This window comes from Coffea arabica, chromosome 3e (genome assembly GCF_036785885.1).
Source record: "Coffea arabica cultivar ET-39 chromosome 3e, Coffea Arabica ET-39 HiFi, whole genome shotgun sequence".
Lineage (NCBI taxonomy): Eukaryota > Viridiplantae > Streptophyta > Magnoliopsida > Gentianales > Rubiaceae > Coffea > Coffea arabica.
Genome location: NC_092315.1, coordinates 36,489,954 through 36,562,042, shown reverse-complemented (window position 1 = coordinate 36,562,042; position 72,089 = coordinate 36,489,954). Strand labels below are relative to the sequence as shown.

At 35.7% G+C, this 72,089-nt stretch overlaps 3 protein-coding genes and 2 long non-coding RNA genes across 5 annotated transcripts; 2 read left to right on the top strand and 3 right to left on the bottom strand.

Moving 5' to 3' along the window:
• The first annotated feature begins 30,246 nt into the window (after positions 1 to 30,246).
• On the top strand, positions 30,247 to 31,013 carry LOC140038723 (uncharacterized). The gene is made up of 2 exons (XR_011842293.1): positions 30,247 to 30,412; positions 30,719 to 31,013. It is a non-coding gene; the product is annotated as an uncharacterized lncRNA (long non-coding RNA).
• A 10,929-nt stretch (positions 31,014 to 41,942) lies between these two features.
• On the top strand, positions 41,943 to 43,846 carry LOC113736752 (protein SHORT-ROOT-like). Its single transcript, XM_027263836.2, has one exon. The coding sequence runs from the start codon at positions 42,066 to 42,068 to the stop codon at positions 43,362 to 43,364; it is 1,299 nt and encodes a 432-aa protein (XP_027119637.1). The 5' UTR covers positions 41,943 to 42,065; the 3' UTR covers positions 43,365 to 43,846.
• A 7,258-nt stretch (positions 43,847 to 51,104) lies between these two features.
• LOC113737565 (uncharacterized) lies at positions 51,105 to 52,367 on the bottom strand. The gene is made up of 4 exons (XM_027264777.2): positions 52,266 to 52,367; positions 51,739 to 52,116; positions 51,228 to 51,464; positions 51,105 to 51,125 (listed from the first exon to the last, which is right to left on the bottom strand). The coding sequence occupies exons 1-4, from the start codon at positions 52,365 to 52,367 to the stop codon at positions 51,105 to 51,107; spliced, it is 738 nt and encodes a 245-aa protein (XP_027120578.2).
• Positions 52,368 to 54,262: 1,895 nt separating this feature from the next.
• On the bottom strand, positions 54,263 to 54,588 carry LOC113737564 (uncharacterized). Its single transcript, XR_011842292.1, has 3 exons — positions 54,568 to 54,588; positions 54,402 to 54,501; positions 54,263 to 54,313 (listed from the first exon to the last, which is right to left on the bottom strand). It is a non-coding gene; the product is annotated as an uncharacterized lncRNA (long non-coding RNA).
• Positions 54,589 to 55,868: 1,280 nt separating this feature from the next.
• LOC113737563 (uncharacterized) lies at positions 55,869 to 57,221 on the bottom strand. Its single transcript, XM_027264775.1, has one exon. It carries the CDS (start codon positions 57,219 to 57,221, stop codon positions 55,869 to 55,871), a length of 1,353 nt encoding a protein of 450 aa, XP_027120576.1.
• Between the last annotated feature and the right edge of the window lie 14,868 nt (positions 57,222 to 72,089).

Sequence of the window (72,089 nt, the reverse complement as noted above, 5' to 3'; positions counted from 1 at the left end):
TATATTTTTAAAATGACTCGTTTCAAAATTTAATTTTTGAAAGCTCGTAAAGTGAGAATAGTGAATACACGATTGGAAATAATAATCGATTCAAGGATACAATAAGCTTGAAAAATTGGAGACTTGTACATTAGTCTTGAAATAGGTATTTTTATGTTTAAATATTCAATTATTAGTTAGTGATACTATCATTATGAGAAATTCTTGAAAATTTCACTTTATCCCGCACAAATCGGAAGTATGAGTTTTTACGCGCACGATTAATTGAGGGACTTAAAACCATTATTTTTAGACCATTAAGAGTGAATAATAATAGCATGAATACAAGTGCATTAGAGGTTTAGAGCACAAGTGAAACAAACTCGAGAGGAATCGAGCACGAAACGTTCGCGTACGCACACTATTCTTAGTTGACTTTTGGAGCAATTTTGGCCACACATTCTTAAGCTTCTCATGGAAGCATCACACCAGATCAAAACCCTTCTTTTCTCACCTCAAGTGCACGGCTGAAACTCTCATTTTCTCAACTCAAGAGCCAGCCAAAACAAGAAAGAAAATAAAGGAAAGAAAACTCTTTATTTCTACCTCAAATCTTACTCCAAATCACCTCAAACTTCGATCACACTTTGCAATCTACTTGGAGAGCAACTCTGTGAGGACCCGTAATTTTTCCCTATTTCATAATATTTTATTTTATTTTCTTACATGCATTTTCTTCATTAAACCCTATTATATTCATTTTCCAGAGATTTTTATAAGTGAGTATAGGTTTTAAATCATTTTCACAATATAAGTTAGTCTTTGATAAGTTTGAAGTGCGTTGTAGACATGGGACCCGCTAGTCACTAAGTGCGATAAAATTTTGACGATTAATTGAAGTTTTGTATTAAGAGATATTATTTTACAAGGTGTTAGGAGATAATTAGAGGATAGTTATCTAGGTTAACCTTGGTAGACAAAGGGATAAGAATAAACTTAAGAAAGGCCAAGTGTCATGACACCATTGGATAGGGACTTTGACCAAATTTCTTTACCTTTACTAAAATCAAATTTTGACCAAATTTTTCTTCATTTTCACCTTGCTTGGCCGAAATTCTTGAGGGAGAAAAGAGAGGAAAATACTTCATCTTGCACTCCAATTTCTTGGTTCAATCTTGAGTTTTAACCGATAGTTTTGGAAACTACACCATACAAGTGCTTATTAAGGAGGCACAAAGGTCTTGGTGGAGTGATTCTTGTAGAAGAAACCCTAAGCTATCATCTTTCCTCTAGTTTCAAGGTAAATTCCCTAGAAATTTCCTTTTACTCTTAATAATTGTCAATTAGTGGATTGGAGAGGTTAAATATGTAGTTTTGTGGATAAGTTTATGGTTTGAAGTAGGGGTATGGTCAATTTCAGTTTTTATAGTAAATTTTGTCTTCATATGATGATTGATGTTTATCCATGATTTGGTAGTTGTCATGAGTAATTTTGAGGTTGAAAATGCTAGTTTTGCTTGCCTTCAAAGAAATTTCAGCTTGTGTGCATAAATTCCAGCTTAGGGTTTCCAATTTGTCCTGTTTTGCCCGGTTCTGTTTGACCATGAGAGAGGCCGAATTTGTGAGGACCCGTAATTTTCTTAATTTCTAGGGTTTTATTTTCTTTTCATTGCACGTTTTTCCATATTTTCTTTATTCGGAAAATTTTAAAAATAATTTGTATGAGTAAAGTTAGTTTTTAAATGATTTTTCTAGTATTGGTTAGTTTTTGAGAAATTAAGAGCGTATACCGGACGTGGGACCCACTAGTGCGTTAAGTGCGGTAAATGTTGTTCATTTGGAGCAGCTTTGTATACATGAATTATATTACATGGTGTTATGAGATAATTAGGGGTTTGGCTAGTTCATTAATTCTTGCAAGACAAAAGAAATGAGATAAGCTTGAGATGGACACGTGTTGCATTGTGATTGGAGCTTGGCATTTGACTAGTCTTTCTTTACCTTTACTAAACCAATTTTGACCAAAAATTAGCTTCCATTTTCATCCTTTTGGCCGGCCACTCTTGGAGAGAAACAAGAGAAAACTCTTCAACTTTTGCTTCCTTTTCTTGCCCAAATCTCGAAATCCAACCGTTTATTTCTCAAATTCCTCCATAAAACTTACTTGCTAGGAGTGATTGAAGTGCTTGGTGGTTTTTGTTTGGAGGGAAAGACTCTCATCTACCTTGTATCTAGTGTTTGTAAGGTAAGTGGTTAAGAAATTGTTTCCTTGTTGGTTATGAGGTGAAATTAGTAGGTGTGGTAGTTGAAGATGAAATTTTGTGGAGTATTTCATGACTTTTGGTGGTGTTTGATGGATTTTTGATTTTATGCATAATTTTTCTGTTTTATATGATTCATGTGGTGTGGCCATGTATGATGATTGGAAATGATCTAGAATGAAGCCTTGGTGTGTGAATGGTAGCTAATTACAAGAAATTTCTGCTTTGGAAAGAAATTTGGAAAGTTAGGGTTCATTAATTTACATTCTGCCTGGCACAGTACCTCATAGTTAGAGGCTGAATTGGCCTTGAGTTAAAACATGAAAATTGTAGGTAATGATATTTTAGAGATTCCTGCAAAATTTCAGCTCAATCGGAGCAACGTAGCTTGTGAAAAGACTGAATTACCCCTGCTGCCCTGTTTCTACCCGAATTTGATAATTGCGTCTGTGATTGGTTAATTTGAGTGGGAATGCTTCTGATTTGGTTGTTGATGTCTTCTGATGAATTGTAGCCTTGTATCTTATATTTCGGATGGCTTTAAAATCACCTGATTTGGACTTAGGTAGCCTGACTTATGATGTTTGAACCAGAATGCGGTTTGTGAACCTATTTTTGCGGTTCTGGTGTAGTATATTGAATTTTTGACCTAGTTGCACTACAAACTGGACTGAGTGGACTTCTTCAACATTGTATCCCTATCTCTTAGCTTCGAAACGGTGTATCTTTCACCTCCATCCGATAATCGTAGTGCCAATGGTGCCAAAACCGCAAAATAACGTCAAAAAAAACTGTTTTATGGTTTAGAGCTTAATTCCATTTCCGGAAATGTTTCTAGCTTGATTTTTGTATTTATATGACTTTAAGCCTAGTGAACGACTTTTGGAAATGAGATTATTCTGTATGAGATGTTGGGACTGATTTGAGAAAAATAATGAAGCCATTAGTGGCTGGGAAAATAGGTAAACACAAAGGGCATGCTGCCAAAAAATTTTAGGGTTATGTGATTTCCTTCAATAGAGTTGATCTTAGTACAAATGAAGGGTTTTAGGGGTTGTTTATAACCCTAGGACCAACTGTTATTTTTTTACTCTGTATTAGTACTTAACCTGGGAAAGCATACGACATCTAGTCGAGCCTTACTTATGCATCCCGTTTACTCGATTTTGGATGTGAAACCTTCAATTGGTTTACTTTGATGATTTTAGGGTTTCTTGGCGATTAAAGCCAATCCGAAGTGAAAACTTTTGAAGTGTCTATATTTGAACCGGTGAGTGTACCACTCCCTTCCATTGCAGTTTAACTTGATTTCTGCCCTGCAATCTGTGATTTAAATGACTACACTATCTGTTTAATTTGTTTGAGACGAGGGTGTATTTTATCACACTCGTTCTCTTGTCTGTTCATATGCCAATTTTGGTACGAATCTGAATCTGTATCTGTATCTGATATCTGTATCTGTATCTGTATCTGTTCGGACGTCGTTTGGAAACTTGTATCCAACGACCTTTCTGTGACCTCTGAGCTCAACCCCTGTGGCAAGTTACTCGAGTCGGGTCGGCAAGGGCCTGGTCGATTAGATAACGAACCACGGTAGTCTGTTTTGGGATCTTTGGGTATTGAGACCCTTGATTCCGGGTATACTCGAGTATTACCGCTTCTGTTCTGTTCGATGTTCGGGCCCGGTAGGGGTATGTGAGGTGGAAGGAGTCGGAGAAAGTAGAGTCTACGGTATTGGTTACTTCTTTAACGTTGACGGAGTGTCAACTAGTATTTCGATCAAGTTTCGGTGAAGCAAATGGGAATTTGGCTCCTGAGAGCCACCCGTATCCTTTCTGTCTATGGTGTTTGTTCACTTCTTTATTTGATTCGCATATGTGACTAATTGAATATGAAGTTCCACTTTCCTTACTTGCTATTATTTTGGTACCTCATTGAGCGTAAGCTCACCCCCTTCCCGTTATCTTTGTTTTCCTTACAGGGAACCACTTTTGAGGCTAAGATGTTTTGAAGCACGAGTCGAGCTAGTTTTAATATATTTTTGTAAAGCTCCTCGATAGTTGGAAAACCCTAAATGTATTTTGATCTAATTATCTTCTTTTTGTTTCGTAAATTACAAACGTATGTGTATAAAACTATTTACCCTGTTCATGTATCCCATTTGGATTGGGAATGTTTTCTCGAGTTATATTGCCATATCTGTATTTGTTTGGCTCCTAGTTGGATGGTGACGTGGCAACTACTATTCATTGTGGTTTCGATTTTCATTTTGCCATTTGACTACTTTGAATCGTTTGAGCGCGCTATTACCTTCCTGAATGTTTTCGATTTCATTTAACTGCTCGATAGTCCTGGCGAGAGCTGGGCAGGCAGTCCGCTAACCCCTTTGGTACGCCTTAGGGGAAGGTGGGGCTGTCATAGAATTAGGCTTATTACAAAACATGAAAGTTGTATAGAATGATATTTTATAGCTGCCTACAAAATTTCAGCTCAATCAGAGCACTGTAGCTCATGAAATGACAAAAATACACCTGACTGCCATAGGTAGAGCTTCATGGACAGTTTTGACATTTCACCAATCTGACCGTGTCTGTTCATCCTGATCCATACTGAAGTGGCATTTGGTCAAAATACAGAAGTTGTAGTGCTATATCTCAGCTTTCCAACACCCCTAAAAATGCCTCAATCGGACTTCGGTAGTCTGAGTTATTATCGTTTAAACATAGTGCGGTTAACTAGCTTGATTGTGAGATTCTGGTTCTGTAATTTGAAAATTTGACCTAGATATACTACAAACTGGACTGAGTGGTCTTCATCAAAGTGGTAGCTCTTTCTCTTAGCTTCGAAATAGTATAAATAGCACCCCAATTCGATAAGCGTAGCTTCGGTTGTAACCGATACGCTAAGAGACGTCAAACCTACTATTTAGCTTTTGTCCTTAAAACTTGATTTCCAGTTGCATTCCTAGACTAGCTTTGTATTTGGATGAACTTGAGCCTAGTTGAAGGGCTATTGTATTGAGATTTCTTATGTGTTGAATTGGACTGAGTTGAGGGAAAACAATGAAGCCATTGTTGACCTTGGTCCCTAGCTTTTGATGTTTACAAAATAATGGATAATACTAATATCTCTTCAAGAAATATTTTCAGTTGTGAAGCAAATCAGATTCAAAGATCAAGTGCTATTGAAAGGGATAAAGGCTGCTAAAAGCTATCGGACGCTTGGATTGGACGTCCGATAATCATTGCGTAACTTCGGACATATGAAGAACTCCACCACTGGACGTCCGAAGGAAATAAGACATTCCCCCTGGATCACTGACCTCGATCGGACGCAAGCATCGTACGTCCGATAGGATTCTTCAAAATCAACGAAACCATCGGACGCTAAATATGTCTTCACCGGACGTCCGATAGAATTGAAGAAAATTTCTCAAACTCACTGCCTGCTGTCGGATACAAAAAACAAGAGTACCGGACGTCCAATACTCCAACGGCTAGTTGACTGTTCAGCTACTTTCTATCCGTTGGAAGCATTAATGATGCACTTTGTTGGTCTCCTATAAATAGAGTATGGTCAGAATCTTCAAACAACTTTTGCACACTAAAAATACAAAAGATCTAGAGTGATTTTACTGAGAAAATACTCTACAAGGAAGATTTGTAGTCTTAGTGGTGTGAGGTTCATTGTAAGCTTTTCATTTGTGAGTGACTACTTCATGAGTGTAGCTCTGCGAGGGTTGTGACGCCCCCACTTCTCCCTAAGGCGAATCAAAGGGTATCCACGGGATGCCTGCCTAACTCTCGCCAGGACTCACTACCATCCACAATTCACAAGCTCGGAATACTTCAATAATATCTCAAATAACTTCAATACATAATAAAAGTACTCCAAAATATCTCACACTTACAATTAATCAGTTCTCAAGCTTAATACATCCCAAAAGAATATTTACTATAGCCATCTGCTGTAATACAACTTAAAGTCTTCAAAACAAGGCAATCTAGTACTATTCACGAGCACTCTTGATCTCGAACCCTGTTAAAGAAACCCAAAACGTGGGATGAGCTACACAGTCCAGTGAGGTTCCAAAACACTCTAGCAGTTCTAATAAATCAAATAATTGAGCATACTGCATGTATGGTTCAAGGTTGCACATTGGCATATTAACATGAGACAATAATCATTGTACGGGTAATTTGAGCATATCACAGGTATGGCACATCTACATGAAACGGTTATCATTACGTAAAATAAACACACATTGAAGGATACGGTGTTCCATTGAAACCATTTCGGTCATCTGCACCTTATAACTTCCGATCCCCACGGTACTGTCTGGCCATCGCCTTATCCCTCCAGTGGTAATACTCGAGTATACCGAAACGGTGGCCCAGGGTTCCAACCTACCCGACCGAGCCCAGTCCTGGCTCGAGTAGGTCAGTAACCAAGGGCAGGACCCAAGGGCAGGACCCAAGTTCAGCTTAGAGCTTACAACATGCACAAGTAATCAAATAACTTGGCTAACGGTAAAAAATTATTCTTTTGGTAGATCGAGTGAGATAAAGTACACACTCGCTTTAAAATGATGGACAATTTCATATGAGCAATTACTAGCAACAATTAACACATGAACACATAAGCATTATTTGATAATTTCATGTGAACATGTAATTTATGATAATCAAGTAATCAAGTACCAGGTAATCAAGTAGATAGGAAAACGGTAAGTAATTACGGTAAACAGTTAACGGTTGACGGTTAACGGTAGTAATTACGGTTAATTGATAGACATTAGTCATTTTAATAGGCCGCCTTTGGCCGTTTCTCACTTTTACCACTTAAGAGTCGAGGAGATTCACTCCAACCGACTTATGCAACCATAGAATAATTAATCATTTAAACACTTCACATAAATATACAATTCAAGTATTTCATGTCGAGTAATTGAAGTATACGCACTTCAAATATTTCATGTTGAGTAATTCAAGTAGTCACGTAAATATGCTCTTCAAGTATTTTATGTCGAATAATTCAAGTAGTCATGTAAATATGCTCTTCAAGCAATTTATGTCGAGTAATTCAAGTATACCCTACTTAAATATGCATGAGTGTGGTAAATACTTAATATGTAGCACTTAACACTTGACGATCATGGAATAAGCATGTCATGACTTATTCAAATTACGTACTCCTATATGGAACACTCACCTAGTTAAAACAAGTGAGTAAGCGCCCAAACAAGTGTTTAGGCGTCCGCTCCGAGTTCCTCTTGAAGGTCCCCTTGAGCACCTGAGCAAATAATAGTTGTCTATTACACACCATCGCTTAAAATTCCCTACTTATCGAGAAGGTTGTACTAGTGTTCATTCTAAGGAGAATTCATGAATTGAACCTTAATTATTCATAAACGAGGCTCAAAAGTGGGTTTCAAAAATACAAGAGAAATCTGATTTTCCCCTTTGAAATCAAGTGTAAAACGGTCTAACAATATCGGAGGAAAATGGAGAGTTTGAAACCCTCAATTTCCTTTAAGTTCGGAAATTTCAGATTTAGCAAGTAAACTTTGAAAAATCAAATCTCACTCTCTATGAGTCCAAAATTAGAAAACTTGATACCATTGGAAACTACTTCCAAAGTACTAAAAGTTTCTTCTAGAAACTTTTCCATGATTCCAAACAGAAGATATTCAAAAGTCGGCTCAAAGTTACTGTTGTAGAATACTAAGACAGTTTCAAGGTTGGTTTTTGGATAACTTTGGAAATTCGGTAAAATTCACTCAATTTGAACTAGCCTTTGAAATTTGGAACTCTATTATACTTGCAATTGAAGTTTAAAACAAAACAAGTGGAACAAGAATTAGAGTTTTGAGCACCAAGATATGGTGGATCAAAGTTGCTGAAAAATGAGACCGTTGGCCTATTTTCCAGATTTAAATCACTGACTTTGGGACGTTGGTTGAACATTGAAACGGACTTGGAATGGCACCAAATTTGGTAGTGTTATACAAACATATAGGGGCTATTCCTCTGTCAAATTTCATGGAAAAATACGTACGGAAAGTCGGTTAACAAAGTCACGAAAGTTTCTAAATTTTCAAGGCAAAGCTGCCTTGTGCTACCATTTCCCTTTTCTAAATCATTTGGCTAATGAAATATTTTCAAACATGGTTCATTTGTATAGACAATGTCTAAGTAACATTCAAGATACATTTTCTTAGATGATCAACACCAAGAATTTCAAAATAATAAGTCCCAAGTCAAGATTGGCCATTCGGCTAAGAGAAAAAGAAAAGTTTTCCAGATTCGAAGAGTAATTTCGGGACATCATTTGCATATCAAAATGGTCTTAGAATATCACCAAATTTTGCACAATTAAACCTCCATATGAGGACCACTCCTCTATCAAATTTCTTTTGAAATTTCACACGGGAAGGTAGTTAACTAAACCATCAAAGTTCAAGAAATTTCCCAAGGCAAAACTGTCTTCTAGCTCTTCTTCCCTTTTTAAACATTTTGTCCAAAGCAACCAACCCAAATCTGGTTTATTTGTCAAACAAAGTCCAAGGAACATCTAATATAAAGTTTGGTAGATGTTGGACATCAAAGTTTCCAAAACAACAAGTCCCAAATCAAGCTAGGCCATTTAACTAGTCAAAAGAGGATTTTTACTCACTGCATCAGTTTTGAAATATGGCCACAACTCACTCAATTCAACTTGGAATTGAGCATGGTTGGTGGCATTGAAAACTAGACTCATAAGGCTATATTTTCTCAGGAGAAACCATTTTCAAAATCTGTCCATAGCCAGCTCATTCGTAAGCATAAATTTGCAGCTCATGTGCTGCCTTCCAGGAAGCAATGAAACAGGATAGTGGATTTCAAACAAATGGTTTGACTCACTCAAATGGAATGTCTAGTTTCCAGTGCCACAAGCCGCACTCGATTCTGACATTGGAGTAAAAAGATATAGCCAAAACAAAAACACTGCCTGGATGAATACGGGAATAGTTTCCAGATTTCTAAGCTTTCGTAACTCCAACATTTGGGTGACCAAATCAAGTTATTTTTCGATGAAACTTTTTACACAACCAATATAACATGTAAAAAACATAAACCCATTAGAACCTCAAAATTTTGCACAAAAGTGGTCGGACAAGACAGGAGTAAAACGGTCACTTTTACTCCAAGTACCTCCTTTAATTTTCTACCAATAATATAACATTAATCCACTAATTTAAGCACTAAACCACCATTAATTTCATCATCAATCATCAAATCAGTCATTCTATTAAAAGTGGGAGTTCATAGAGCCCACACAACAAAAATCCACCATAACAAGACTACCCACAAGCATACTTGAGCTTAGATGTGCAATAGAACTTCCATAACTTAAGATTATCAAGGTTGATCATCCATTACCTCCCTTGATGAACTAGACAGAAATTTCGGCCCCTTAGATGCTCAAGAAAACCATGGATAGCAGCCCTCTTTCCTAGTTTGATGTGTTCTCCAAGTGATTAGTTAAGTACGGTTGGAATTTGAGGTGAATTGGAGGGAGATTTGGTGCAAATTTTGGAATGAAAATGGTGAAGTTTTTCCTCCTTCTTCCTTGCTGTTTTGGACGTCCAGAATGAGAGAGAAGAGAGAGAGTATTGTGGTCTGAAATGAGGTTTCCAAAGGAAGCTTAATGACTAAGGATTGGGTGCACAAAAGTCAACTGCAAAAAGTGCGCACACGCACGCGTTTTGTGCTCGATTCTTCTTAAGTTTGTTGCACTAGTGCACTAAACCTCTAATGCACTTATTTTCATATAAATATTATTCACTCTTACTTGCCCCTAACTAAGGGTCTAAAGTCCCTCAATTAAATCGCGCGTGTGAAAACGCGTATTTCCAATTTAAGCGCGATAACGCAAAATCTCTAAAAAATTCTTATAACGATAATATTAGTAACTAATATTTGAGCATTTAAACATAAAAATATCTATTTTGAGACTAATGTATAAGTCTCCAATTTTTAAAACTTATTATATTCTCGATTCCATTATTTACTCCAATCGCGTATTTACTATTTTCACTTAACGAGCCTTCGGAAATTAAATTTTGAAACAAGCCACTCTAAAAATATAAGTAAGTCATAGATCAATGTAATTAGGTCTAAAAAGGTTAGAAAATAATAATTGGAGCAATTTGGCCATATAAATAATTAAATGAGCTAGAAATAGCAATTTAAAATAAGTAAATTTGCGAGTCCTCACAAGGGTTGTCCTGAGGAATAGTAAAATGTCCTAACTTGACCGAGTGGAGTTCGGGACAAGGAGGAGGTGAACCTTTCTTTGTACACAAGAGTGATTGTAATTCATCAACTTGAAAAAGTTTGTTTCAATTAATCTACAAGCTCAAAAGGAGTTGGGTAGTTAATTGGTTTGCAATCTTTCCTTTTTATTTACTTATTGTTACGTTTGTGATCTTTACATTGTTTATCTCTTCCACTTGGTTGCTTTTGATCCTTACAATTGGTATCAGAACTTGGTCTCCTAGAGATTAAGCTCAATCGGCTTAGGAGTAAATATGACAACCAATAATACCATGTTTTTTGAAGGACATTCTATCATTAGACCACCTATGTTTAATAGGTCAAATTATGTGAGTTGGAAAGAAAGAATGATTATTTTTTTTTGCAATCTATTGACATTGAATTGTGGTTTATTATTAGTGAAGGTCCATATGATGCCTCTCTTATAGATGAAAATACTCATAGATCTAAACCGAAAACAAGAAGTGAATTGACTGCTGTGGATAAAACTCATCTCATCTTAAATGCAAAAGTCATAAATGTGTTATATTGTATTTTAGACTCAAATGAATCTATTAGAGTCAAGGGTTGCAAGTCAGCTAAAGAAATTTGGGATAAACTGAACAAAATTCATGAAGGTAGTGAGAATGTTAGAGAACAAAAAAAATCTATCCTGATTACTAAATATGAGTCATTTAAGATGGAACCTCATGAAAATATTGATCAAATGTATTGTAGATTCAATGATCTTATTAAAGATTTAGAGGTTCTGGAAAAATAATATACCTTAGGAGAGAAAAACAGAAAAATCTTGAATGCTCTGTCTAAAGATTGGGAAAGTAAAGTGATTGCTATTGAAGAGGCAAGAGATCTGAATTCCTTGCCCATTGAATCTCTTATTAATTCTCTAATCTCTTATGACCTGAAGTTTAAGTCCAAAATGCAAGAGGAAGAGGATGCGAAAGTAAGAAGGGGCATTGCTCTAAAGGCATCTCAAGATGAAAATGATTCTGCCTCCCTAGATGAAAAAGATGCGGAAGTTGATGACAGTGATCATGCTCTCATCACAAGAAGTTTCAAGAGGATTCTTAACAAAAAGAGATTTAGAAGAGGAGGACCTAGCAATTCAGATTCTAATCAATTCAACAATGCAAGAAACAAAGGAAGATGTGAGACCAATAAAAAGCAATGTGACAAATGCTATGAATGTGGCCAGTTTGGATACTACATGAGTGAGTGTCCAATGAAGAAGAGAAAAAGTAAAAGAAAACCAAGTTTCAACAACTTCCAGTTCACATGGAATGAATGCAACTCCGATAGTGAAATTGAAGAGGAAGAAAAATCTGCTCAATTGGCTTTCATGGCCATTGGAGATGATGAAGTAACATCTTCTAACTCTCAATTTGAAAGTGATGATGAAACTGATGATGATCTTGAATCTTTCATTATAAAATTGCATGATAGTTTGAAAGAATCTTATGCTGGAAATAAGGAATTAAAACATAAAATTAGCTTTCTTCTTCAGGACAATGCACGTCTTTTTCAAGAAAACAAAAAACTGAAAACTGAAAGTGATTTCTTAAAAAAGAGTGAGACTGTTTTACACTTTGAGCTTGATAGAAAAATAAGACTTTGTGAAATGTTCAAAAAGAAACAAGATGATTTGAAAAGAAAAATGGATAATTTAGATGAGTTGCTCCAACATAAAAAACAAGACTGTTTTCAAAGTAATAAATCAAAACCTCATTTTGGCACTTATCAGAAGAAGACAAATTCTGCTGCAAATGAATTTGCTATTTATAAGAGAAGACAAGTAAGATTTATTAAACCTGTTCATGTAAATAACTCTTTGGTTATGTGTAATTTTTGTTGTAAAAAAGTTCACATGAAAAGTGATTGTTATGTGAGAAAGAATATGAGAAGAGGCATGAAATGCATGTGGATAGTTAGACATGATGCTTACTCTAACAAGTATGAGATATTGATAAGATTGATGAGATTCTTGTTCATAATGCTCTTTTATAATTTTCTTTTGATGTTTCTGATATTTTGAACTGAGTTTTTCTTGATATTTTTGAATATTACTGAAGTTTTATGATGACAAAAAGGGGGAGAAATGGGTGCTATGTGTAAGGGGGAGTTATTCTGAGATTATAAGTTTGGATGCAATGAGTGAGGGGGAGCTTATGCTCATTTGCTCAATCTTTTTCCTTCTTCTATCCATTGTTTTGTCATCATCAAAAAGGGGAAGAATGTTGACCTTGGTCCCTAGCTTTTGATGTTTACAAAATAATAGATAATACTAATATCTCTTCAAGAAATATTTTCAGTTGTGAAGTAAATCAGATTCAAAGATCAAGTGATATTGAAAGAGACAAAGGCTGCTGAAAGCTGTCGGACGCTTGGATCGGACGTCCGATAATCATTGCGTAACTTTGGACGCATGAAGAACTCCACCACAGACATCCGAAGGAAATAAGACATTTCTCTTGGATCACTGGCCTCGAACGGATGCAAGCATCGAACGTTCGATAGGATTCTTCAAAATCGATGAAACCATCGAATGCTGAATATGTTTTCACCGGACGTCCGATAGAATTGAAAAAAAATTTTCAAACTCACTGCCTACTGTCGGACTCAAAAAACAGGAGTACTGGACGTCCGATACTCCAACGGTTAGTTGACTGTTCAGCTACTTTCTATCCGTTTGAAGCATTAATGATGCACTTTGTTGGTCTCTTATAAATAGAGTATGGTCAGAATCTTCAAACAACTTTTGCACACTGAAGATACAAAAGATCTAGAGTGATTTTAGTGAGAAAATACTCTACAAGGAAGATTTGTGGTCTTAGTAGTGTGAGGTTCATTGTAAGCTTTTCATTTGTGAGTGAATACTTCATGAGTGTAGCTCTGCGAGGGTTGTCCTGAGGGATAGTAAAACGTTCTAACTTGACTAAGTGGAATTCGGATTAAGGAGGAGGTGAACCTTCCTTTGTACACAAGAGTGATTGTAATTCATCAACTTGAAGAAACTTGTTTCAATTAATCTACAAGCTCAAGAGGAGTTGGGTAGTTAATTGGTTTGCAATCTTTCCTTTTTATTTACTTGTTATTACGTTTGTGATCTTTACATTATTTATCTCTTCCACTTGGTTGTCTTCTATCCTTACAGCCATAAATGGCTGGAATATAGCAAAATACAGAGGGCATGCTGCCCAAAATTTTAGGGCTACGCGATTCCTTCAAGTTGAGTTGATCTTAGTAAAAATGAAGGGTTTTGGGGGTTATTTGTAATTCTAGAACCAACTGTTATCTTTTTACTCAAAAGTCATATTTTTATTCTTTTGTACTAGTACTTAACCTGGAAAGGCGTACGACATGTAGTCGAGTCTCATTTATGCATTCCATTTACTGGATTTGTGGATGTGCGAACTATAATTGTTTTATCTTGATTATTTTAGGGTTTCTTGGCGATTAAAGCCACTTTGGGTAAAAACTTTTGAAGTATCTGTACTAGAACTGGTGAGTGTATCACACCCCTGATTTTTTGCTTAACTTGGTTTCTGTACATGAAATCTATGATTTGAATGACTGTACTATCTGTTTATTCTGGTTGAGACGAGGGTGTACTTTATCACACTCGTTCTCTTGGTTATCAGTATGCCTATTTACTGTGTATATAATGAGAACATGAAGATTTGGATTCCCTTGAAATTCAAGAAAATTCAATTGATGGTTGATGGTGCAATCGGGTTCAAAAATCATTGAAGATTTGTCATGTTTATTTCTTATTATTTGTTTAAGTAAGTTTCCAACAATACTTGTTAGTTAGTCTTGAGTTATTAAGGGAAATAAAGGCTAAGGTCATGTTGACCATAGTTAAGCCAATTGAGTCAGTTAGTTTCCTATTCTAATTGAATTAAAGTTTTAGGAAAGTAGTTAATTACTTCCAAATTTATTTAGGAAGTTGTGTCAAGTCAAATAAAGAAGCTTGTATTGTTTCCAATTTAGATTAGGGTTTTGAGTCTTGTAAGGCTATAAATAGCCAACTTTATTTAACTATTCAGGGAGATTGAAGATGAATTAATAAAAAGAGAGTTGTCTCCTTTTATGGAGTTTCTTGATGCAACTTGAGTTTCTTCTTGAACAGTATCAAGTATTTAGCTTGGATACTTGTGGTGTTCAAGGCAAGATGATCACATCATCTTGTTCTTTCAAACCAATAACCAATCCACTAGGTTTCTAGAGACAGGTTCTCTTTAGATCTAGCAAGGTAGTTATTGTTCAATAACCTGATCAAGATAGATCCTTCCGCTGCCTGATCGATTCGGTTCTTCAAGACAGGTTCTTGCTGGGTCGAGTTCGTATCATCTGGTATCAGAGCTTCGACTCTTGATTCAGGTTAATATCCTTTTATTTTCTTTTTTCTATTTATTTTTCTAACAAAACCCTAGCCGCCTTTTGATTTAAAAGAAACAAAAAAAAATTTTTGATTCTTGTTTTCTTGATTTTTTCACTTGAGTCGAACTTACCCTGTGATTGATCGAGGTTGAAATTTTTTGGTGTGATTACGTTCTTGAAAACAGGTTTTTCAAGGGTTTAACTCCCATTGAATTTCTTCCAAGTGAAATCGTAACCTTATGTCGAGTTGTCAAAAAAAAAAAAAAAAGACTGTTCACGGAGTACTGTTCATCGGGACTGTTCACGCATGTAGCAGTACTGTTCATCCGCCGCTACTGTAGTAATACTGTTCATAGTACTGTAGCAGAACTGTTCATCCGAAAAAAAAGATTTTTTTTTTCCTTGTGTTTGTTTCCAAAGTGAGTTGTGTCTTGATTGGTTTCCAAATCTTGATTGATATCTTGATTGATTTCTAAATCTTGATTGATATCTTGATTGATTGCCAAATCTTAATTGATTTCCAAATATTGATTGACTTCCAAATTCTAGCCAAGTACAATTGGGTGAAGATATTCTTGACAAATAGAGCATGTGCAATGGTTCGTATTCATAATCAAGTTGAGTTGGCGATATGGTTCTTGGATTGCATTTATCAAGACATTCTCCGAGTTACTCCTTTGTAAGCAAACACTCGATTTGAGGACAAATCGTCTTTCAAGAGGAGGGGAATAATGAGAACATGAAGATTTGGATTCCCTTGAAATTCAAGGAAATTCAATTGATGGTTGATGGTGCAATCGGGTTCAAAAATCATTGAAGATTTGTCATGTTTATTTCTTATTATTTATTTAAGTAAGTTTCCAGCAATACTTGTTAGTTAGTCTTGAGTTATTAAGGGAAATAAAGGCTAAGGTCATGTTGACCATAGTTAAGCCAATTGAGTCAGTTAGTTTCCTATTCTAATTGAATTAGAGTTTTAGGAAAGTAGTTAATTGCTTCCAAATTTATTTAGGAAGTTGTGTCAAGTCAAATAAAGAAGCGTGTATTGTTTCCAATTTAGATTAGGGTTTTGAGTTTTGTAAGGCTATAAATAGCCAACTTTATTTAACTATTCAGGGAGATTGAAGATGAATTAATAAAAAGAGAGTTGTCTCCTTTTATGGAGTTCCTTGATGCAACTTGAGTTTCTTCTTGAACAGTATCAAGTATTTAGCTTGGATACTTGTGGTGTTCAAGGCAAGATGATCACATCATCTTGTTCTTTCAAGCCAATAACCAATCCACTAGGTTTCTAGAGACAGGTTCTCTTTAGGTCTAGCAAGGTAGTTATTGTTCAATAACCTGATCAAGATAGATCCTTCCGCTGCCTGATCGATTCGGTTCTTCAAGACAGGTTCTTGCTGGGTCGAGTTCGTATCAGTATACTTGACTCTGTTATCTGTATTTGAGTCTATTTTGACGTCGTTTGGAGGGTTGTATCCAACGACCCTTCGGTGATTTCTGAGTTCAAAACCTGTGGTTAGTCACTCGAGTCGAGTTGGCAAGGGTCTGGTCGATTAGATAACGAGCCACAGTAGTTTGTTTTTGGGAATCTTTGAGTATTGAGACTCTTGACTCCGGTATACTCAAGTATTACCATCTCTATTCTGTATGTGGTGTTCGGGTCCGGTAAGGGGTATGTTCGGTGGACAGAATTTGGTGTAAAGTGGGGTCTACGGACATGGTTGTTCTTTATACGTTGACGGAGAGTCAACGAGTTTGGTTCAAGTACGACAATGGGAATTTTGGCTCCTGAGAGCCGCCTGTATCCTTTCTATCTAAGGTGTTTGTTCATTTCTCTATGTGATATGCACATGTGACTAAGTGAACATGAAATTCCATAATTCTTGACTGCTATTATTTTGGTACCTCATTGAGCGTAAGCTCACCCCCTTCCCGTTATCTTTGTTTTCCTTTCAGGGGCAAATTTTGAATCCTTGATTTCGGAAGAAAGGGTCGAGCTAGTGTAAATATTATTTTGTTAAGTTCTTTTGTAACCGAAACCCGAATTGTATTTTTAATTGTATGAATACCTTGGCTTGTACTTTAGTTTAGTTAATTTGTTAAAGACTTCGATGTACATATATGTATAAGTGTTTAACCTTGTCTATTAAGTGTATTCATTTGAGATATTAAGATTTTATGGTTTGATAAGCATGATCTCACCTTAGTAGTCTCCAATTGTTCGTTTTTGTTTGGGTCCTATCGCGCGTACTATAGGGTTTGTGAGATTCGACTCAATAGTCCTGGCGAGAGTTGGGCAGGCGGTCCGCCGAACCCATTGGTTCGCCTTAAGGGGAAGTGGCGCTGTCACAAACTCAAGCTACAAAAGAGCTTCAAATCCATGGTTTTTCTTGAGCTAAGGAGGACCGAAATTTCTGCCTTGAACATCTAGGAAAGTAAGTGACGATCAACCTTGCAAATCTCGACTTATGGAAGTTGTTTAACACTTATGAGTTCATAATTTCTTATAGGTAGCTTTATTTATGTTAGAAATTTGGTGTGTGGGCTCTATGAACTCCCACTATGGTTTGATGGACTGATTTTGTGAGTTTTGATGTTAATAATATTGGATTGGTGCTTAAATTAGTAGAAATAAGTGATATTATGGATGAAAGATCAAAGGAAGTGAAGGGGAAAAACTTTCTGTTTCTGCCCCTGTGAATGTCCGTAACCCTTAGAGCAAAATTTTGTGGTTCTATTGACTTGTTTATGATGTATACATGTTGTGTGGGTGGTGTAGGAAGTTTCATCAAAAAATTTCATGATTTGGTTGGCCAACTGATGTGTTTTCGGAAGTCAGCAAAAACTGAAACTTTTCCCATAATTGCTCTGGCAGTGTTTTTGTTTTGGCTATAACTTTTTGCTTCGATGTCGAAATCGAGTACCGTTTGTGGCACTAGAAAATAGACATTCCCAGATTTCCAACAGTATAAAATACACATCCTAGGTCCACCTAAGTAGTCCATACCAATCGTTTGAACATGACTGTCCTGTTTCGCGTCTACACTGGGAGCTTTGTTTTGAGTAGCGAATTGGTGCTCAAATATGAGCTAGCTGTGGATAGATTTTGGAAACAATTTCTTTTAAGAAATTGTAGCTTTATGAATCTACTTTTCAACTCCACTAACCACGTTCAATTCCAAGTTGAATTGAGTGAGTTATGGCTAAAATCCGAAATTTACTCAATGATTTGAAACCCTCTTTTTGGCTAGTAAATGTCTAAATCTTGATTGGGACTTGTTGTTTCGAAATTCTTGGTGTTAATCACCTACCAAATGCATCTTGGATGTTTCTTAGACATTACCTACACAAAAGGGACCGTGTTTGAGACATTTTTGTTGGCCAAACGTTTTGAAAACGGAAAACTCATGTACAAGGCAGATTTGCCTCGAAAATTTGGAAACTTTGGTGATCTGGTTAACCAATTTTCCATGAATATTTTTCCATGAAAATTGACAAAGGAATAGCCGTCATATGGTAGTATAATACTGCCAAATTTGGTGTCATTCGGAGTTCATTTCGATGCTCAAACAAAGTCCCAAAGTTTGTAATTTGAACCTGAAAATTTGCCTAACCGTCTCAATTTTTCAGCAACTTTGAGCTATTATATCTTGGTGCTCAAAACTCCGATACTTGTTCTGATTATTTTTTTAAACTCTGATTGTAACTCTAATTGAGTTTCAAATTTGAGAGGCTAGTTCAAATTCTGTGAATTTTGCCGAATTTCCAAAGTTGGCCAAAAACCAACCCCAAAACTGCCTTGATAGCCTAAAACAGTAATTTTGAGCCAAATTTTGAATGTCTTCCATTTGGAATCATGGCAAAGTGTCTATCCCGTTTTAAATTCCTGCTCGGGCCAGTCCCGTTTTAAATTTCTGTTCGGGCCAGTCCCGTTTTAATTTCCTGTTCGGGTCAGTCCCGATTAAATTTGCTGTTTAAATTTTTCGTTTGGGTCAGTCCCATTTCATTTCATTTCAAAAAAAAAAAAGAAAAAAGAAAAGAAAAAATTTTGTTAAAGTGATCAGTCCTCGTTTCAGAAGCATCCGTCGTTCGGGTCGTTCGCAGCCAAATAATACAGGTGAGTATTTGGTGTCTACTTCTTTGTCTCAAGTTTTTCCAAAACTCAGACAAAGAGGGGCAAACTGTAGACACCAAATTTTTGGTTTCGAATTTTATTTATTTTATTAGTTTAATTTTAGATTTCTTTGTTTCAAGTTTAGGTTTATTTTGGTTGTTTCTTGTTTCGTGTCTCTTATTATATTTTAATTTGTTTACGAGCCTTTATTTTATCTACTAATTTAATTTAAAAAAAATTGAAAAATGGGCGAAGAAAAAACATGGTTTAGGGCATTTTGGTTTATTTTTGAAAAAAGAGGAAAAAGGAAAAAAACAATGAAAATGGAAAACGAAAAAGGGGGAAATGGAATTTGCACTTTGTTGTTTCTAGTTTATTTATTTTTATCCAATGTTAATTAAATCATTTTTGTTATTTATTTTTATTATCAATTTTGTTTTAATTTAAAAAAAAAAAAAAAGGAATACGCGACATGCAAGCTGCGTTTTTCGCAGCTTGCAAAGAAGGGCTCGGGCAGCCCTTGGGCTGCAATTATAGAAGAGTTTGTTGAGGGTTTAGGGTTGGAAGTCCCGTATAAAAAGAAAGGGATGCAAGAGGGGGAGTTGACAGAGAGAGAGCTGGCGGCTGATTAAAGGAAAAGAGAGAGAACATACAGGGAGAGACGGCTGGAAAAATCTGGAAAGGCCGAGAGAAAGAGACGGCTAAGGAAGAAACTGAAAACAAAACGAGAGCTGAGGTTCTAAGTTTTTTGGAAGGCTATAAACCTGAGGGAGGGAGAACGTGACGGCCGAGAGAGGTTTTGGTGAGCGAGATCAAGAAAACTGGAAGTGACGGCAAAAGGGACGAGATAAAGTCAGACTTGCGGCTAAGGAGGAAAAACCGAAAGCTGGAGAAAAGGATAAAAGGGTTACAGGCAAAGGAAGAAAGCTACGGCTGAGGAAAAAAGAGCCACTGGACTGCTAACCCTCACGCCATCAACAGTTGCGGACCTTCATCAAAAAAAAGCTCGTACACTGTAAGTGATTCTTTTTCTTCTTGAGTAAAAAGGCCAGGTCTTGTGATTATACGTGGGTTATGATGTGTATTTTGAATGTGTGTGATTGAAAACTTATGAATCCAAAAAGCTGTCAACTTTCATGCTTTTCTTTCCTCCGTAAGTGGAATGCTTATGATCCGTGAGTTGGAAGTCCATTCCTAGTACCTTGTTTGTCTTTACGATTTGGGTTTAGGAAGATTAATAAGGGTTTGAGGTTGTTCGCTTGTTTAGCATTTGGCGTTAACAATTGATGCATGAGATTTGTTAAAACTTGGTAGCATCAGAAAAAGCTGCAGCAAAAGTTGCAATCAGATTGTTTTGTTTTTTTGTTTGTTCTTTGGTCTGGAAATGTCCGGTCAGAATTTTTCAAGAAAAATGGAGTCTTGCTCAAATTTGTTCATGAAATCTGGGGTCTCTCCTGTTGCTCTGTGCTTTGGGTCATTTTTTATTGCCTTAATCCAGCCCATGAAGTGTTTTATCATTGGATTCTGTTAAGGTAAGAGCTTGGAATCTTTGGTTGAATGAAAGGAAGCTGCATTTCATGCTCTTGTTTTGTTGTTTTTCTTTCCCGTAGCAGCCCACCAAATGGATTCCATTACCTACTTGATGAGAGAAAATTGGATGAGTGAATGGAGTTTGCCTGTGTAGTTTAAAACTTTTGAATCATGTTAGAATATTTGTTGAAAATAAGCAACCAGCTTTGTCGAACCAGTTTTGCATGTATCCAGATTTTTCTTGCACTAGATCTTGCTAAGTTTTCTGCTTGTTTGAATGGTGGTGGCTATGACATTGGTTGTTTAGTCTGAATCTATGATGTTGATTTGGAGACATCTAATCAAAGTTGTGCTCAAGAAATCTGGGTTTGAGGAAAGAAGGCAGCGGATTTTCTTTCTCGGTTGCTAGAGTATATGAAGTAGTTGCAGAAGCTTTCTCAGGTTATTTTGCTTGAAGCTGCATTAGTTTCATGTTTTATTCCCGCAATAGCTCACAAGTTGGTTTCATCATTTTGTTGTCCATTTAAATCTGGTGTTAATGATAGTTGCAATTTCTCTGGTTTGCTCACTAGCTGCAATTTCGCAGCAGAAAATGGTAGAGGAAAGTTTCAGATGCCTGAAGTTTTTTTTTTTTTTTGCTTATATAAAGTTGCTTGAACTGTCCAGATTTTGCATGTTCTTTTGTCCGAGTTTTGGTGTTTAAATCTACAAGTTTCATGATGCAAAAGTGAGAGGATTGTGTGGTAGTTTTGCTTGGATTTGATTGTGTTTGAAAGCTGGATTTGTGAAGTGCTGAATTGCAGAAACATTATCTAAATAAGGAAGAAAGCTTCGTGTGCATGCATGCATGGAAAACAAAAGAAAATTTCACTTTGACCCCTTGGCTTCCAACTAATGCTGCTATGACCCAATCAATTGAATAATCTCCTCAATTTGGTCCTTGGTAGTTTTAATTTTACAACTTCATTGCTTGTTTGCTTCAATTAACTACTATGCTTGGTTTCAATTGCACTTAAGTCATGACTTTAGGGGCTTCATGATCAAGTGAGCTTTGTTTTGCACATTTTCTTTAATTTTCCCAAATAAATTGGTACCTTGACCATTTCTTTTATTTTGGAAGATAAATAAGTGATTTCACTCCATTTAAGGCATCAACTCAAGGGAGGTATAACTTCTTTTATCCTTTTTTGTCTCTCTCCTATGTGATTCAACGTGCTAAGCGAGAATTGCATGTTTACTTTGCTTTCCTTGCCTTTCTTTAATTCCTTTTATTTATTTCATTTACTTTTGCTTTTATTAAGTTATTCTTTTATGAGGTATGTGTACACCTCTTGGCTTGTAATACATAGGGCTTGGAGAGCAATTTTGTCCATTTTTCCCCTTCCCCTTTTGTTTAGTTAGCAAATGTAATAGGTTCATTGCTTGCTTTTGTTGTTACGTGTTACTTGCTTTCTTAGGGCCTTGCATCTAGATACCATGCTTATGTGTTATGTGCTACATGCGATTTATGTGTTTATTTGCTTTATTAGCCTTTATATGATTTGCAATGAATGTGTGACGTCACCACACTAGTCCAACGCTAGTTGTGGCTCCCTTTCCCGATTCCACACTAGTCCAACGCTAGTTGTGGCTCATTGTTTCGATTTTCCACTAGTCCAATGCTAGTAGGAATTCATAGATGAGGGCTAGTCCAATGCTAGACCCATTAGGCCCATCCCTCTCGCTAGTGCATTTTTGTGTGTCTCACTACATTCCATGCATTTTCCTTAGTTTTCTAGCATTTGGCATGCTCCTCCAACCCTTTCCCTTTCATTTTAGGTTTTTGCATCCTCATGCTAGTTATAGGGTACATTTGCTTGAGAGTCCCCTTTCGATAAGGGAAACGAGCAAGTGTGGCTACAAAAATAGCCTTAGAACGCTAGTTCTTCCTTCTAATCAAAGGGAAAATTAAAGTCGTGAAGTTAGGAGTCACTCCCGTACCCGACTTGATGCATTCCTCTAGGTTCATACACTCATTTTTATCATATCACTTCCTTACCTCTTTTATCCACATTTTTTCACTACTTATATTTTTCTCACTCCACATGCCATGTTTGGACATTTTATTTCTTTTTCTATCACTTGTTTATTTTTCTACCTCACAAATTGCACCCAATTGCACTTATATGTATCTACTATCATATTTTCATCCATTTGCACACAAACACCTTTATTTTCCCAATTTGCACACATGCACTTGTCTTACATTCGCACACATGCACGTTTTCTTACATTTTCACACTTGCACTCATATTTGAGTCTTCATTTGCATCATTCGCGACCTCTATGAGGACTTTCTTTATTGGCCACCACAACTCATGTGGTTGGGACCAAAGAGCCTCGTAAGAGACATTTTAGATTTAGGATTGCATTTCTTTTTTTTTTCCATTAGTCACAATCCAACGTGCAACGCATATTTTGGGTAGAAAAATTAGGAAAAGAAGGGCTAAGTCACGCAACTAGCTTTGACTAGGGTAAGGGAGTGCCTTAGGCTTTGCCTTTGCCGTCTCCCTTATCAAATGTGACCCCCGATCCCTTTCTTTGGTTATGTAGACCTAAAAGTTTTTTAAAAGGGTTTGTTTACTTTTTCGTTCAAAAACAAAAATCATTTTTGGGTGACTTGGTACACCCTAACTCTATACCAAGTGGCGACTCCATTTTTTCATCCAAAAAACCCTTTTTGAACTTTATTTGGCCAAACCGTCGCATTTCACAATCCCACGGCCTTTTATTTTCATTTTCACACACGTTCACATACATCTCCTACACACTACTTTCACACCATCAAAAAGTAGGGCGCGACATGTGTAATAGACAATTACTATTTGCTCAGGTGCTCAAGGAAACCTTCAAGAGGATCTCGAGAGGAACACCTAAAGGCTCGTTTATGCACTTACTCTCTTGTTTCGATTGGTGAGTGTCAAGTGCATGAATTTATTGCTAAGTGGTTAACTGTTTCTTATCCATTATATGAATTTGGACTTTGAGAGACGAGTGTGTACTTTACCACACTCGTCCTCTTTCAAATGAAATTATATTTGAATTTTGCTATGTGAATTCATATCCGACTTGTACTTAGTAATGTGGTTATGATTCGTATATGTAATTCGTATTTGTGATTCCTATCTGAAATCGTCGATTCGAGCGTTGTTCATCGACTTATATTCGTATTCGTATTCGGGAGATGCCCAAACTCGTTAGTTAACTTTGCGAATCGAGCCAGCATGGGCTTGGTCGATAAGCTTAGCAAACCATGAGATATTCGTAGAGCATGATCTATTGGAGAGATCTTGCTCGGCATTATTCGTGCAGTATTCTCATGATATACTCGAGTATTATCAAAACTTTGATGAGCGGGCCCGGTAAGGGGGTGTAACGGTGACGGGATTCGAAGAAAAGTGGTGTATCTACGGATTTGATACTTATGTGGTTGATGGAGTGTCAACATGAGCTGTGATCAAGACTTTGACTCGACTACGTGGAATTTAGCTCTTGAGAGCTACAGTATCCTTGAATTATTTCTGTTTATTTTTCCTATTCGAAGTGTGAATTATTCGAACTTGATAGCTTTACCTACAATGTAATTGTTGTTGCTACTTGGATTATGTGTTTGCATGCGTGTTTCTTGGCCTCACGAGCGTTTTGCTCACCCTGTAGTTTTGTTTTCCTTAACAGGAAAGGATCGGAAGTGAACCTCGGAGAAACCCTTTTTGAATGTACTTTTGTATTAGAGTTTTCAATGTACTTGACTAGACTTTGGATTATTGCATATTTTGGGGATTTGATGTAACTTTTGGAAATCCGATGTAAGGATTGGATAATTGTTGTATATTGTTAAGTTAGAAAGTTTTCCGCACTTTCTTACTTATATCATCGTGATGGCTGGTATTTCATTAAGTTTGAACGGGATTTGTCTTAAGTCCTGGCGAGAGTTAGGCAGGCGTCCCGCGAACACCCTTTGGTTCGCCTTAGGGAGAAGTGGGGGCGTCACATAAATTGTGCCTTTGGTGAAGAATTTAGTGCCTAAAAATAACCAAAATAAAAAAATAGAAAATAAAAAAATATAAGATTAACAAAATAAAGATAAACTAACAAAGTTTAAATTAATAAATTTTGCTTTAACTCTAGCATTGCACCTACGACCCCGACAACAGTGGCAAAAAAAATGATTGTGTCTTTTTACTCACTACAAATTTTAAAATCTCATAACCCTATTTCTGTAAGTGTGCGATTTGTTTATTGAGTATAGGGATAATATGTGTGGATCCCACAGGAATTTAGAATGTGGCAATCACTTGAGTTTAATTATATGTTTTATTATCTAGACAATAAAAGTTTAATGAAGTAAAAATTAAGAAAGTTAACTTGACAGTAAAGTTGGCCACGGAAGATGTTAGTTTAGGTGGTACAACCAGCCATATGACATAAGTAATAAATATAAAACCGGCCATTAGGTGGTAAAACCAACCATATAGGCAGTATGTTGCAAGAAAATAAATACAAGTAAAGAACAAATTAGATTAGCATTGCTTTTAAGATTAAGTAAGGGGGCCCTAGGGATAAGAAGCCCTTGTTGTGTCAAAATTAGAAATTAGTTAAGGTGATTATACTTATACTTCCATGATTTGTCAAGATATAACTTCCAAATATATGTCATCCCTTTTGCCAATGAATATTAACTCCTTGAATCATCCTTCTCCTATTTTTATAGAGAAAAGGTAAGAAACAAATTCAATAAATTCAATGAAATTATTGCAAGAATCCAACCAACCATTGTCCACTATTTTCGTGAGAATAATGCTAATGTTTAAGAATTTAGATCTATGTGAAAACAACTTTTATTACTTAACAATTATCAAATCATTCATAGTTGATCCAAACAACTATAAAGCATAAGCATAAGTTCTTAAACCAATAAATGATAAAAAAGTATAATCATTCCCTAACTATTTCAAATTAAAACTACAACAAATTCATCTTCACCCTAGGGTATGAAAAGCGTAGTTAGACATCATATTAAGAACATATAAACATGAAACAGACTTGTAACAAGGCATGAGGAATAAGAACAAGTCAAAATTTAGGAACCCAAATCAATATATTTAGTGATGCTGTAGAGAAAGCCCTACGAGTTGAAAATGCGAGATTTCAAGTTAGAACCTTCCAAGAGAAGAAAAGGGGATGGCCTGGAAGTAATTCGGGACAAAAGGATGAAAGTACCCCTCCCAAATTTGGAAGGGGAACTGGAGGAGTAAAACTTCTCAGGGAGTCAAGGGAAACCCAGGCTAGAGGTGGTCAAGTTGGGCGAGAACAGAGTGGTGCCTCATGGGGAGGCTCGTCTTCTATATCCTATGGTCCCTGCAAATTTTGCGGGGGGCCAAATTACACGGAGAATAATTGCTGGAAGAAAGAGAAAAAATGCCTGAGCTGTGGGAGCGCCGATCATCGAATTGCTGACTGCCCAGTTCAATTGCGAGAAGGGAAAAGGACCCAACAACCAACCAAGACTAACCTTGGACAATCGAAAGGGGAAGGGACTGGATCGAAAGTACCGGCTCGAGTGTATACCCTAGAGCAACATCGGGTCCCTGACTCGTTTGAGGACATAGAAGGTACGATTCCCGTATTTCACCATTTAACTAAGATTTGGATAGATTCTGGTGGTAAGAAAATTTTGAGGACGAAATTTCTTTAAGAGGGAGAGAGTGTGAGAACCCGAAAATTTCTTTATTTCTAGTCATTATTTTAGTTTCTTGCATACAATTTCTATACCTTTCTTTATTATATTAATTTTTGAGAGATTTTTATAAGGGAATTAAGTTGTTAAGACATTTTTCCGGTACAAGTTAGTCTATGTGATGTTAGTAGTGTATTTTGGACGTGGGGCCCGCTAGTGCGATAAAATTTTGATGACTAGGTGATGTTGTATTAGGGAATATTATTTTTACAAGGTACTCAGGGATAATTAGATGTTAGTTAGGTAAATTAACCATTGGTAGTCAAAAGGATGAGAATAAACCCTAGTGCGCTATTTGTCGCGAAACCAATGGATGGTGGATTTTGACCAAGACTTTCTTACTTCTACTAAATACAAAAATTTGACTAAAATTTCCTTTTATTTTGACTCAATTACCTTATGATAGTTTTACTACTCATTTACTCCCTCAATAGTTGTAATGAATAAGAGATTTAAGAGTTTTACCCTTAGTTTTATAGTTCGGGTAAATTAGGGTTTTCGCGTTATTTTGATAGTGTGATTAATTGTGGAGGTGTGTGTACTAAATTTGGTGGTTAAGAGTGAGTTTTAGATAAGAAAAAGTATGTGATTAGAAGTATTAATAATAAGTTAGTGAATTATAAATGAAAACCCTAGTACGCGCGAGATAAGGAAAAACAGTATGAACTGACGTATACCGTTTGTTACCGAGTGAGTACACCACTTGAACACTACTTTGTTACCTTAATATCTTTGCTTTTATTTCAACTAATTAACCCTAAAATATCTCTTAAACCAGCCACAATGTTTGACCAAAGAAAGAGGAAAAAAAAAAGAAAAAATTTGAGCTTTGAACCCGCGGCGACACTTGTCAGAAATCTACCCAACTTTGACCCAAGTTTCTTACCTTTACTAAAACTCAAAATTTCACCAAAATTTCCTTCACTTCCTTGTCTTCTTGGCCGAAAATAGGGAGAGGAAAAAAAGAGAGAAAACTTCATCTTGCATCTTCAATTTCTTCCTCAAATCTTGAGTTCCAACCGTTAAAATTGCAAACTACTCCAGAAAAGTTACTCACTAAGAAGATTTAGAGCTTTTGGTAGAGTGATTTTGGAAGAAGAAACCCTAAGCTACCATCTTTCTTAAGGTTCCAAGGTAACTTGTCTAGAAATCCTTCTTTGCTCTTAATAATTGTAAATTGGTGGATTAGAGTTGTTAAATATGTAGTTTTGTGAGAAATTTCATGGGTTGAAGTAGTGTTATGATAAATTTCAGTTTTTATGGTGAATTTTCTGCCCTCATGTGATGATTAATGATTGGCTATGGTTTGATAGTTTTGTTATGTGATAAATTAGTGTATTATGTGCTAGATGGACTTGCCTAAAGAAAATTTCCAGCTTTAAGGTTGAAATTGCCCTGTTCTAACCTGTTTAATTCGTCCATGTTAGAGGCCGATTCAGGCTTAGGTCAAAACATTAAAGTTGTAGGAAATGGTGTTAACTAGCTGCCTACAAAATTGTAGCTCAATCAGAGTACTGTAGCATGTGAAATGACAAAAATACCTTGACTGCCAAGTGCCCCATTTCGCGGACAGTTTTGAGATTTCACATTTTTGGCTTCATTTTTCACTTTGATCCGTATCAAATCAGCCTTTGGTCAATACATAAAAATTCTAGCCCTATGTTTCAGCTTTGCAACGCATCTGAAAACGACTCAATCAGAATTTTGTAGTTTGAATTATTGCCATTTAAATCCAGTGCTGACAACCAGACTGACAATTAAATTCTGGTTCTGTAATCTGCAAATTCGATCTAGATCAACTATGAACTGGGTTGATTTGTCTTCATAAAAGTTGTAACCCTTTGTCTTAGCTTCGGAACGGTATAAAGTGTACATCAATCTGATAAACATAGCTTCAGTTGTGACCAAAACCCCAAGAGACATCAAACCTATTATTTAGTTTTTGTCCTTAAAACTTGGTTTCCGGTTGTATTGTTAAGACTTGTGTTGTAATTGGATTATTTTGAGCCTAGTTGAAGGGCTAATGTACTAACCTTGCTTATGTGTGACTTTGGGGCTGATTTGAGGAAAATAATGAAGCCATAAATGGCTGAAAAATAGCGAAATACAAAGGGCGTGCTGCCCAAATTTTCACTCGAGGGCCAATTGGATGTACTCGCGACTTGAGCGAAAGGTTTTAGGGTTGTTCATGTTTTTAAGACCAACTGCTACCTTTTTACTCCAACGCCACATAGTTAACTTGACTAGGCACATGACTTATAGTTAAGCCTCATTTGTGCATTCCATTTCCTGGGTTTGTGGATGGGGGAACCATAATTGTTTTACCTTGGTTGTTGTTAGGACGTGACGGTGATCAAAGCCATCCTTTGGGAGAAAACTTTTGAAGTTATCTTTACTTGAACTGGTGAGTGTACCACTCTCCTGATTTGTTACTTAACTGATTCATTTGTACTTGAAATCTGTGACTTGAATGATTATGAACTCTGTTTATTATGAGTGAGACGAGGGTGTACTTTATCACACTCGTTCTCTTGCCAGTGTGATCGTTTACTGTGTGAATTTGAATCTATTCTGTATCTGTTCTAACGTCATTTGGAGGCTTGTATCCAATGACCCTTCTGTGACCTCTGATCTCAAATCCTGTGGCTAGTTACTCGAGTCGAGCCGGCAAGGGTCTGGTCGATTAGATAACGAGCCACGGTAGTCTATTTCTGGGAAATCTTTGGGTATTGGAGACTCTGGATTTCCGGTATACTCGAATATTACCATCTCTATTCTGTGTGTGGTGTTCGGGCCTGGCAAGGGGTATGTTCGGTGGATGGAATTTGATGTCAAGTGGGATCTACGGTCGTGTTTGTTTCCTTGAACGTTGACGGAGTGTCAACGAGTTGGAATCAAGTACTGCAACGGGAATTTGGCTCTTGAGAGCCACTTGTATCCTTTCTATCTGAGGTGTTTGTTCATTTCCTTATATGATGTGTATATGTGCCTTAAAAGTGAAATGCCATGATTCTTGACAACTTGTACTGGTGGTACCTCATTGAGCGTAAGCTCACCCCGTTCCCGTTATCTTTGTTTTCCTTACAAGGTTTAATATTTTGAGAGCTATGATTTTTGAAGAAAGAGTCGAGCTAGTGTAGACATTCTTTTGATCATGCTCCTCTGTAACCGAAACCCTAATTGTATTTTGTATACATATGGTTACTATGGCGTGTATTTCAAGTTAACTTGTTGAAGACTCTGATGTATATATGTATATAAGTGTGTAATCAAGTGTTTCAAGCGTATTCGTTTGAGATTGTACGTTTCTATGGTTATGTGAACTTTCTTGTATCCATTGGGGAAATCGAGCGACTGTGAAGCTTGAACGAGAAAGAAAATTTTGGTCGGATTTTGACGTGGTAGCGGTTCTTCGCGCTTTCCCATGATTCATTTTTCCAAAGTTCTTTAGACCGTTTGGTAAGGTCTATGAATGATTTGATCCGCAGTCCTAACGAGAGTTGGGCAGGCGGTCCGCCGACCCTTTGGTACGCCTTAGGGAAAGGTGGGGCCGTCACATTTTCTATTTCACTTCCTATACCATTGCTTATCCTATCTTTTTTATTATTATTTCTCCTTCATAAACATTCTATTTTAATTCTTTTTTGTTTCTTTAAGATCCAATAACTACCAACTGGGTAAAATACACAACTCAATAGACTTGTTTTTATTATATTGTTTTTTAGCTTGTTATATTTAGAGCGAATTGCGCGAAATGTCACTAAACTATTTCAAAGTGTCGGTTCTGGTCACTAAACTTTTTTATTAGCGCGAAATATCACTGAACAAGTAAATCTGTACCGTTTTGGTCACTCGGTGTATTTGTACCGTTAGGAGAGACGGAAATCAACTTTTTGAGGGGCAAATTCGTCTGCACAGCCTTTTCTTTGAAGCTTTTACATAATCAATGGTTCCGTATCCGGCAAAGACATAAAGGAGATGGCCAATCTGAATGGCGGCACCGACAAACTTCAACCAAAAAATGCAGGCACTATTTTTCAATTGGAAATTGGTCTCTGACTCTCTGCCTCTTTCAGTTACCCACTGCCCAGCTTTGATTTCTGTATTCTTTCACCATTTGTAACAAAACCACAAAGCACCAGCTCCAAACGGTAAAAATTGGAAATTGGGATCTGGGATGTGGGGACTGGCTTCTTTTAGATTTTAGATACTCTTGATTCCTTTTCCTTTTTTTTCCCCTTTTTAACGTTTGGGAAGGGGATTGCCTTCCTCGTGTCTTTATTTTCCCTTTTGTCATACATCAGAACTTATTCAACCTAATTACTTCTTGGGAAATAATTTTTATCCCATTATGCAGAAAAGAAGAAAACCCTTTTTCTTATTTAAGGGTTTAACATGGTGGGTTTGAAGTTTAACTTCGGAATCTGCTTCTATGCGGAAGTACAAAAGCTCCCTAGATGCATTTGCTCAGATCTTGAAGAATGAGGGTGCAAGGTCTCTCTTCAAGGAAGCTGGTGCAAACATCTTACTGATTTTGAAGAATGAGGGTTCAAGAGTTGGTTTTCTACCTCAAGATTTCAAAGATTAGGCAATGAGAAAATCTCCCATCTCAGAGAAGTTTCAACCTATCCAACAAATCAGAGATTCCAAAATAGTTGGTAAACCCATCTCAGATTTGGGCACAAAATCACAAGAGTCTGATGGAAAGTTCAACTTTGAACATGAAATATGCATCTGTTAGAATATTGAGTACCTTCTACAGCAGTTGTGTCAATCCTGAATCTGTTAGGTGAAATGCTAACTGGACTTATTTATTGCATTGGTCAACACGGGAAAGACGAGTAGGAGACCTTTGTTAGTGGAAGCACAGTTTACTCGTATGGAAATGCCCAGGCAGTCATTTTCCAGATTATGCCAAGGTCCCCACCATGAAGACTGGCTTTCCATCTCATGCTTTATTTACGGTTGGGAAAGGTAAGTAATGATAAAGGGTGTTCTTTGTTACAAATGGTGGAAGAGGGAGGAGGAGGAAGAAGAAAGAAAAAGGGAGAGGAAGGAGAGTGGAGGTGGAGGTGATGGCGGCGGGTGGCAATGTAGGTGATGGGTGGTTGTGGGTGAAGAAAAATGAGGGCATAAATTTTTTAACAGTTGTGTAGACAAAATTACCCCTTAAAAAGTGATTTTCCGTCTCTTCTAACGACACAAATACACGGAGTGACCAAAATGGTACATATTTACTAGTTCAGTGGCATTTCGCGCTAATAAAAAAGTTTAGTGACCAGAACCGGCACTTTGAAATAGTTTAGTGACATTTCGTGCAATTCGCTCTTATATTTATATATTACACTATTGGTGGTTATCTATACATATATATATATATATATACATATATATATATATGTATATATATGACAATAGTTATTTTAATCAGAATTGTTTCTCACTCCTACGTGACATACCCAATTGAAAAGAATTAATGGGTTATGGTTTCACTTCCTATACCATTGCTTATCCTATCTTTTTTTATTACTATTTCTCCTTCATAAACATTCTATTTTACTTCTTTTTTTGTTTCTTTAAGATCCAATAAATACCAACTGGGTAAAATACACAACTCAATAGACTTGTTTTTATTATATTGTTTTTTAGCCTGTTATACTTATATCTTACACTATTGGTGGTTATCTATACACATATATATATATATATATATATATATATGACAATAGTTATTTTAATCAGAATTGTTTCTCACTCCTACGTGACATACCTAATTGAAAAGAATTAATGGGTTATGGGTCATTTAGGTTTTACCCATATTAAATCCTAATTGGATTATATTATATGTTTAAAAATTATCTCTAATTTTAAAATAACTAATCTTATCTTAAAGATATTGTTTTAAAAAACAACTAATCTTATCTTAATGATTCTGCTTTCTATTAAATTATTACATATAGAACTATAGTAAAATCTTTTTCAAATCACAATTATTGAAATCTTACATATCCTAGATTACTTCCTTAATCACAATTATTAAAATCTTTCATATTCCAAATTACTTCCTTTCACCATCATACTGTTGATTAATATTCAAATTATTCATCATTTCTTCCATTAATTTTTAGTTAACTTAGTGTAAAAAAGAGAATTAACTGTTACACCTACAAATTTATCAATATTGTTGAAAGTTGAATATTTATTGATGAAGAAAAATGAATTGCTAGATTTTTTCTACTTAATTAAATATGAATATATAGTTTTAGATTTATGGTCATTATAAAAATTTAAATTATCTAAAAGAATATTTGTAAAAAAAAAAAGAATATCTACCAAGTTCTTGATATGGAGTACATGATTTGATGTATACTCATATTATAGTGAAAATATGTAAACAAATTTTAAAAATTAGTAAATAATTGAATATTTAGAATATAGTAATTTTTTAAATTTAACATAAATCAACATGTAGGATTGTTGTTAAGTTTTGTATTTTAAATTATTTAAATTTGTATAAATTCACAATAAATAAAAAAAAAGACCATGCTAAGGCACGGGCAAAATTCTAGTTAGAACTTAAAGAAACAAAAAGTATTAAAATATGTCATTTATAAAGGAGAAATGACAATATAATAAAAGATAAGATAGAAAGCGGGAATGGAAGTGAGATTAAAGATCCATTGCATTCTAATTTTAGGTTGTCCTAAATGACCAATCAACCAATTGAGATGAGGAAATGAAACGTATGAACAAGATTTTTATTTTTACTTTCATATCTTTTTGAATCGAAGTTGTTGCTGGAGTCTACTAAAATGTATAGAAGAAGGTGGAGTGGTAGAGAGGATAGAGGCGATGGACGTGAAGAAAGAAACGCTAATGTAGAAAATTTCTTTTGTAAACACTTTTCAAATGTGCACAAGGAAACTGAATAAATGTCGAATTTTTCTCAAATCCAATTTTTCAAAATTAAAACATACAGTAGCTAAATTTGAGTACGTGAATGCCATGTAGGAATGAGAGACCAGTAATTAAAAAAAGAGTAAATTTTAGGGTAAAAAACAAAAAAGCCCCTGTGGTAAATCTAATACACAGAAAAACTGCTCGTGGTTTCAAAATATACAATACGACATCCCGTACTTTGAATTAAATTGTAAAGGTGACGGAATCCGTTAAACTTAATGAAAATAGACGAAATGACCAAAATACCCTGATATAATTAAGTAAAAGACAACTCAAAAAAATCATTGTTTTATTTTCTAGATAGAGAGAATTGAGGGTTAGGGGGTAGAATAGGTATATTTGTTAAAAATTATGTATAAAATATTTTTTAGGTTCCAATAAGTCATTTCTGTTAAGTTTAACGGATTCCGTCACCTTTACAATTTAGTTCAAAGTACGGGGTGTCGTGTTGTATATTTTGAAACCACGGGGGGCTTTTCTATGTATTAGGTTCACCACAGGGAGATTTTTTGTATTTTACCCTAAATTTTATATAAAATGTTAGTATATAAACTATCATGATTGGATGGATGACACATAATCAAATTTTAAATTTCAAATTCAAATTTAGCACAAGTGTCATATATTTAATGGTGATAGTATATACACTAACAGTGTCTATAAAATTAATCTTTAAAAAAATGGTGTTATATATTATTGTAAAAACTAAATTGGCGTTCTATGTGACTCAATTCTTTCAAATGCCGACATCAAAATCAATGGCTCCAAACAGTTAATAGCTTATAAGTCATATAATCATCGAAGCTTTAAGAGTTTATATCACTAATCTCTTCTAAAGATTCGTAAAGGTATATTCAAGCGCAAGCTGAATAAATTTAATTGTTAAGTGGTGTGGCTCAAGTACTTGTTACCTAATATACGTGTATTATTTTCCTAACCTAATCTCTCTAAAGTGCGTAAAATCAAGAATACCACATTTGTTTAGTGCAAAAGTTAAACATTGGGTTAAGGACTTGAATGTGATTAAGAAAGTGACAATAACGCATTAACATCCTTAAGAGAACTTAAGGGTCATGTGAGGAGAGGTAATTAGAACCAAGCAGACTAATGTTACTTAACGTGATACTGCAAATCTTTTGCTGCCGCTTGTGTGAGACATCATACTTTTTCTGACAAATTTGCTCGACCGTTGTAGTGTTTTTTCTTGGATAAAGCTTCACACTTTTATAACCTTTGAATTCCTTTAATTAACAAAAGAAGGCAAGTGTACCTGATATTTTTGACTCAAAGTGATGGATTAGGACATTAGGTATCAAAGTGGAAAACACTTTCATGAAAAGAGTTGGCTTAGTCAGTAAAATTAGGATATTTTAACTAAGAAAATGTTAAGTTCAAGTTTAGCTGTCACTTTGTTGGTAGTGATAGCGTTTTGTAAGATTCATTATAAGTCCTTGATAGCGAAGTACAATATACCAAAAGAAAGAAACAATAGCATATACAGTTCAGATGTATTATGTTAGGCGTCACACGTACATTGCACGCTATCACAAGTAGTTTCTTAGTGGAGATAAGAAACTATGGCAGCCGAATTTGTTGTAGCTTTGTGTGTAATGTAATGTCATTCAATTGGCCTCTAAAGGACACAGTTCGCAACTGTGTACCTTTTAGCAAAGGAGGCACCTAAGGTCATTTCTCGAGTTGTACCTTTTATTCCACCCGCAATGAAACATGTCATGTGGATCTTTAGAGGTTCATCTTCTTGTCATTGTTTATGGAAATGATGGAATTATTTAATTTCATTTACAGCAATGAATATCTGATATAATTCATAGTAATGCGAATGGCTTTTTTTTTAAAATTGTTTAATTACAAATTACCCACATCGCTGAATTCATTTAGATTATGATCAAAATCTAAAAATGCTTTCTACTCCCCCAAATTGAGATTCTTATAAATTTTGTGGTGTCATGTCAACAGCATTTATTTGTTAATCTTTTCAACTTTCTTTTTTCTTTTGGCTTTCCTTTCAATCGTGCAACAGAAAATACGTAGCATTATGGTCTAAATAGGATATGGTTTGTATCATGTGGGCTCAAATATAAAATTAGTTGCACGCGCGCGCACAAGTGTATACACATAATTCATACATACATACATACATATATATATATATATATATATATATATATATATATATATATATATATATGCATGTGCACAATTTCAAAATTCTTACATGAAACATTTTTTTTTTATTTTGTTATTTTCAAATGGTGATGGTATTAAATATTTTGAATTTATGTTCCATGAAATTTTCATATTTTTTACTACTATCGTCTAATTTTCAATTGATAATTTTCCATTCTACATTAGGAAAATATATCCAGTAGATATCCAAAATCATATAGATTTGGTATGGATTGTTTCATCCAAAATCATTAAGGTTTGTATCGGCTGTGTTTCTTTCTGCCTTAGTGGTGATGGATATGGATTTCGTGCTTATAGCCTAGGCTCTACCCTACCCAATGGCGTATATAGATTTTTTTTTTTTTTTTTTTTTTTGCTTTTAGACAATTTTTTGGTAAATGAGATAATTCGTAATAATTGTGAATCGAAAACAATTCTGCATTTTTTCTAGCAAAACTTTAAAATCTCTTTTCCATCAAACTCAAATACAAACAAAACATGAAAGGGGCGAAAAACTTAAATGACTCTCTAATTTTTATGTTCTTGTATTTTTATCCCTCCAACTATTAAATGTATATTTTTCCCTTTAAACTCTTAAAAGCGTATATTTAGCTATTCTATCAATTGAAGGCGTAAATGGTATTGAAGACAGCATCATTCGTGGTGCAAGAGCTAAAACAAAATGCTTTTCCTCCAAAATTAAAGGGAAAAACCTCAAATTAGGATTTTTGGTTCAATACAAATTAGACCATAAATGTCATATATCTAGAATTTCCACGAGATGAGGAGTCGGTTAATATAAAATATTTTCAAATTTTACATCTTTTGGGCACTGAAGTAATAGCAAAAAATTGAAATAGTGCAAAGTTGTATCATGAATATTTGGACTATTTCATGGCATAATATCTTTGAGCTATCTTTCCTCCAAGGAACATATTTGTACGAATTCAAAAGATTTGGTGAAGGTTTTTTAAAATGGTGGTAGAATTACCATCTTTGAACTGAGATTTCACATTATCTAGTGAAATTCATTAAAAATCTTGAGCCCAAATTTGAAATTGTGTAAAAATCGGAGTCCGTAGACGTAATTCATTAAAGGGGCCAAAAAGACAGAAATTATAGTTGGAGAGCAACAAGTATAAAATCATTAAAGTTCAAGGGCCAATTAGGTCTTTTCTCTAACTTTTTAATTGGTTATTGTTGCCATGCTCTCCCCCAATTTGGGATTTCTGATAGAGTTTTTGAAACAAATTTTTGCTTCTGGGCAAAGTTGGCCAATAGCGAGCGTCATACATTAAGTCCATTTTGATACCCTCAGTTATCCCACCAAATTTTAGCATTTCAGTTATATTCGAATTCCATGCTTAGGTTCATCTACTTCCATTCTGAGTGATTCACACAAGCCATCTCTTTCCTCCATGAATTTTTGTTTTGAAATTCTATTTCTTGATCAGGGAATGGCTATAAAGTTCTTGGATGAAACCATGATCAAGAAGCAACTTGCAGAGGCACGTGAAAGCAAGTGGAGTCAATTGACGCCACTTAACTTTGGAAAAATTAGTTTTTAGACTTAGAAAGTTTAAAAAATTTTAAAGTTGCATCTCATTTGACCCAACTAAATTTTTACAATTTCTCTTTTCTATATACATTGACCTCCAAACAATTGAAAATTCATAATTGTTACTGTCATAAGAATTTTGGATTTATTTTCAGTTATTTATGAAAGTATTTTCAAGAATAAATTCTTCCAAAGTTTCCAAAAACAAGAGATGAGCTTTCTTGAGTGGAGTGGGAAAACCAATTTTTCAAACTTCAAAGTTTTGAAAAACAAGAATTTTTCAAGTGGATGCTAAATTTTTTATTTATAATACAAAATTAAATTATCATGATTTTTATTATAACAGGCTTTAGATAAATTTCTAAAAAGAAACCTGTAAAAAATCAAGTTGATAGTAGTTTGCAAACTATTCAAAAGAAAAATCAAGAGCTTCAATTACTTATGTTGAAAAAAATGTATTTAATAAACTTGACAATGAATTAATTTTGCAACGTTTTAAGAAGATGAGTACTAGTAGGGTACAATTATAAATATCTTGCAAAACTATCATTTCTAGTGTATATTTAATCTGCTATTAGGGTAGTAATGTAAATCAAATCATGCTAGATGATTTCCAATAATCCGTTAATGAAACTTGCTTCTATTTAAAAAAATAATATGTATATAATGCCAGTAATTTTTGCTTTTTATTTTTATATTCTAATTTTTCTTTATAAAAGTTTTAATGTACTACCAAAAAATTTAAGATTTTCTTCAAAAAAATTTTGTGTTTTTCATGAATATATTTTTCAATTACCATTTTGCTTCACATACATCAAATTGTAGTAGTACATTTTTCTATGGAAACTTCAAAATATAGCAATTGAAACGGTTCCCTTTACAAAAGCCTTTAAAATGTATCCGATGAATGCCAGGTACTGTAGCTATTCCTTGATTTCCAGCCCCAAGCACTTTAAATTCTTTTCTTCAACAAATAAGATAACTTTATTCATTTACTGAAAGCTGCACTAATGACAACTAATATAATGCACGGAATAAATAAAATAGATAGAAAAAAATTTCCTTCGAATATGAAGAAGGAATAAACGATGGGACCATAAAATTCCAAAACTTCTGACAATTACGTATAAATTTCTCCAAGATCTATTCATGTCTTCTATAGGTAGATAAGCTTAGATCTGACAAGATAAATCTAAAAATCCAAATCTGGTAATTAAAAAAAATAAGATAAAAATTCAGATCTAACAATTAAAAAAGAAAAAGAAACTCTACTTTTTTAATTTTTATGTATAAAACAATCCCACTATCGATTATTCATAATTTGCGCAATCATATAGATGATTGCAATGATGGAATTTATATTCCCTTACTTCATCATCCAAATGCTTTTGCCAATTAAACATGCATGATAAAGTTCAATTTAATTTTCAATTAATCAAAAAGTAGTTAATTTCAGTGTGGGGCCTTCCTCTTTTCCTCCTGTCTCCAGAAACATATTAGGTTTAATGGCTGTTTGATTAGACAAATGGTACATTCAAAGAAGTTTATCTTTCAGGAATATAATACTTCTTCCTCTATTTGATTGGATATAGTTTTGAGTATTGAGGACAAATAAAGTGGACAAACCGAACGGAATTTGGATTTTCAAGGAGTTATCTTTGTCCAAGCTTTGAATATTAAGTTGGGAGTAGGCCTTCTTGTGTTTGATTGAGAAATTACAGTGGAATAATCTATTAGAATTTAGATGCAAGAATCCATCAAAAATATTCTTGGCTATTGATGTTCATTTGATGGTCTATGTGTTCACTTTGTCTGTTAATTGGTAAGAGATGGTTACATCATGTTTAATACTTATCTATATATAGGAAGGCCTTTAACTAACTTTGTGTGGGCTCATAATTTTGTGTTTTCAATTGGCAGGCCAGCTTAAATTATAACTCCGAAGGCAGAAGGTGTTAAAACAGGAATTGCTATGTAAGTAATTTATACAATATATTCACTAAATTGTGATCTATAGGAAACACATGAAGACAACAGTCATACTGCTGTATAAAGGGCCACAATGATGGAACCGCAAGTAATAGGAAACTACATTTATATGAAGCATTGAAGAAAGCAAAACAAGGCAAAGACGCACTTCCAATGATTAGAATTAGAAATAAGACCTTTGTGTTTGTCCGCTTGTGTAATTTATCAGCATGGAATAAACTTACAATGATACCATATGATATTACTTGATTTCAATGAATTTTTTCCTGCCATATGGACAAAAAATATAAAAAATGAAGGGAGAAAAAAACAGATTTGGTGAACGAATTTCGAGTGTGAAGGTATAATTCTCCCTGGTTTCAATTGATGTATAAAGTAGCTAAATGAAAGCAATAACTTCCACCCCTTTGATAAATGCAGACACACAAGAATTAGAAGGAGCTCATCAGCTTCACAAGTTGCCAAGAATCGTAATCACAGATTCAAATGAATTATATCTAATTGTGAACCCAAAGCAAAAACTACACTAGGAAACATAAAAAAAGACACGAATAAAAAATAAATACTGAAACATAGAAAAGGCCAATAATTAAAACAAAAAAATTCCTCCTTGCTCCTCTGGCTTTTATTAATTGACGGTAACATGATTTACAGTTTTTGATAAACAAGCCACATGTTATCAGCTTCTAGAAAGAATGACTGGTTTTTCAAAATAAAATATTTCTTTCAGGCAAATATTTTTTTTATTTGTTTGTTTTGGTAAATTTTGGACAGCCATGCATCATTGGTACGATTTCTGCAAATACATGTTTTAAGAAATAAACCATATACAGACTTTTGGCCAAATACACCAAGATATGGACTCTGTTCAAACTTGCATAAAGCTAGGAAATTCTGTTAGTATAGTCCTAGGATTAAAAGGTTACATGTTGGCCTGCAGAACTATTCTCTGGCAGGTCATTTCTATTTTTAACTTTATTAATTAGATATTTGACTAGGATATTCCTAGAGGTCCTGCAGGAGACAAGTATAAGGACAATAAGCTGCCTCATGCAACAATTTTCTATACTTAAATCAACTTACACTTTCAGTAAGGAAAGATGTTTTTAGATGCTCAGATAAATTGAAATGAATTGGAATTGAAGTAACACTACCTGAGAACAAAATGGAAATCATTTTTATGTTGAAAAGATGCTGCTAAAAAGTCGAATTTTAATAGTAAAAATGAAGCTAGTACATCTTTTAATTTTTTTCCTTTTAGGGAAAGTGGATTAGGCAAATCCCGTCGAGTTAGTCTATCAGAATGAGATTCTGGCACAACCACAACATAAAAGACCTAATCTAAGCAAATCTTTAGCTAGCTCGGGCAAAAAGAAAGGATTGAAGGTACTATTTCCTCTTGATAGTCACATCCCTCTTTAGCTGAAAACGTTGGTACTTGAGTCCACTCTCTGTAAATGAATCTAAATTTGTAATTTCTACGCATAATCAGATGGTAGATTTGCTGACTCGTCCGATCAAGGAATATCTGAAAGTGTGATATGGCTTAGTTAATCTTCATATTCTCATTTTTCTGAAAAATAGGTAGTTCAAGTTGTTTTACTGGTAGCAGCTGTGAATTTCTGCTTTAAGAAGATAGCTGCAGTACAAGAAAATCCAGAAGAACAACGGTAGAAAAGGTAAATTGAAGAGGATATAGGACAATGATTTCTTAAATACCATAATTTAGTGAAAGAAAGACAAGCTTTGAAATAGGTAAAACCTAGTCAAAAGTTCCAACTTGTCTATTTCAGATCTTATTGCTTTTATCATCATCTCTTTGTTCTTTGTTAACGAAGAGAATTTTTATAAGCAAGACATGTTGTTATTCATTATTGGGGATTCGATTGTTTATATTTTATCTCCGCGGATAAATATTTTATTCCTTGCCCATTTCTGCATTATTAATTGTGCTTAAGATGTGGACATAGTGGTCTAGGCTTTATCTATTTGTCCTTCTCTATGTTACTGCTTCTTAGAAGCACCAAATTCCATTCGACGGAACCTTGGCTGTCAAATACATTACCCCTTCCATATATGAAAATTAAAATATGCAAACATAACTAAATTAAAGCTTAGCGTTTTGGTCACATCTTTGAAGATTATAACGAATGATTCATTTCAAAGGACCTAAAAGTAGTAAAATAGATACTTAATGCATGTACTTGGCCACAACCGTAATAAATGTTTCTTTTTGACGGAAAATGAATATAGGTTGCTACATACCCAAAAATGAATACAGGTTGGTGAAGTTTTGAATTCCTATCGGCAAGGTTAGATTTAATTCTTGTCAAAATCTTTTAAAAGTTTTCATAGTTGCCATTCACCCACATATTTCCCTAAACTTTGCTTATTTTTTAATATCCAAGAGCTTTAATTTGTCTATGCAGCCAGTAATAATAATGTGATAGATTTATTGATGACTAAAAGTTAAGTAGTTTTTGCAAATCATTGTGGCCATCAGTTCTTTATTACTCAAAACTTATTCTGAATATATATATATATGTATGTATATATGTATGTATGTGTGTGCGCGCGCGCCTTACCAAGCTTTCCAACGACACACTCATTGGTAAACTTTGTGTCAAATTGACAGATTCTTTTTTATTATTTTATTTTTAATCCCAAATTGACAAATTTTCATAGTCGATATTCTATTTACCACCACATCGATACAAATTAGGAAGGATTCTTTTCGTTTTCTATTATTTATTTATATTGTGACAGAAAAATTTTTGGAGAATAGTTAATCAAGCACCTAACTGTAGCCTGGCCTAGAAAATTATTATACCTTCCTTTTTAGTATATGTAAGCTATGGGTAAGATTATACGATGACGATGACATCAATTATATGATACAAGAGGAAATCAGTATATGTACTTGCATATATCTAATTTTTTTGTTCTCTGAAAGTCCCATGGATTTAAGCCTCCAAAAGTTCATGAGAATAATTCTAGGGGTTCAGAATCCATGGACATAAGTTTTTTCAGTCCTCCGGAAACAACCACCTTCTTTCACAAAAACCCTCAAAAAAATGATCCTTATCTAGACATGCAAAGCACTAATAACCAGCCTCAGAGTAGCCATACATCCACAAGCATATCATCTGATTCTGGTGAGCCTTGTGGAGATGGAAAATGGGCATCGAGGCTGCTCAGAGAATGTGCCACCGCAATTTCTGATAAGGATTCTACCAAGATCCGCCATCTTTTATGGATGCTGAATGAGCTTGCATCTCCTTATGGCGATTGTGATCAGAAATTAGCATCTTATTTCTTGCAAGCACTTTTCTGTAAGGCCACGGAGTCCGGCCAAAGGTGTTACAAAACCCTAGCTTCGGTGGCAGAAAAGAGCCACTCTTTTGATGCTGCTAGGAAATTGATATTGAAATTTCAGGAAGTTAGTCCCTGGACAACATTTGGACATGTAGCATCAAATGGAGCAATTCTGGAGGCCTTAGACGGCGAAAACAAGCTCCACATAGTCGATATCAGCAACACTCTATGCACTCAATGGCCTACTTTGCTAGAAGCCTTGGCAACAAGAAATGATGAAACCCCTCATTTGAAGCTAACTGTGGTCATAACAGCTAGCATTGCGAAGCCGGTGATGAAGGAAATAGCTCAAAGAATGGAGAAGTTTGCACGGTTGATGGGAGTACCCTTCGAGTTCAACTTAATTAGCGGATTGAGTCACTTGGGAGGACTCACTAAACAGAACTTAAATATCCAGGATGATGAAGCTATTGCAATAAATTGTATAGGAGCCCTGAGAAGAGTTCAGGTTGAGGAGAGGACTGCTGTAATCCATATGTTTCAATCTTTTCAGCCTCGTATTGTAACTGTTGTGGAAGAGGAGGCTGATTTTACCAGCTCTAAGAATGACTTTGTCAAGTGTTTTGAAGAGTGCCTTCGATTCACTACACTGTATTTTGAGATGCTTGAGGAGAGCTTTCCACCAACAAGCAACGAGAGATTGATGCTGGAGAGGGAATGTTCAAGAAGCATAGTTAGGGTTTTGGCTTGTGATGATGAAATTGGTGAGGGAGACAGAGAATGCAGGGAAAGAGGATCCCAATGGACTGAGAGGCTCCGGGAAGCGTTTTCACCAGTGAGTTACAGTGATGATGTTGTTGATGATGTTAAAGCACTTCTTAAGAGGTATCGGACCGGATGGTCATTGCAGCCACAGCAGGCAGATCATGAATCAGGAATCTACTTGGCATGGAAAGAGGAACCTGTAGTATGGGCTTCAGCATGGAAACCCTAACAAAATGGTCATAAAATTGTTTGAAAAATCAAGCTTAGCATTGAGATTTATTTATATTTGGAGCCAGGACAATTGAACATAGACAGAGTTTCCATAGATAGACAATCCGTTTTGGTTTTTCTCCATGATCATGCATACATGTATCTTCTTCTTTTTTTACTTTTTCTTTATTTTCCTTTCAGATCTTACATTAGTTGATGCCTTATGCTTGGTACTTTGTGCTTCATTCCTTTTCTTTTTCTTACCTTCTTCTTGTTTGGAAGTGTTTGCACTCCTGCTTCTATTACATTATGTTCCATCATTATAAACCATTATTTCTGAGTTCTGTCGATGGTAAGTTGCCTGTATACATGCATTCCAGATGAATTATTGTGGATATTACACTATGTTGTCCAATATTTGTATGCACTTCTACAGATGGTATGTAGTTTGCGCCAATTTTTTGGCTATTGTTCTACTGGAAAACAGCCATTCTTCATTTAGTAAGTTGTAGGAGATGCACGTTTTTAAGGGCCAAATGTAAATCGCAATTCCAAATTTTTATTCATCAATTTGAAGTTACAACTTACCTACCTATCCCAAAAGAATGTACAAAACTTAACTAATCAATAAAAAGATTGATTCTTCTTGCATGATTCCTATTATTCTTAAAGAAATATTTACTGATTTTTAACTTCTTTCATATGTGGGGGTCATATTTGGACAATAAAAATAAGCAAGAGAAGGGCCTTAACATGGAATAACAAATCTGATGTACTATTGTAGACTTACAACTATAATAAGATGGTTTTTGTGGTAGATAGCTGCCAGCAATTGGAAGAGTTGAAATCCGTCTCATGGAGCAATCTTCAAGTAGTGCATGCGAAATTAAAGTCTTGAATTTTAATCCCTCTGCTCCTCCTTATTTTTTAAATCTCACATCTTTCTTGCTAAAAAAATTTTAAAAAAAAAGAGGGTAGCGCAAGCATTTAGGGACTGCTAATAAAGTTCGAGTTCTTGATATCTATGATATTAGTGAGTCAGTCTTGCCACGCTAAGAATTATCATCCACTGAATTTGGAAAGCTAAAAGTGTTTGTCCAGAAACGGCAATAAATTCAACCATAACGAAGTTAAAAAGTTGTCAAAAGTTGCTAGGCTACTTTGATCATTTTGTAGACTTTGTGATTTCTAAGTGGAAAATGAACAATGAAAATGTCGGTCACTGAAATCATTGAGTATACCATGAGCAATCAATATTTTACGAGCGAAGTTGGATTCTTAACAAATTCATATACTAAGAAAATTGAGCCACACATAGTTGGATATAACTAGTAAGCAAGGGCCTAGAAATATGATTGATTTTCTACCTAGAATGGAATAAATCATCATAGACTTCGTTATTCCATAGGATGTCTAGCTACCAACCTACCATGTCCAGGACATACCAAAAAAATTAAAAGAATGGAATTAAATTCTCTACATATCAAATCAAAGAAATGCTTGTCTAGGTCATGGAATTATTCCATCATAACAGAGGTTGTTTTTTAGCAAACTTAATTAAGTACTGCTAAAAGACCATTGCATCTGCTAACAAAATAACTTGAAAATTTAAATTATGTGCATGGTTTGGATATTCATAAACGAAAATTGCATTGTCAGCCATCAACTTTAGTAGGGTCACCATCCATATTCGATTGAATTGATCACATTCATTTGCACACAAACATGCTGCCAACTTGATCTCTTGTGGACATTATATATGAAAATGACAGAAAAAAAAAAGAAGAAAATAGTTGTCTAGTGTGAAAGCTCAATGCAGTGTAAAGAGGAAGTAAGTATATAACGAAAAGTGAGATTGCACATAAGAAAGAGGTCCCTTGGAGAGGCTCGGTGGCAAGCAGAAGCATACCAACCAGATCCCATTGTTGCTTTTTTGTCTATTGATATGAACAGCATATTTGCCTTTCATTTCCATACGTACACCATTCTTGGGGCCAACATTTTATAGTGGAAAACCACTTTTCTAGATTTAGATAAGACTTCTGCCAAATTAGTCCAGTAAAGACTACACCTCTAGTGCTTTCTTTTTTCTGTCCTATTGTCTGATGAAATCAGCAACAATTTGATAATTCAGTTCCCCTTCCCTTCACTCTCTCTCAATATAATCTCTAGGAGCAATCTTACTCTCTTTTATCTATAATAGTTAACTTTTTATTTATTTGTTCATTTTATAACTTCAGGCAAAAATACTATATTCATCACTTTTTAGGAAGTTACTAAATTAATATATCACCATAAATAAGCAAACACAATAGCTAAATCCCCCTAAATAAAGGTCCAAAATGGCAGGCAAGCTGCAAACTTCAGCTGTCACAATACGCAAACATTTTTTTCTTGACACAATATGATTAATATTCCGTTTAGAAAAATCAAAGAGGACCCATATCAATATGACCTACTTCTCCTTGTATTTTCTTATCATGGATGCACATGCGCTCTCCAGATAGCATTCCAACTAACATCTTTTTTTTTTCTTTTTTCTTTTTCTTTTTAGTGTTTAAAGGGACTATGTATAAATTGATTCATCGCAATCCTACTATATATCCTTGTTTGAAAATTTCCTACGAGCATTGATTGTTTTTAGTTACTGGAAGGATGTTAGATAAATTCTTGAGAAAAATGGTTTTAAGACATGTTACTAATGGTGCTTTCCTTAAGGTTTATTCATCTCTGCAACTATTGCCCAAATGAGTTTTGTTACTTAACCGCTATCTTAAAATATAGCTTTTGTTTGACAACATTTTGCACAAATGGGATCAAAAGCTTGAGCTTCACTGTTTTTCGGACTCTTACAATTTTTTCAATGAAAGAGTTTGTAGAGGAGACTTTTTAGAAAAGTTTATGATGTTTTATCTTTAGATTTTGTCTATCTATACTATCATTTAACGGTCAGTTATTCGGGAGATAATTTCTTAAAAATAAAGAAACATATTCACTACCTGATACAAATACCTATTGAAGAGTCACGACAGTCACACGTTTTTAGGAAAATAAGGACTAAATCTACTTTGCACCTTGGAAACTTGTACTACATTCTTACATTGCATTCTAAATTTCAATTTTGGATACTTTACACTTAAATTCTTAGTTTTGGCTACTTTAGATCCTAAACTTTGAATTTTATCCCATTTAAGTCTAATCACAGACAATATTATTAAAATTAATGAGATCAATGATAGTGCAAATTAATGATAATGTATTGTTTTATTCTACCTGCGATCCCTTGACTCTTTTTCGTCATTTTCAGTACATTGTAATTGATTTGTATAGTTTGAATCAATAATATTGTTAAAAGATTAATGACATAAAAGATAGTGCAAATTTATAAAAATATATTGTTTTGTTCTAACTTGGATACTTTGGCTCCTTTTGATCACATTCAACTTATGGGGTCCTTTATATCGATAATTTTATTAACATTGTCATTGATTAGACTTAAATAAGATAAAGTTAAGAATTTAGGAGGTAAAGTATCCACAATTACGAGTTTAGAATGTAAAGTATCCAAAATTAAAATTTAAAGTATAAAGTAATATAAGTTTAGGGATGTAACATAGAGTTAGTTCGGAAAACAACTAATTTAGATGATACAGGTGAAAAAATCTAATGGCTTTTAAATCTATGTTTGGATCGAGGGATTTGGGTGGATTTGATTTCAAATCCTCTTCCAAATCCGCAAGATGTTTGGATAACTGAGAATGAATTTGGACTTGAAATCCATCAATCCTGTAAGTGTTAAAATTGGGAATATTTGAAATCCACCCAAAACACGTGTCATTTGAAATCCATCTCTTCACATATTAATCTATTAAACTGTTTTATGTCATGGTTGAAACTCGAAAGAAGAGAAAATGGTCAATAGTATGGTCAACGCCAGCTATTCTCTTTTGCGACTGTCACTACTGTGGCACCTCCTCTGCTAGCCTGCTGCTGCTTCCATGGCGGCATGGACCGCATGGTTGCTGCTTGCTAGTTCCCTTTAAAGCTTCTTTTTTTTTTCTTTCTAAAAAAATTTGTGGAAAGATAAATGATAGAATAGAAAAAAAGAATAAGGAAAAAGACTGAGAGGGTGCTGTTGCTACGGCACGAGAAGGGCATGAAAAGATTGAGAGGGTGCTGTTGCCATGGCAGCAAATCTGTGATTCTGATAGCTCAAAGCTTTGGTTTAGGGCTTTGAGGATCAGACGCTTGAGGATAAACGAAAAACTAAAAATTCTTTTTTAGCCCCTTAACTTTTATTTATTTGGATTTCTACCCCAATTGTCTTATTAATTTGGAAAACGAATTATTTAAACGAGTTATTTCAAATTAATGCGGATTTCAAGCGGAATCATTTCAAACACATTCCATCAAATCCATCCTGAAATTCAAATCAATTGATCCAAATGGACCAACATTCCCCACTATTTCAAAATAAACTGACAAATTTGAAAGTAACCCGCATAAATGAAAGCATCTTATGATACGAACCTTCACTTAGGGAAACACATTTTATCTAGTCTGAATGGCTTATGATAATCATTGAACCAGCGATGCTTTGTTAACGAGTTGCATCTACTTCAAACACTGATTTCTGCATTTAATTTAGCTAATATATTCCCCACCATATCTATGCATCTTATTACTGAGTGCTATATATAATAGCGAAGCCATGAACTCCAAGAAGCAGCTGCACTTAATACTCAAATTAGTGAATGCCATCAAAAAGTGTATCAATAGCTAACACTTTAATTAAACACTAGTCCAACAGGAGCATGTTGCTCATCTTCTTTCAAACCTGTGGAAACCAAGCGTTTGATCTCCGGGATGATTAATGGATATGTTGTAGTGCTTGCAACCACACTTTACTGTTCTTTGACTCAATGAACGTAGGACTTGATGTTGTATGAAGCTTTTATTTCACTTATCACCACTGGAGATTTTATGACATGGGTTTTAAACCAATTTCCTTTGATGTGTAATACTCAAGAACTACTATAAAATCTTAACTAAAGAAATTATTTTGAATTAAGCAACTTTAGAAAATTAAAGCAATAGGACTCTTAGTAGTTGTTGGATAGAGATTGAAGTCCTAGTGAATGCTAACAATTTAAGTTGGGTGTATCCTTACGGGACAAAGTGTAACATACGATATGTTATTTTCTTTTATCAGATACTAAATACGAGTGTGAGAAAGGGCGCGAAATCCGACTAAGAGATTGGAGGATCGTGTAGGAGAATCACATCCAGACCCTTGACCAACTAAGGTGCTATTTGATAATCTAATTTAATATTTAAATTTAATGGATTCAAATCTTAACATGTTTAACTGCATTTGATAATAAAAAATAAAATATCTAAATTAATTAAATAGTACTGAACTTTCAAGATAAAATTTATTTCAAAAAATAAGTGATAAGTACTTATCACTTAATCTAATACACATTCAAATGTACGTGTAGAAACCAAAATTTTCTCAAAAATTTTGTTTAATCTTATTTTTATTGTATTATTATTATTATTATTATTATTGTGTAAATAATCATTTTATTTTTATTTTTATTTTTGTAGGAGAAAAGAAAAGAAAAATGGGATTTTCAAAATTGGAAAAATAGTAGAGATTTCCTTTGTTTTTAACCCAATCAAAATCCAACCAAAAACCCAATCAAAAAAATTTCACCCAAAACCTAACCATAAATTCACCCACAATCCAAATAAAACCCATGCAAAAGCCCAAGCCAAACCCAACAAAAAACCTGGATGAAAAGAAAACAAGATAAGGCCCATCGGCCCATTTATTATTTTTCAAAAAAAAAAATCTCTGCAGCTTCACGCGCGCGTTTCTTCTTCACTAGCAATCGCAGCAAATCAGAACCAGTACAAACAGCTGGATTTTTTGGCAAATTTAGATTCGTTTTTGCATCCAGTTTTCTTTCCCCCATAGATTAGCTAGTACTAGGACACCTTATTACCCAAAATCTACCAAGAAACAGCTGTCAAAAATCAATTAAAGGGACCGAATAAAAAAAATCCTAGTTAAATCATCTCAGCCTTTGTTCTTAGGGTTTAATCAATTTTTTGTTTCATTTAAAAGGCTAAGAGAGAGTCTTTAGGGTCAAGAGGAAGGGTTAGAGAAGTTGGCTAAGCAGCCGAAGGGCGAGAAAAAGAGGAGAAAGAGAAAAAAATTTTTTGCAGATTTTCTTCCCGAAAACAGGGTTGGTGAATTAGCTCTGTTCGTCGCCCTATTCCGATATCTTCCAGGCTCCTTTTGAGGAGATCTTTGCTTCTGCACAATCTAGGATCATCAAAGGGCAACTTTCATTTTGAAAATTTCCTTAAAAAAATCCCTAAATCGTTCAAATTCAAACTTGAAGTTGCTACTTCATCAGCACTTTGACCTTTGCGACAAGAACTTGTTTGTTTTATTTTTTGCATTTGAGAGCTTTTTTCTTGAGTTTCTCCACGTTGGTTCAAGTCCTCAGGCATCATTAGGTAATTATAACATTTTCTCTTGGCTGATTCAACGCTTGGCATGAAGTTTAAGCCATCATTTGAATGTTTGGGGATTTGGTTTGATGATTTGAACAAGTTCGCAAGGTTATAAGGATCATGCTTGTACCAAAACTCGATTCTAAATACTCTTGGAAGTTGTTTCCAGTGAGTTGGCCGGAAAATTTCCAGCTTCTGGCGGACCTGTTTTTGGTTCCACCAGAAGCTAGTTCATGTTTCTTTTTTTTTTTTTTTTGCACTTTGTTTGTCTTTTTCTGTTTGATCCTTTAAGTGTTGGTGTTAGCTGTTGGGTTTTGTTAAAGAAAATGGGCTAATGTATTATACTAGATTTGGTTACTACAAGAAATATTATATTTGGAGGCGCAACAAAATGATGCAATAGGAAACTTTTAGAGGCACTTAGACTATTGAGGTGCACACATCAAATGTCTACTAAACTACTCGTTTGGAATAGGTTGGAGGCTTTTTTTAACGTCATGTTTAATGAATTTGATGCATTCACAATTGCCATGATAGAAATTGCAAATAGGCACACACTAATGCCTCCAAAGATGCCCTATAAAGGCACCTTACTTCGTATCATTTTTGCCCTTTTTAGGACACTTTTACGTGTTGCCAAAAGGTAATTGTCTAGGCACAATGAAGTGTATTATATACATTAATGGAGGCAGTTTATAGTGTAGTGTTTACCTGTCTTTCAAGGCATTTTCTACCATTGTAAAAGGAATCTCCAAACACTCAAAGAGTGTCACGATATGTGGTTTTACTAGGTGCATTAGTTTCAATGTAGGCATTGGCAAGTGCCTCAATAGATGTCTTTTTTTTGTGCAATTTTCATCTAAATTTTCTACTCTAATCTCCTAATACAATACGCCAAACACATAATATGCAATTGTAAGACAGCCACTATGCCAAAGAATATAAATCTGCTTGAAAGTAAAAAACTGGTGACATCCTAAATAAAGCAAAAAGTTCCACAAATTTGAAGTTAATTCAAAAACTAGCATTAATACTTCTTTAAACAAAAGGCTGTCATCCAACTCTTGCAATAGAATCCAGCAACATTCTCAAGAATATAAAATATTCCACAAATTTGAAGTCAACTCAAAAACTAGTATTGCTTCTCTAAACAAAAGGCTGCTGTCCAACTCTTGCTTCTCTAACAAAAGGCTGCTGTCCAACTCTTGATTCTCCAAACAAAAGGCTACTGTCAATCCTCATGATTCTTCACCTATAAAATTAGTAGATTAAGTAAGAACACCACTTCATTATCCATCCAACTTACAAATATTTGTAAAGAAAAAAACTTGAACAATCTTGTGTCAAAGTATACCAATTTCAGTGGCCAAGCAATCGGTGCACCAAGTGCATCTTCAATTGTTTGCAATAGCCCATAAGGCCTAATCAATTGTTCATTGCGTTCCATCACGATTTGTACTAGTATTTCACACCAACATGGTCCTAATGGTTGTCCACCAACAACTTTAGAAGGATCAATTCCTTGGAGGCGACCAATAGCTAGACATTTTGTTGGATCAAACAAGCTGAAAATATCCACCCAATCACCTTCCTACAAGATAATTTGAAGTCATAGAATTGAATTAGGTAGATTTATTTTTTAAAAAAATTTGGTAGAGTTTCCCCTGCATTTTGAGCATTTCTCCAATTTTCAGCAATAAAACTTAATAACCATGACTTTACTAAGTTGAAATTACCATGTTTTACTATTCAACATAACCAAACAAAATAGCAATTTAATTAATCAACAAGTTTCAAACAACAAAAGTGAGTATCCTCATATGGTATAATCACAATAAATTCTTGAAAAATAATCATGAATATACCTGAAGAGAATGAGCACCCATAGGAGATTTTGAAACATGATTAGAGGACGTTGAATTTATCGAGCCACCAGTTTTTGAGCCACTATTTTGCTGCTGACACACCATTGCTTTGAGCTCCGCAAGTTCTTTGGCTTGGTCTTTCAGCTGCTGATCTTGCTCAGCAAATTTATCTTCCATCTTAGAAATTGCTGCCTTTTGCTCCATAACGATACGCTGACAAGTGCTGCGACTAGGTACGTTACCCCATTTGTCTGATGGTGTCACACCTAGACCATACATGCGCACACGCCCATTGTTATCTTCCCCAAATACTTGAGCAAATGCATCATTACGACCAACATCATCATTGGAACCAGGGGGAAGTTGGCTAACTTTTTCCTTCAAAGCTTGTTGTATTTAAAATCCAGAAAAAATTCAATATTACTAAAGTCGATTATCTTACATTAATGAAGATAAAATTAGTCCTAAGTTAGTAGACAATTTAAGTCATTTAGAGTACTAATTTCATCAACCAATTAATAACTTACTAATGTAGCTGCAACGTCATCATTTCCCGGGTTTCCGTTTGAGTCAGTATAACAGTGTTCGAACATATCAACTCGTGATGGGAGATGACCTAATTTTTTCATCTATAGAAAATGAAGTCTTCATAAGACCACTAGGTGATACAAGAAAAAACTAAATGAAACTAAAAGGTTTAAAAGATTTACCAATTTCTTTCGAATTTGAGCATACGATTTCTTCCCTGTCTTATGATTCATTGTTTTCTTAGCCCGACTCATCTTATTCTTCTCGCTGGTATTCTGAAATTATAGAAAAATAGTGAAAACTTATAATCTCAACATAATGGTTGATATTTAATAGTTAAAACAGTTATACCTTTGTTTCCTCTAAGCTCCAGTAAGCCAGAAGATTTCTCCACTGATCTTTCAAGATCCGCTGATCCCTATTGTTAATTTGACTCTCAATGGATTCATTTGGATTGTAATATTTTGCCTTTAAAGCTGATTTCCAATTTCTCCATTTTTTGCCGATTGATTTCAAAGTCCAAAAATCTGCACCTGGAGGAAGACGAAATTTTTCCTACAATAACACCTCAAATACTTAGATCCATATTTTTGTCATATAAAGGGTACAGCTGTATATTTGCATCAAGCAAAATGTGCATTACCTTCACCAGTACAAGCATGTCTTGCTTCTTATCATTTGTCATTTCACGCCAATCTGTCACGTCTAGAGGAGCATACTTTCCATTTATTGCTATTGTTCATAAGAACTCAGTAAATTTGGACTTGTTCTTGCCAACAGGCTCACCATCCTTATCAAATCTAACTTTGTACCGATGACAACTACTAGGTTTACCCCATATTTTTGTCATATATGTTGGCCCTCTAGTTTTTCTTTGTGAATTTTCATCTGCATTTTCTTCATCTATAACCATGAAATATGACGCCGGTGAATTTCATTACCAAAAGAAACTAGTAGAACTAAAAGTTTTGAAACTGGATCTCAAGAATGAAAATCAGAACTGGGCATGACTTATTAGAGATGTACCTGTAGAGTTAGGCTCCTCAATGTGAATCTGATTTTCAGCTATATCCTCGTGTTGATCAACAAGTGTATTTCCAGTAATCTTCGGTCTTTTAGTCCTTGCCATTCCTACAAATAAAAACATTTAACAAATAAAAGAACACAAATACAAAAAGGATAGCAAAATGTCAAACGAATATGATAATAGAAAGGCTACAATTAGACTGAAAATTTTCATCTACTAACAAATCAATTTTAAAGTGCAAGTAAGTAAGTTAAAACAGAAATTTTAAAATGGACAAATGCAAAGACACAACAAGGTTAATCTGAATTTGCATCTACAAAAAAATGCATGTGAAATTGCAACCACGTTTATAGTTACAACTTTTACAGTTTTAATAGCAAAAACCAAACATTTCAACAATTCAGCCTAGTGGAGTATTTCATCTCCATCATCTTCTCGAACCCATCGAATGTCTTCATTCTCATTGTCCATTTGAGTTGTTGAGGTAATTGTGCTCTGCAAATACATCTCAATATCACATACGGGGTCCATCATAAACTCATTCCTAGGAGATGTAGCAACAACAACACTCCAGCCTTCAGCTAAAGGGTCTTCAACATAAAAAACTTGTGAAACTTGGGTTGCTATCACATATGGCTCAGGGTGAGCCTTTACATTCTTGAAGTTGGCCAATGTGAATCCATCCTCATCTTGCTTTAATCTTTTGCCTTTTGATATCCAATCACATTCAAATAAGGTGACAATTCGGCCTTCAGTGTAATTTAACTCAAGGATACCATAGTAAGCCAAGTCACTTAAAATTGGATTATTATCTTTAGTACTCGAAAAGCTTGATGTTGTTGCATTGACAAGAACCCCACTATTCTGAGTTTTCCTCTGAGATTCTAATTGTCTTGTATGGAAGCGAAAGCCATTGACAAGAATCTTTTGATATGTTCTCCCCACATTATTTGGACCCCTAGCCAGAAGTTTCAAATCTTTGGAGATGTCAACACCATCAGCCACTTGAATCTGCTTAACCTATTATATACAAAATGTAACAATGACAAATTTCTTCTTTTATGCATAAAAAAAAAGATAATAGAACCTGTAAGATTGTTGAGCTTACATGGTCCGAAAACCAATCTGCAAAGTTCTCACAATGAATACGCTCAATGACATGTTTTCCAGCACATGGATTTTGCTCCTCCACCATTTTATGGTGTTGGCTGCATATAGAAACTCACTAAGTATTTAACATATATAATTTTTTGAATTGAAAGGAATTTACTTACTCAACATATGGCTTGATGTGGTCACAGTTAAATAGCACATATTGATGTGCTTTTCTCAAAATTTCATTGCTGAAATTTGTTAGAGTTCCTTTTCCTAGTGGACGACATGAACTGGAAAATACGTCGAAGCCTTCACTTGAGGTGTTGCCCACATCATCATTTCTACTTGTCCGATTAAACTTCGTTTCAACATAATCAGCTAGGTATAAGGAACAAAAATTCAAACATTCCTCAGCTAAATACCCTTCAGCAATGCAGCCTTCTGGTCGACTTCTATTTCGGACGTAGGAATTCAAAGTTCCTAAATACCTTGACAAGGCAAGTTTTAATTCAGGTTTAGAATATTGAGATGAAGTTAATGATAAAAAATGTCTAAAATTTTCAAAATACTTCACTTAAATATTTCATGAGTACCTTTCTATAGGATACATCCACCAATAATGGACAGGCCCTCCTATTTTTGCTTCGCTAACCAAATGAACAGCTAGATGTACCATCACATTAAAAAAGGATGGTGGAAAAATCCTTTCTAATTGACAAAGTATGATACCAATCTCTTTTTCCAAATGAACTAAATCTGCTGGATCCAAAACTTTGGAGCACAACTTGCGAAAATACCTGCTCAATTTGATCAAAGGAGAGCGAACTGCTTTTGATAAAGTTCTGCGCAGAGCTATTGGGAGAAGCTGTTGCATCAAAATATGGTAATCATGACTTTTTAATCCAGAAATTTTTGGTGGCTTTACTTTAACACATCTAGAAATATTTGCTGCGTAGCCATCTGGAACTTTTATCCCTTTCAAAACTTTGCAAAATATCTCCTTTTCCTTCTTTTTCATTGTAAAGCAAGCTGGAGGCAGAACACTCCTACCATTTCCCTTCTCAATGGGATGCAATTCTGATCTTATACCCATATCGTGAAGGTCAAGACGTGACTTTTTATTATCTTTGGTTTTTTCCAGATTCAACAATGTAGCCACAATGATCTCACAGATGTTCTTCTCAATGTGCATAACGTCAAGATTATGACGTATCATATTGTCTTTCCAATAGGGCAAATCAAAGAAAATACTTAATTTTTTCCAATTAAATGGCAATTCTGGATTGTCACTAACTGTCTTCCCAAGTTTAATACTATAACCAGCTAACTCATCTAAAATTGTAGACCCCATTAACCTTCCTGGTGGTTTTCCATACTCTACAGCTCCATTGAAAGATTTAGCATCTTTGCGAAATGGATGGTTCATTTCCAAGTACCTTCGATGCCCCATATAGCAATATTTTCCCCAATTTTGTAGATGCTATGAACATGTGTATTTATGGCATACAGGACATGCAAGTTTTCCTTTAGTGCTCCATCCGGAGAGGATTACATAACCTGGAAAGTCACTAATGGTCCATAAAAGTGCTGCACGAAGTTGAAAGTTTTCTTTTCTGGATGCATCATATGTATTCACTCCAACATCCCACAATTCCTTTAATTCTGCTATGAGAGGTTTTAAATATATATCAATATTATTTCCTGGTGCAAATGGACCGGGTATCAATAATGACAACATAAAGTTCGGTTGTTTCATACACATCCATGGCGGCAAATTATATGGCATCAATATTACCGGCCAAGTGCTATGAGTTGAACTCATATTTTTGAATGGGTTAAATCCATCTGATGCTAGGCCCAACCTCACATTACGAGAATCTTGAGAAAATTCTGGATGATGAAAGTCAAATGTTTGCCAAGATGGAGAATCAGCAGGGTACCTCATGTTACCATCCTTAGTACGACCTTCTGCATGCCATCTCATATGGCCTGCAATTTTGGAGGACATAAATAGGCGTTGTAACCTATGTTTTAGGGGAAAATGCCATAAAACCTTATGCGGTATTTTTCTTCCCTCACCAGTCGGATCATTTTCAGATTTAACCCATCTAGATTCTTTACATGTTTCACAATGCTTTCTTCTTGCATCTACCCCCCAATACAAAGTGCAGTCATTCGGACATGCATCATATTTATCATACCCAAGTCCTAATTCCTTCATTAACTTTTCAGCTTCATAATAAGACTTAGGCAAACCATCCATCGCATCTGGAAAGGCTTCTTTCAACAAATCAAGTAACATATCAAAAATTTTGTTGCTGAGTTTACCAAGGCATTTGAGGTGAAGCAACCGAATCATAAAGGACAGTTTTGAGAATCTTTTACATCCAGAGTAAAGCTCTTTGTTAGAATTATCAATTAGATTGTAAAACTTTTCAGCTTCTACATTGGGCAATTGGCTTTTGTATTCAGTTCCATCTATCCTTGTATAATCTTGTTCAGGAATTCCCATTGCATCATGAACCAAACCATGCATGTCATCAAGTTCATCCTGTACCCCATGTGAGATATCATGGGAAGTAGGTTTTGGTGCATTAGAGTAAACAAATTCTCCATGAGCTGCCCAATGGGTGTATCCTTTAACAAAACCATAAACTTTCAAATGAAGTTCTGCATTCGCCCTGGTAATACATACACCACACTTACATTCTTTACATGGACATAATATCATCCCATTTATACTTGAATTCTGGAATGCATAATCTAAGAATTTTTGCAAACCATCCCAATATGCTTTGCTTCGTCTATTCTTTTGCATCCAAGTTTTATCCATATTCTGTAACCATGACAAATTTAACCTTAAAATATACACATACATACATATACATATACATATATAAGCAAAAGAAAGCAATTAAGAATAATATTAACAAAGAGCATCACTCATACAACAAAAAAATTATTAGGATACCAAGAAGCTATTTGGAAGTCAACGAGAAGGTCACTGTTTGAGATAAAAGCACAAGACATGAGCAAACAGACTGAACCCCAAAGGTTTTCCACTACTAGCCATTTATCACGTGTCACCAAGTAAACAGTTTTTTACACGAATCAATGTTAAGAATAAAATTTGCAGGTCATATAATATATCTACTGCAATGACACTCCAGTTTAAAAAAAAATTAAGAATCCAAATGACCAAAAGATGAAAATGAATGTACATTACAGGTTCAAACAAATGAACAAATTTAATATCATATATGTAACTTAATCTAATTCCTAATAAAAAAGAACACAAGAATATAAGTTGGCTTGTACCTCTAGCGAAATCAATGTGCAACGTCTTCAAAATGATTTCTTTTCACAGATAGCTATCTTCAATTCAAACCTGTGGTGAAACATTAATGAACTTTAGTAAAATTTTAATATTTTGAATAGGTGGTATATGTACTTCTCTAGTTATTCAAGAAGAAAAATAACATCAGCTTGCAAATTTCTTGAAGAATATTTTTAAAAAATGAGAAAGAACCAAAAGTGCTGAATGACTTTTCCTAATTATTCTGAAACAAACAGAACAGGGCATGAAAATATAAATGCACCAACATATATAAATGCATCAGCTTACTATGCAAACAGAACAAGGCATGCACATTATTATGAAGCAAACAGAACAAGGCATCAGCTTACTTTCTCTATGTACATATATAAATGCACCAACATATACATGAAAATGATCCAAGGCATGCACATTTTCCCCATGTGAACAGAAAACCACAAATGCAAATTATTCTCATTGAATAACGTTTTCATAAAAAGCATTGGGATAGCAGGAATTTTATCTAAACTCAAGAAATAAAAAGATTTTATGTTCATGTTTGAGGGACCAACTTCGCTTTACAAGTTAAAATTTAGAAACCTCTGTATTGGTGCCAATTATTTTTCTGGTAAACTTAATTGCCATATTACCATAATATGAATCAAGTTTGGAAACTCAACTACAACTCAAACAATTGCTAACAGTTAACTTTCTTCCCAATTCACTAGTTCTAACTTTGCCAAATTTTACATGTTTTTCCGAAACCAAATGACATGAACAGTACACCATCTTTGACATTCTTAGTAGTTACTAGTCAGTAGAAGTAAAGCACTTGGGATTCTATATCCTATATTTTGTGCCAGCCCAGTTGCACTAACGTAGGAATAGAAACCAATTCCCAAGTTCCAACTCGGTTGAGAGAAGCATTAACTACATAATCATAATGTCCTGATTCAAGGCATCAAAAATAATTTGTTATCAATTATATGAATCGTACGTTTTCCAATTTTGTAACTAATCTAGACGATTTTTTTTCTTTTCTTTTGTTTTTGGGTATCAATTTTTAACTTCTTCGGGCCAATGAGAACTGGCTGGATCACTCGGAGACAGCCCTTTTCTTTTAACATGCGACTCTCGTTTATTGCATTAGTTTTCCTCTTCCAATACTACATTTGAAAACGAAAGGGTAAGAAGCAATGGAATCAGTACATTTGGGAAAAATTGTGACATAATATGGCCAGGCGTTTGGTTCTTTACAGACAAAAATAAAAGTCTTATGGTTTTTAAAAGAGAAAAAGGAGCTTTTCGCAAGTGAACAAGAGTTTCCAGATTTTTGGATTTCACTGACCAGTTTAGGCAAAATGCATATATCTTGGTGTAGGAAAATCCGATTGAGGTGCCATCAGTGGCATCTGAAACTAGATTCATGGGCCTTTGTTCTGAAGAAATTTCATATTTTTCCTCCATGCGTACTGCTGTTCGTGACTCCTCAAAGTAGGTTGTCCTGCTGAAATGTCCTGTCCTTCATGAAATTGAAACCTTGACTTGGATCAAACAATTAGCTTGTTTGTGAATTGAATTCCTGATTTAAATTGTGGTTGGATGTGATTGAGGGTTGTCAAAGGCAATGATTGATGGAGCCTTAGCCATTTGAATAATTTTATATAAGTGTTTAAGTGTGGTGAAATTGAACTGCTGGACTTGTTTGGAGCTAATATGTTTATTTCGATGTGATATGAACTTGCCAAACACCAAGTGCTAATGATTGACGAAGCCTTGGTTATATATTTTTGTTCAAATGAAATTGACTTTGTTGAAATCTAGGGCTAATGATTGAAGAAGCCCTAGTGACTTGCTTTTGAGATGTGATCTTGATTTGCTGGAAAATTTAAGTTGTAACGTGAATTCGATATGGGATCGAACTTGTGAAATTTCGTGTCGACCCCACAAATCCGTGAATGTTTAAGAAACTATCTAGATATTTTGCGCTTAGCCTTAATTGATAAAACCTAGTATTTTATGTTAAAGATAAAAGTTTCGTGCAGGGATTTTTTAAACCTTGTCAACTCGATATTTCTTCCTTTAAGCTTAAACTAGTCTTATTATCTTTAGAAAATGATTTCACTAGTCCTAAAACCCTAAGCCTTGATCTATTTCCTTTTCTTTCCTTAAAAATTGTTCTTGGCTAATTGTCTAGAGGAAAATTTCCAAATACAAGATTTTAGTGACTTTAACTAAAAATAGCAGAAAACCTCCTCGGCAAGAAAATTTATTCTAAATAAAATAGTACTAGCCGCACTCGTATAGAGAAAAATATTTTTAAGGAAAGCCATATAACACATTTCCTACTTTTACTAAATTTCAATCCTAAGTGTATGGTCGAATTGTTTCAAGTAAATAATACTAGTTACCCTCTTCTAAGGAAAACTATAAGGAACATTTTTACTACTTTTGTCAAGCTTCAACCTAAATAGATTTTTGAAATTTCTTGAGAAAGTAAACTAGTATTATATTAGATAGTTCCCTATTCGAATAAGTTTAAAAATTGAATAGAAAACTTATAGTTTCAAAATTGGTATTCTAGGATATTGCGAGGACGCGGAATTCGATCCCCAACTTGACATCTGAACTTCACTCTTGGTGAGTGTCCCTGCCTGTTCTTTTCCTACCTGAATTAAGTGCTTTCTAGACTCGATAAGTGATAATTTGCAAAACTAGTTTTTGATCCATCGAAGTGAGCGGTGTGTATTTTATCACACTAGCCGTTCGAGTGGTGACTTGCGTGAATCATTTTCCTCCTGAATCCTTGAATCTAAATGTAGTTGCGTCGTTGGGTGAATCCCTCGACTTCTGAATCCAACTACCATGAATCTAAACGTAGTTACGTCGTTGGGTGAATCCCTCGACGCATGAATCTAACTACAATAATGTCGTTGGGTGAATCCCTCGACCAATCATCTACGGGTATATCTCGAGTATACTGCGTCCTTAGTCGGTGAGCGGGCCCGGGACAGGGGTATGAATGGTGACGGGTTAGGTATCAAAATGAGACGCTCTACATGGATTATAGGTAGTGAGAGTTGACGGAGGGTCAACTACGATAAATGGTGATCAAGCGGGGAAAATGGCTCCTGAGAGCCCCTGTATCCTACCTTGTGCTGTTATACGCTTTCCTAATTGTTCAATTTGTTTAAGTTATTACTCGCTGTTGGATTTACGTGACTGCATGTTTTGGGGCACCACTGAGCTTTAGCTCACCCCATGTTTATTTGTTTCCCTTACAGGATGGGAAGTTTGAAAGTATTTGAGCAGCTTATATTTCCTATGGTTGTACTTGAACAACTTGAATTTAATTTTCGGTTTGTAATGACTTCTAAGCTAAGCTTTGTACCTTTCATTTTGGATTGCCACTTGAAGCTGGAAAAGTGTAATCCCTAATTCTAATATTCGGTATGTATGTTTGTATTGGTATAATATATCCTTAACCCTTGCGAGCGACGCGTGAAGTGTTTAAGAGCCGTCGATTGGCTAAGTTATATGCTGTTATCTTTGAAGTTAATGTGGTGATAGAAATCGATTTATTTCGGAAGAATCATTTTTGTAATAGCTTAGGTTAATCGTCGGAAGGTTTTGGGTTAGAATGCTTGCGTGAGTCCTGGTGAGAGCTGGGCAGACGGCCCGCCAACCCTTTGGTTCGCCTTAGGGGGAAGTGGGGTCGCCACAGATAGGTCGGATGAACAATCAAGGGCAATCACGAGATTGCTCAAGAATCCTTGCCAAAGCAAGTAAAAGGATTCGAAACTCTCAATAATGGAAGAGAAACAAAACTGAAACTTTTATCATCAAAGTACGTAACCCTTAACCTTACAACTTGAGCCTTTTTATAGGCTAAGGAACTAATAAAACCCTAGGCTAGGGAAGGGGAAAAGGTTCGGCCAAGCTAGGGCTAGGTGGCAGTCCCCTTTAATTGGAAAACCGACAAAAGGACTAGCTAATGAACTAAGGCCTAAACTAACAATCTTCACTTAATTCCTCATGGGCTTGGATCAATGTGTATACGACTCGATGATCGACTTCTAAGCTTTCAATGTTCCTATGGATCCCTTGTTGGTCCTGAACATTTCGAACAAGGGATTGGAGAGACTCTTCGAAGTGCTTGGCCCGTGCACGTGTAACAGAGCCCAATGGAACTCGTACTTGGTCTTCACCATCTCCATTCGTGCACACATCAGTCCCCTTCACTTGAGAATGATTTGTCCTCAAATCTAAATCCTTCTCGTCAAGTAATGGACTCAAGTCCACGACATTGAAAGTCGCGCTAACATTGTACTCCCCAAGTAGCTCTAATTTGTAGGCATTGTCATTGATTCGTTGGAGCACCCGAAAGGGTCCATCACCCCTTGGGGATAGCTTGCTTTGGCGTTGCTTGGGAAATCTTTCTTTTCTCAAGTGTAGCCAAACCCAATCTCTAGGTTCAAAGGTCATCTTGCGACGATGCTTTTTAGCTCGCTGGACGTATTGCTGCGTGCACTTCTCAATATTAGCTCAAACAGCTTCATGCAACCTGCACATAAAATCAGCTTTCTTTTTTCTTTCTTAGCTTGTTTGCTCAAAGGAAGGTAAGGGTACCAAATCAAGGGGTGTCAGGGGGTTAAAACCATAAACAATCTCAAATGGTGAGTTGTGTGTCGCACTATGAACAATTCGATTATAAGCAAATTCAACATGTGGCAAACACTCTTCCCAAGATTTAAGATTCTTTTTAATCAATGCCCTGTGTAAAGTACCAAGTGTGCGATTGATAACCTCAGTTTGGCCATCACTCTGGGGATGACTTGTGGTCGAAAATAATAATCGAGTGCCAAGCTTTGACAACAAAGTCTTCCAGAAATAGCTCAAAAACTTCACATCTCTATCACTAACAATGGTTTGAGGCATACCATGCAAACGAATAATTTCTTTAAAGGATAGGTTAGCAATATTGTCGCGCCCCACTTTTTGAGTAGTGTGAAAGTAGTGTGTATGTGAACGTGTGTGAAAATGAAAATAAAAGGCCGTGGGACTTGAAAATGCGACGATTTGGCCAAACAAAGTTCAAAAAGGGTTTTTTGAATGGAAAATGGAGTCGCCACTTGGTATAGAGTTAGGGTATACCAAGTCACCCAAAAAGTGATTTTTTGGAAAGAAAAGTAAACAAACCATTTTTAAAGAATTTTTAGGTCTACGTAACCAAAGCGAGGGATCGGGGGTCACATTTGATAAGGGAGAAGGCAAAGGCAAAGCCTAAGGCACTCCCTTACCCTAGCCAAAGCTAGTTGCGTGACTTAACCCTTCTTTTCCCAATTTTTCTACCCAAAGTATGTGTTGCATGTTGGATATGACTAATGGATATGAAAAAAAATGCAATCCTAAATTTAAAATGTCTCGTATGAGGTTTTTTGGTCCCAATCAAATTGTGATGGCCAATAAAGGAAATTCTCATAGAGGTCACGGGCAATGCAAATGAAGACTCAAGTATGAGTGTAAGCGTGCAAATGTAAGAAAAGTGCAAGTGTGCAAATGTAAGAAAAGTGCATGTGTGCCAATTGAGAAAATAAAGGTGTTTGTGTGCTAGTGGATGAGTATATAATGGTAGATACATATTAGTGCAATTGGGTGCGATTTGTGAGGTAGAAAATAAATGATAAAAGAAGAAAAATGTGCAAACATGGCATGTGGATTGAGAAAAATATAAGTTGTGAGAAAATGTGGATAAAAAAGTGAGGAAGTGATATGGTAAAAATGAGAGTGTATGAACCTAGAGGAATGCATCAAGTCGGGTACGGGAATGACTCCTAACTTCATGACTTCGATTTTCCCTTTGATTAGAAGGAAGAACTAGCGTGCTAAGGCTATTTTGTAGCCATACTCGCTCGTTTCCCTTATCGAAAGGGGATCCTCAAGCAAATGTACCCTATAACTTGCGTGAAGATGCAAAAGCCTAAAATGAAGGGGAAAGGATTGGAGGAGCATGCCAAATGCTAGAAAACTAAGAAAAATGCATGAAATGTAGTGAAACATGCAAGTATGAACTAGCGAGGGAAATCCCTAAGGGTCTAGCGTTGGACTAGCCCATATCTATGAATTCCTACTAGCGTTGGACTAGTGGAAAACGGGACAATGAACCACAACTAGCGTTGGACTAGTGTGGTGACGTGCATTCATCCATTACATTCATCTATGACTATAGAAAGCAAGTAGACATGCCAATCACCTATAAACACGTAGCACATAACACTTAGCATGCTCGACTAAATGCAAGAGCCTAATAAAGCAAATTAACACGTAGCAACAAAAACAAGCAATCAATCTAATGAACCTATTACATTTGCTAACTAAAACAAAAGGGGAAGGGGAAAAATGGACAAAAATGCTCTCCAAACCCTATCTATTACAAGCCAAGAGGTGTACACATACCCCATAAAGAATAACTTAATAAAAACAAAAGCAAATGAATAAATGAAAGGAATTAAGGAAAGGCAAGGAAAGCAAAGTAGACATGCAATTCTCACTTAGCACGTTGGATCACATAGGAGAGACAAAAAAGGGATAAAAGAAGTATACCTCCCCCGTTTGTGACGCTAATAAAGTGAACAAGACTTAACTTGGGCTATGGTCACCAAAGGAAGAGATAATTTGGGCTAAAACTTTTCTTTCTCCTCTTCAACTCCGAAACCCTTCCTTGTTTCTTTCACTGCCGTAGCTTCCTTCCTCAGCCGCCAACGTATCCTTCCGTCTTTGCTTTCTCTCCCTCTCCCTCGCCTCTCAGTCTTTCTTTCACTTGCTCACTCTCGATTTTTCTGCCCTCTTGCTCTCTCACTCTCTACCCCTAGCCACCAGCCCTCTTTATTTTCCAGCCGTCAAAACTCCCAGCAATTGTTACTAACCAACCTCCCCCGCCGTCATAAGCCTCAGATTTTCTCCCCTTGCTGCGTCCTTCCTTTGTTCTATTTATACCCAACCACCCACTCTCAAACCCTCACCTGAAGGGTGAGGATGAGAGTGGAGGTTTACCTGGGCATCCTAGGGCCCTCCGATGGGCGTGTGCTGCTCTCCTTTGCAAGCTGCGTTTCCGCAGCTTTCATGTTAAATTTTTTTTTTTTTGGAATAATAATTTAACAAAATTAATAATAAAGCTAAGTAATAAAAAACAACAATTTAAGTAACATCACATCAAAATATACAAACTAAAAACAACAATGTTGCAATTTTTCAATCTTTTTTCCTTCATTTTTCACTTTCATCTTTTTTCTTTTCTTTTTTCTCTTCTTTTTTTTTTAATCAAATTAGTAGATAAAATAAATGCTCGTAAACTAATTAAAATACAATAAGAGGCACGAAATAGGAAACAACCAAAATAAACCTAAAATTGAAACAAATAAATCTAAAATTAAACTAATTAAAAAAATAAAATTCGAAACCAAAAATTTGGTGTTTACAAATATGAGATGCATCATCAATTTTATGACAAGGGATGAAATGAGCCATCTTAGAGAATCTATCAAGGACCACATAGATGGAGTCATTACCCCTTGGTGACCTAGGTAGTCCCAAGACAAAGTCCATAGACAAGTCTACCCAAGGATAATATGGAATGGGCAATGGGGTATACAAAGCCATATGGATTTGTTTTAGACTTGGCCTTGTGGCAAGTGGCACACCTACCAACCATGCGCTCAACATCCCTACGCATATGGGGCCAGTAGAAGTGTTCTTGCAACATTGCTAAGGTCTTAACAATGCCAAAATAACCCATGAGACCACCACTATGTGCCTCTCTAACCAAAAGATCATGAATATAAGAATTAGGCACACATAACTTATCCACATAGAATAGAAATCCATCATGCAAAAAGTATTTTCCATGTGGACTCTTAACACAAAAAGCATATATGTCACCAAAATCAAGATCATGTGCATAAAGTTCCTTAATCATCTCAAAACCTAACAACTTAGCATCAAGGAAAACAAGCAGAGAATGTCTACGAGATAATGCATTAGCTACCACATTCGTTTTGCCAGTTTTGTACTTAATGAAGTAAGAGAATGTGTCAATGAAACTTACCCATTTGGCAAGTCTCTTGATCAATTTCGGTTGCCCCTTGAGAAACTTCAATGACTCGTGATCAGTGTGTATCACGAACTCCCTTGGACGGAGGTAATGTTGCCAGGTCTCCAAAGTTCTCACCAGTGCGTACAACTATTTGTCATACGTGGGGTAGTTCAAGGCAACACTCCTAGCTTCTCGCTAAAGAATGCACAAGGTCTCTTGTCTTGCATGAGAACAGCTCCAATCCCTACAGTAGAAGCATCACATTCAATCTCAAAAGTCTTGTTAAAGTTAGGTAATGGTAAAATAGGTGCATGTGTGAGTTTGTCCTTAAGGGTAAGAAATGCTTGTTCTTGGGCTTCTCCCTAATAGAATTTGTCATTTTTCTTTGTCACAGCAGTTAGTGGAGCAGCAATGGTGCTGAATCTTTGACAAAACGCCGATAGAAGCCCGCCAATCCATGGAAACTGCGCACCTCAGGGACGAATTTGGGTGTTGGCCATTGCTTGATGGCCTCAATCTTAGATTCATCTACCTTGATGCCCTGTAAACTCACAACATATACTAAAAACACAAGTTCATCAGTACAAAAGGTGCACTTCTTAAGGTTAGCATATAGCCATGTCTCTCGAAGTGTATCAAGAACTAATCTCAAATGTTCTATGTGTTCATGCATGTTGCGACTGTAAATCAAAATGTCATCAAAATAAACAATCACAAACTTCCTAATGAATTGTCTCAAAACATGGTTCATTAATCTCATGAAGGTACTAAGGGCATTAGTCAACCCAAAGGGCATGACTAACCACTCATAAAGGCCATGTTTTGTTATAAAAGTTGTTTTCCATTCATCGTCGTCTTTCATCCTGATTTGATGATATCCACTCCTTAAGTCAATTTTAGTAAAAATAACAACACCATCAAGTTCATCAAGCATATCATCTAGTCTAGGAATGGGGTGACAATATTTAACAGTGATAGCATTAACAGCTCTACAGTCAGTGCACATGCGCCAAGTACCATCGTTTTTGGGGACAAGTATCACAGGCACAGCACAAGGACTTAGACTTTCCTTAACCCAACCCTTACCTAATAGGCCATCAATTTGCCTTTGAAGCTCCTTTGTTTCCTCAGGACCCATGCGATAAGCGGGTTTGTTGGGTAGCGGTGCTCCAGGAATCAAGTCCATCTAGTGCTCAATCCCTCGAATGGGTGGTAAGCCATCAGGGACCTCATCAAGGAACACATTCTCGAATTCCTGTAAAAGAGCAACTACACTCGAAGGCATTGCCTTATCGAGCTCATCAACATTTAGGAGCACATGTTTATAAATCATGAGTAATACAAGCTGATCAGCATTCACAAGTTTTCGAACATCCTTAGCCTTGATTATCATGTTTTGCTTTCTAGTGTTTGACTTAATTAATGCATGATCATGGATAACACTAGGTGTGCTCACTTGACTCTTGTCGATTGCTCACTTGTAGAAGTGGAGCATCTTCCAGGGTCGACCGCCTTTTGTTTCCTCTTTTGGCGGTCTAAGTGATACTCCCTTTGCAATTTCAGTTGGTCCTCATATACTTATGCAGGTGTGAGGGGTGTTAGGACCATGCGTTTATCATTGTGCAATAGAGTGTACTTGTTGGTTCTACCATCAAATGTGACATGTTTATCAAATTGCCAAGGTCTGCCTAAGATGACATGTGTCGCATGCATAAAAACAACATCACATACAACTTCATCAATGTAGTTGCCAATTGAAAAAGGAACACATACCTGTTTGTAGATACACACCTCACCTTCTTCACTTAGCCATTGGAGGAGGTATGGATGTGGATGTCTAGTTGTAGGAAGACCCAAACTTTCAACCATTAGTAAACTTGCCACATTGGTGCAACACCCATCATCAATGATGAAACTACACACCTTATCACTTACTTTACATCGGGTGTAAAATAAGTTCTCCCTTTGCAATTGCTCATCCTCCTTGACCTGGGCGGTTAGCACGTGTCGTGCCACCAAACAACCGATTTTCCCTTGAGTAGGAGAGCATTCTTCCTCAGCCAAGTCATCCTCCAAGCAATCTCCCTTGATCAATTCAAGCATATCCTCACAACCGTCGTCATCGGACACGATTTTTCCATTATGAGTGACTAACATGACCCTTTGGTTTGGACATTGGGACTAGATATGTCCAAACTCTTGGCACTTGAAGCACTTGATATCTCTACTCCTAGTCTTGGGAGTTTCATGAGGGGTCTTAGAAATGGACCTGGATGCATCAACAAGCTTGTTAGGGGTAAAATTGGAATTGTGGGTAGAGAAATTACCTGGTGTGCGGCTAGAAGGGCTTGGTGTAGTCGCATTTCCAGTATCATGTGAAGTTCTCCTGGGTGGGTTGCCCTTCCATGAAGGCGAGTTGGAAGCTTGGAAGGTACGGCCTCCTCGCCTCAATTTCTTCTCCCTCTCGGCCTTGATGGCTACTTCGAGAAGATCATGCATGTCCAAGTAATGTTGGAGCTCCAAGGCTTCTTGAAGGTCAGGGTTAAGACCTCTAAGGAACTTTGCCATGGTAGCCTCACTATCTTCTCGAATGTTTGCCCTCATCATGGCCATCTCGATCTCCTTGTAGTAGTCCTCCACACTCATGTTGCCTTAAGTGAGAGTTTGAAACTTAGAGTGGAGATCGCGGTTGTAGTAGCTTGGAACAAACCGCTTGCGCATTAGTACCTTGAGTTCTCGCCAAGTTTGGACTTGTGGTTCACCATTTCGCCTCCGATTAGTCCTTACTTGGTCTCACCAAACTAGTGCGTAGTCGGTGAACTCAACAGTGGCAACCTCCACCTTTTGTTCCTCGCTATACTCATAGCAATCGAAGACCATCTCGATGCAGCCTTCCCATTCCAAGTAAGCCTCAGGGTCACTTTTGCCTTGGAACGTAGGAACTTGAATTTTAAGTCCCTTAAGTTCGTTCTTAGACATGTCCCGTTTAGGCCTCTCGGCTCGTTCCTCATCTTCACTAGCTGAGTACTCCTCATAGTTTGCTCCTTTGGTGCCATAGTTACTTTGGTTGCGAGATCTAGAACGAGAGCCTCTCGTGAAGCTCTTTAAGAGCTCGTCAAAGCGGTTGTGCATCTCCTCCATTTGTTGCTCGCTAATCCGCTTAAGCTCATTTTTCATGGCGGTGAACATTAATGAGTAATCGGTGGTTGGATGAGTTTGCTCCATGTCCCTTGACTTATCCTGCAAAACGTTAGTGAACAAGGAAATAGAACAAATATAACCTTACTTCACTCCCTTAGTGTTTCTCTCACCCTCGTATTTTCACTCAAACAGTTTAATGGTCTTACCAAATTCCTTTACCTGTCGGATTGGGTAGTTGAGAAATGCCGCAAAGATCCAACAATTGTCACCAAACTTTTTCATAAGAGTAATCAAGGAAGCAAGACACAAATGGAGTGCAAAAATGGAACAAGAATTCACGGTTTTGGAAGCTTTCAAGTGGCGGACAAAAATGGAAAGTGTGCTAGTGTGAACAAAGAAGGAACGAAAACCCTAGTTCCTAAAATGTAAGAGCTTGTCCAAGTGGAAATAAAAGAATTACCCAAGTTGTCTACTTAGTTTCCTAAGTGATTTTGGAAACAAGTTAGTTTTGGAACCCTTTTAGAAAACCTTTTCCCTCTTGAACAACTTTTAAAGCAATGATCATAATACTTGCACATTAAAAAAATTACAAGTTCAGCTCAACTTATCACCTTCGAGTTAACAAAAAACCATACACTTATCAGCAACAGAGTCTTATGTGAGTATATATATTGACACAATTCGTTTACCCATCCTAGATTGATTAAATTGACGACTATATGAGTTATTTCAAGCTACAGTAGAACATAGCGGTAAACATTCATTGTTGCACAAAATCAAAATGATCTCCATGCCAAAGTAGCTAGTAGAATGAGAATACTGGCTTCTAAATAGGGATTTACTTCTTGTGTTATTGTCAAAGCTACAAATTAGTGTAGTATCAATACTAGAAAATGAGTTTCTTTTCACTAAATTTCTATTAGTGTACATATTATTGAGTAAATTAATATCAGTACCAAAGGAAAGAAGGTTGACATTTTATCGAACAGGTTATGGACAACAAATCCATAAAGCTGAACATGTACGAAAGACGAGAAAAATCGTGTAGCTGTGTGTATTATTACCTTGGCTTGGAGGACGATGACCTTATATCAGCAATATTTACAGCAGCAGGAAGAAGGACAAAAAGAGCAAAGTAATTTAACAGGGGAAATTTTAACCTTACCCTGAAGCTTCATGTCCCAGAATTCGAGGATACACTCTTTGAGCTTCATTCTTTTTTAATTCCGAGGATTGACGATGGAAACATACGTGTCAGATCAGATAGCGGCCAATACCCAAGAGTCAATTCAATTCAATCACAAATCTATCTGTGAATCAATTCAGCGAAGCGAAGTTGTCGTTATAGGATGGTTTGTCTCATATCGTGCCTAGCCAAGTGCCAAGATCGGTGTGGAAAATTGAAGTGTAGAGGATCTGGATACGGACCTCCATTTTCTTTGAGGGATCCACTAAAACATCTTGTATCACCAGAGGCCGCCCCAAACTGTAGACCACCGCAGCTTCAAAACAAACAAAAAAACCATGAGAGACCGTGCATACCTTCAATAGGAAAGCAATGGTAGTTTGATTGCAGAGAGATTCAGCAGAAAAAACTTTGTGGAGAAAAGAAAATTTTGGCTGAGAGTTTTGAGAGATAGCTTGCAGAGAGAGAGAGTTTGTGAGAGAGACGAGAGGAACCAAAATTTCATTGGCCGGCAAAATGAAAGTTTTGAGATTTAACTAAGTGTTTTGGCACCAAAATCAAACGACATCGTTTTATGTTTTAATTTTTTTTGGTGTATCTCACATTTTATTAAGTGTCATGATAAGGGATCTAAAGACACATTATTATTTTTATATCAGATAAAATAAAAAAATTAAAGTATATATTATTGAGTTGATAATAAGTGTCATGATAGAAGTGCCATAATGACAGAAACCAGCAAATGTCCTTATAAGCGTGTCAGGAAAGGCCATTTTTGTTGTAGTGTGCCTTGTATGTAAATTTCTCTTTTCTAAACGTTTGGCCAAAAGAATCTTCTCAAACATGATCCATTTGGGTAGACAATGCCTAAGAAACATCCAAGATACATTTGGTAGGTGATAAACACCAAGAATTTCAAAACAACAAGTCCCAACCAAGATTTAGGCATTTACTAGTCAAAAAGAGGGTTTTCAATCCCCGAGTCAGTTTCGAACTTCAGCCACAACTCACTCAATTCAACTTGGAATTGAGCGTGGTTGGTGGAGTTGAAAACTAGATTCATAAAGCTACAATTTCTCAGAAGAAATTGTTTTCAAAATCTATCCACAACTAGCTCACATTTGAGCATCAATTCGCTGCTCAAAATAGAGCTTCCAGTGAATTAGTGAAACAGGACAGTCACGTTCAAATGATTGGTTTGGATTACTCAAGTGGAATCAGGACCTGAATTTCATACTGTTGGAAATCTGGCAATGTCCAGTTTCTAGTGCCGCAAATGGCACTCGATTTCAATCTCGGAGCAAAAAGTTATAGCTGTTTGAAAAACACTGCCAGTGCAATACGGGAAAAATTCCAGTTTTGAATGAACTTTCGAAATCACCATATTTGGCCAACCAAATCACGTAATTTTTTGTGAAAACCTTCCACACAACCCATACAACATATATACATCATAAACAAGTCAATAGAACTTCAAAAAATTGCTCTAAAGGTCCCGGCATTTACAGGGGCAGAAATGAAAAAATTCTCCCCTTCACTTCCTTTGAGCTTTCATCCATAATATCACTCATTTCTACTAATTTAAGCACTAATCCAACACTATTAATATCAATACTCACAAAATCAGTCTATCAAGCCATAGTGGGAGTTTATAGAGTCCACTCACCAATTTTCCAACAATTTATAGCTACCCATAAGAAATTATGAACTTATAAGTGCTAAACAACTTCCATAAGTCAAGATTTTAGTAGTTGATCGTTGTTTACCTTCCTTGATGAACAAAGCAGAAAATTTCAGCCTCTTGAAGCTAAAAGAAAACTGTGAGATGAAGCTCTTTTCCTAGTTTGAGGTAATCTCCAAGTGGTTAGCAAAGTGTAGTGTGATTTTGAGATGAAATGGAGAAAGATTGGTGCAAAGATTTGGAGTGAAAATGGTGAAGCTTTTCTTCCTCCTTCCTTGCTGTTTT

Coding starts and splice junctions, on each gene's coding strand:
- LOC113736752 (XM_027263836.2), top strand. CDS start 42,066: ATGGACATAAGTTTTTTCAGTCCTCCGGAAACAACCACCTTCTTTCAC.
- LOC113737563 (XM_027264775.1), bottom strand. CDS start 57,221: ATGGATAAAACTTGGATGCAAAAGAATAGACGAAGCAAAGCATATTGG.
- LOC113737565 (XM_027264777.2), bottom strand. CDS start 52,367: ATGAAAAAATTAGGTCATCTCCCATCACGAGTTGATATGTTCGAACAC. Junction 52,117..52,265: donor ATGACGTTGCAGCTACATTA/GTAAGTTATTAA, acceptor CAAGCTTTGAAG/GAAAAAGTTAGCCAACTTCC. Junction 51,465..51,738: donor TGGGTGCTCATTCTCTTCAG/GTATATTCATGA, acceptor ATTATCTTGTAG/GAAGGTGATTGGGTGGATAT.